The sequence below is a fragment of the Caretta caretta genome, chromosome 12 (assembly GCF_965140235.1).
Source record: "Caretta caretta isolate rCarCar2 chromosome 12, rCarCar1.hap1, whole genome shotgun sequence".
In the NCBI taxonomy this organism is placed as follows: Eukaryota; Metazoa; Chordata; order Testudines; family Cheloniidae; genus Caretta; species Caretta caretta.
In genome coordinates, this window is record NC_134217.1 from 36,680,190 (window position 1) to 36,751,436 (window position 71,247).

General features: G+C 45.1%; 2 protein-coding genes and 1 non-coding gene across 4 annotated transcripts; 2 read left to right on the forward strand and 1 right to left on the reverse strand.

Moving 5' to 3' along the window:
• The first annotated feature begins 4,303 nt into the window (after window positions 1-4,303).
• Window positions 4,304-4,459, forward strand: LOC125620931 (U1 spliceosomal RNA). Its single transcript, XR_012664621.1, has one exon. It is a non-coding gene; the product is annotated as a U1 spliceosomal RNA (small nuclear RNA).
• A 2,633-nt stretch (window positions 4,460-7,092) lies between these two features.
• On the forward strand, window positions 7,093-31,412 carry MTHFSD (methenyltetrahydrofolate synthetase domain containing). 2 transcript variants are annotated; one of them, XM_048816782.2, is made up of 8 exons: window positions 7,093-7,194; window positions 7,763-7,866; window positions 9,349-9,462; window positions 10,428-10,541; window positions 13,713-13,803; window positions 14,503-14,615; window positions 15,336-15,461; window positions 29,575-31,412. In XM_048816782.2, exons 1-8 carry the CDS (start codon window positions 7,167-7,169, stop codon window positions 30,094-30,096), a joined length of 1,212 nt encoding a protein of 403 aa, XP_048672739.1. In that variant the 5' UTR covers window positions 7,093-7,166; the 3' UTR covers window positions 30,097-31,412. The 2 variants fall into 2 exon arrangements, with proteins under 2 accessions (XP_048672739.1, XP_048672738.1); XM_048816781.2 differs by lacking the exon at window positions 9,349-9,462 and adding an exon at window positions 9,513-9,626 and having other exon boundaries at window positions 7,094-7,194.
• A 17,921-nt stretch (window positions 31,413-49,333) lies between these two features.
• Window positions 49,334-55,281, reverse strand: FOXF1 (forkhead box F1). Its single transcript, XM_048816548.2, has 2 exons — window positions 54,244-55,281; window positions 49,334-51,096 (listed from the first exon to the last, which is right to left on the reverse strand). Exons 1-2 carry the CDS (start codon window positions 55,277-55,279, stop codon window positions 50,936-50,938), a joined length of 1,197 nt encoding a protein of 398 aa, XP_048672505.1. The 5' UTR covers window positions 55,280-55,281; the 3' UTR covers window positions 49,334-50,935.
• Window positions 55,282-71,247: the final 15,966 nt, after the last annotated feature.

Consider the following 71,247-nt stretch of genomic DNA (forward strand, 5'->3'; position numbering starts at 1 on the left):
CTGCGAAGTGCGCTGCATTGATCGTGGATAACGTTTCTCTCCAATGCAGCCAGATGAAGAAAGAAATGACCTCTCCTCCCGCCCCCAAGTAAAATAAAAAGCAAAGAACAAAACCACCTCCCTTTGGATCCAAATTTCTGAAAGGTGAATTTAAATTAAAACGGAATAAAATAGCTACAGACCCAGTCTGTGTCCGCTGCCTACTGAAATAAGGCCCTCCGTCTACAATTTACTTCATGCGACTTCTGAAAAGACCATCTAACAATTTGTGCGGAGCAAAACTCAGTCTTCGGGAATCGGTAAAGCTTCAGACAGGGACACATTTAACAAAAAGCGAATTTCGTGTGTGTGTGTGTGAGAGAGAGAGAGAGAGAGAGAGAGAGATGTCTCCTTATTTATCTTAACAAATATACTCAGTACATAACTATCAGGGATCCAAGTGGGGTAGGTATTGCAGGGCTAATGGTACCTGAGAATCACAAAAGCTCTCTGTGAATGTCTTAATACAAAAGGGAAAGTTTTTTACCCAACACTTGAAAATCCACCAAAAACCTGTAATGGAAATTGATTGTAAAATGCAGTTGATGTCTTGGAAACTTTCACCTTCGTTTCATAGCAATAAATTCAAATGACACCCTTCGATTTCTTTAGGTAGAATAAATGCCAGGGTGATTTTCACAAGAGTATAAAAAAGCAAATTAGGTTAGCGTTGCTGGTGTCTCATTTAAATGTATTAACGGAGAAACGGGGTTTATTTAACAGGTTTTTAAACGACTTCCCATTTTTAAACTTCAGCTTTCAGTACAACCACACTTCTGATCAGCCCTAATTGTTTTAAAGCACACAATAAGCATAGGGGGACTTTTTTTAAAAAAATCATACACAATTTTAAAAAGTTGTAAACGTCCAACTCTGCCCAAAGAAACACTGGTGGGTTATAGCTCTTTAACCTATTATTTCCTAAAAGTTTAAGTTTTGTCTCAACACATAGCCTGGTTACTAAACCTTACGTCCCATCAGTTCACCACTCTCAAAACTTTACGGAGCGTAAGTTTCTAAAGAAATCGAAAAGACGCCCTGTGCCCTCGCATCACGCATTTGGAAAATCTGTGGAGCCTAAGTCCAAAGGATCTGAAAAGCTACAAGACAAAATAGTTTCAGCCCCAGATCCTTTCAATCAAGAGCGCAAAGGTGGACAAGAGATATTCTCTTTTCCTTGGAATGCTCCGGCTCTTTTTGGTTTCCCCATTAGGACTCCCGGGAGCAATGTTTTAGTTATTTGAACAACAGCTTCTACGTGCCTAGAGGTTTTGTCTTTAAATTTTGTATTTACCCTTGGTGGACACTATAAAACAATACTCTGAACCTTTCCACTACCAGATTTCTTCCCCCCCTTTGAAATGTCCTTGCAATCTTGGAGAATGTTTTTATGAGAAACAAGAACATTGCAAAGACCCGGTTGCAAAGACTGGGATAATCAGGCAGGAGATTTGTCCCATTGTTTTTCTACAAAGGCAACAACAGAACCAGTTGCTTTCTGGTAGCCAAGTGAAGCTCTCCTCAAACATCACCTGAACTCCCCCCTGAGAGTCTAGTTTGCTCACTTTGTGGGTTTTGGTGCCCTCTAGGGGATACGCAGGAGACTGTAAATATTTTTCTCTGCAAACGTTCAGTGCATTGAATGGTAAAAATGTCGGTGCTGACACCTTGTGGACTTATCCTGGCAGAGAAGTTGTAGTATCGAAAATTTATCAAATGTCAAACACGAACGTGGTCTATTAGTTTTCGGGGGGGACTGTCCTGCGGCCGTGTGTCAGTAGGTGCCAGAAATGGGAGGCAAGAGTTTATTCCAAAGAAGAAACGAGTTTGCACAGGCAATGGAAAACGAAGCTTAGCTGTTCCAGTGACTATGTTTTTCCTGCAAAAATATATGCACATACTTGCCTTAACTCTAAGCATACGCGTAAGGCTTTGCAGGACCAGAAACGAACACAGCAGAGGTAGCGACATCTGAAAATGGGTATGGGGAAATGACCCAAATTCGCACACACAGAGAGAATCAGTTTCAGAGCAGCAGCAAATGAAGATCCAAACGTGCCTGACTCAAAGCCAGTTCGTTAGTTTCAACCTTGACTACCCTGAGGAGCCTCCGTTGTTTCATTGTTTCCTGTGCAAAACGTTATACAACCGTAGAAAGTTTACTAGCAAATAGAAACTTGTTTCATAACGAGCCAGATCTAACATACAATTTCAGCAAAATGAAGTAGGTTTTTTGTTTGTTTGCTTTTTGGAATTTAGTTTTTCTCTAACCCAATGCTATAGAGATTCGAGAGTTGTCTTGACTTGTATTCTGTACAGTATTGCCTATGATAATAATTTGATTAATAATTCTTCAAACCAAAGCATTACAAGCAATTACCTTACTGTATTGGTTTAATCTCCAGGGCAGAAAATAAAGCACAGAAATGCATCTGCCCCTATTTTTCAGCTTTCATTTTCAAGGAATTTGCAAGCTTTCTTTTATTGCTGTCCTTAATGTGTCAATTTCTGAGGCTGGAGAAAGGATTTGCAATAAAAGGCACTTGCAAGAATTGTGGAGAGCAGGGGAAAAATACAAAGGGGATTTGGAATCCAGGCTTTTAGAAGCATTCCTTGGTTTTCTTCTTCGTCTAAAACTGTAAAACACTTCAAGAAAGATTTTCACATTTTCCCTTCTAAATCAAATGCTTGAATTTTAATAGTTCTTATAAGACAATGGTTTATCTTTCACTATTTTTGTAAGCAGTGTTGTAGACTCCTGGATAGCAGGAGATTAGAGAGAGGAGGTGGCTGAGGATATCTTTTATTGGACCAACTTCTGTTGAGGAGAGAGACAAGTTTTGGAGCTTGAAAGCTTATATCTCTCACCAACAGAAGCTGGCCCAGGAAAATATACTACCTCACCCACTTTGTCTATCTTTCTCTATACTATATTCCAATTTTTAAGCAAAATTATTAGGTACTCAGATACCACAGTGAAATGTGCAATGCGGGAATTATAGTAGTATAGACTAGAACACTCCCTTTTATTAGGGATTTTTAGGGCCTGATCCAACTTCTATTGAAACCAAAGAGAGACTTTCCACTGACTTTAGTGGGAGGTGGGCCATTAGTGCTAAAGCTCAAGTTGGCAATATATGTATGACAGTGAGAAAAGAGATCTTGGAAAAGTGATTTTGAGCAAATGGGATTTCAGTCTTATGGGATCAAACAATAGCTGATGCATGAAACCAGTAGAAGAGGCCTCAATTGTTAGGCAAGTTGCTAATTTAAGAGCCCATTCCCAAATATTCCTAAATGTATCACGTCCAGTTCTGCTTCACCTTTGTTAGAAGACCAACTCTTTTAAGCAACTATTTTTGATGGCTTCTTAGATAGATTTCATTATCTATCTATTTATCTTATCTTAGATAATTATATGGCCTCCCTTCTGAGTGTCCCATAATCTTTAATGTATTTATCTTCACAACACCACTGTGAGATAGGAAAGTACTATCAGCCCCATTTTATAGGTGGTAAACTGAGGCATTAAGCTGCTAACTAACTTGCCCAAGGTCACACAGGAAGTCTGTGGTGGTCCTGGGACACAGACCTCCAAAATCCTAGGCTGGCCCATGGGACCATCCTTCTTCTCTGATATACAGTAAATTATTTCTAAAGGGGAAGGGGATAATTGTAGGCACTTCAGTCCACACAGAGGAATTATCCTTCCAAAGGTTCTGCTTCACCAGATTTAGAGTATCATAATTACTCTGAATTAAAGAGAGGTTGTAAATAGCTCATCAAGGGCCCAATCCTGAACTCCCTACAAAGACAAATAAATGAGCCATCAATGTTATTGGGAGTTTTGCATGAATCGAAAGTGGAGAGTTGGCCTCCAAATCCTCAAACATCTGATTCACGTGGATGGTCTGTTATGTCTGGATGGGGAACCATCGACTTCAACAGCACTCAGTTTTGGTGTACCAGTCTTCCTGGATGGATCCCACTGCCATGGCCCTAATTGCTTGTGTTGAAATCAGGGTGAGTTTCACCATGGACTTCAAGAGAAACAGCATCAGGCTCCAGGGTTATTGGGACTGTTCTGCATTTAGCCAAACATGTTCGTATTAATCCATGTCCAAAAATGCCCAGTGAACTTTGAGCAGAAAAGGTTTCTAAAGACCTGACTTTTTTTACGCTTATTTATACAGATTTGACAGAGAAAACACATATGCAATCAACTGCCATAGCAAAGAGAGAATGCATTTGTATCTGCCCAGCAATACAAGGGAGAGATCATGATCACCAAGGTGGTTTTCCCGGGGTGAGGATCATCCATTGCACAGTGGGTGTGCTGACCCCTGTGATTTCCCCAAATGCGGGGAAACTCAACTGCATAATTTGTAGCAGTGGGGGACTGTGTCGGTGCTTTCCCCTGGAAAAAAATACATCTGTGACTATTCAGAAAGGAGTATCCAAATTTCTTCTGCTTTCTGGTTGGCACAGTAACAGTCAGTTCTGACTGTGGATGTATATCAGCAGCATCCAACCCAAGCAGATTAGAACCTAAATTCATAAACCTTCTCCCACCACCACCCTTTAAAATAAACCTAGGTTTCATTGTTCCCATGACCCCGTATTCCACTTGATACAGGAATGTTCAGATTCTTGAAACTCTGTCTTCCCTGAGTCGTTTTTTGAATATTTTAATTCTATAAATAATAATAAATACTGTAATTTAATATCCCATTAAATTCAAGAGAGAAAAAAATGCTACTTTGAATAGATTTTACATTGTTCTGTTCATAAACGACTGGATTTCAATGAAAATGTAATTGGTTGTGGGGCTTTTTTATTAATGTGCTTTTCCAGATATAGCACACAATCAAAAGAAAGACCAAGATATTTCTATAACTTTTTGGACTACACTGTGTTCTCGGTTTTTAAGCACAATTCCCCACTGGCTTCCACTTTAAAATTTATGGCACAGCATGTCCCTTTGTACATTTAATTTCAGGAAGAATATCGCCATTGTTCATGAATTTGGGCCATGCAACCATTTATATTGTTCTTATTAAAACTGAGCTAAAAGACACCTTGTAATCCCCAGCTGCAGACTGCTGGATTATAACATAACAGTTGCCCACCAATGAGGACATTTCAAAAAAAGAAAGCGGAGCCAAGAATATCATACCCAGAAACTCACAAGAGGATACTTAATTTAAATCAAACATTCCACTAAGGCTCCTTATTTGGAATAGGGCAGAATTCTATAACAACACTCCACTGCCCCAGAGCTTGAAGGCTCAGTAATCCTGCTGGTTTTGAGAACTGCATATACAGTAGAATTTGGCTGATGGATAGATCCATGACAGGGAAGTATCCCAATTAACAAAATGTCCTTTATAGCATAGGATCCCATCCTGTAATCCTTAATTCGGACTAAATGCCATTGACTGGAAGAACATACATGCTGACTCAGACCAATGATCCATCTAGCCCAGTACCCTGTCTTCTAACAGTGGCCAATACCAGGAGCTTCCAAGGGAAGGAGCAGAACAGGCAACCATCGAGTGATCCATCCCCTGTTGTCCAGTCCCAGCTTCTGGCCATCAGAGGCTAGGGACACCCAAAGCAAGGGGTGGCATCCCTTACCATCTTGGCAAATAACCATCCTCCATGAACGTATCTAGTTCTATTTTGGCCTTCACAACATTCCCTGATAACAAGTGCCACAGGTTGACTGTGTGTTGTGTGAAGAAGTGAACCTGAGTAAAAACATCAAGATCAGGCTCAGAAATTAGTATTTTTATCAGATGCATAAATAAGTACAATGCTGTGTAAAGCAATCATGCAGCTAGATACATTGTATCCCCTGTGCACTTTATTTGCACTGGGGTAATTGCAATTTAATTTTATGGCATGTAAGAGCATGCCTACCCTTCTCCCACTAAGGATTCGAGACCAGACCCTTTCCCTACCTTCTATCATTTGCTGCTGTGAAGGCAGTTTTGCAGCTGAGTGCCGAATGTGAAATCACTGTTACTTCACAGGGGCCAGAAATTAGTGAGAGGAAGGCAGGCCTTGTGCTCGAGGAGCTGGGCTGGGAAGCAGGAAGCAGGTTTGGGTAAACCACTTCCCACTCTTACAAGCATGCACTTAATATTCAGAGGACAACTGCAGTGTTGGGGTTTGAATCTCTGCATTGTTCACTTCCCCATCTGTGAAATGGGGATAATAAGGCTTCCTTCCTCAGAGAGCTCATTGCTGGAAGCCGGGTTAGAGTCCTAGGCAAACCAAGAGTGAAAGAACTTTTAAAATCTAATTATTTGCTCGCATGTTGGACAATGGCAATGAGTGATGCCAGCTTCTTTTGTCGTTTCACTTTCCCCACTTGGTATTGCTGACTCCCGGGCTTCATCCGCTGCAGGGGATGTTCAGGGAGTGTCTCTGTTTGTCTTTACCACAACTGCTTGGGAGTGGATTCCTTGCCCGGGGTTTAGTGTTTCTAAGAGCTCCCTGTGACGCTCTTTCCATTGGGCATCTCGCAAATCCCCAGCTTTAGGCAGGGACATTTTGGACCCTGTTGGAGACACGCAGAGGTGCAGAAACTAGAGTGCCACGGTGCCGCACCCCCAGGCTTGAAGTGGTTTCCATTATATCCAGGGTTTACAGTTTGGTTCAATGGCGCTCAGCCCTCCCCCCCCCCTGCACATTGTCCCAGCCGCCCTGGAGACACCCCAGGGCCAGGGGCTTGAGCAGGGGGGTAGCGTCACAAAAAGAAACCCTCCTCTTTTGCTGCCTGCCCTTGTGCAAGTCCCTTCAGCGCGGGTTCGCCTCCCACCCAGGCTGTGAGCTCTGCGGGGCGGGGGCTGGCTCTCCGGGATGGGGGTGTTGTACAGCGCCGCGCACTGGCAGGGGGCGGGTTCCTAGCGCCGCTGCAACCATCAGACGCGTCGGTTATTGCTTCGGGGGAAGGGCGGGGCGCTTCGCTGGAGAGCCAAGCCAGACCCACCGTCGGCCTGTCTGCTTGAGGGTTTCTTGTCCTCTCCCGGCCGCCGTAGTCCCAGCAGACACGTGGGGCCGCCAGCTGATGGGCACAGGAGGGGGGCAGGCACACGCTGCGCCTCCCGCGGGCGGGGGGCATGGAGGCGGGGGTGCGGCTGAGCACTGGTGGGAACTGCCGGGAGTCCCCGGGCGGGGGGGCTCACACTGGGGTGCTTGGAGGGGGCGATACCCCAGGGTGTGGGGGCGGGAGAGGGGTGACCAGATGTCCCATTTTGGGGGACTTTTTCTTACATAGGTGCCTATTGCCCCCACCCGCTGTCCCGTTTTTTCACAGTTGCTATCTGGTCACCCTGGGTGGGGTGGGGGTCGATATCCCAGGGCCCTGGAGGCTAGACAAGGAGGAAATGGGTGCCCCCATATTGAAAAGGAGAAATTGTGCTGGGGGGGCCCACATTCCCACATTGATGGTGGAGGTCAGACCAGGGGGTGCAAAGCTTCCCAGCACCCTAATGCATAGAGCACTTTGTGCATTTCAACAATCTTCCTTCCCCGTGGAAATAACTGACGTAGCTGAGATGTGCAAGGGTACTTTCACGGTGGCTGTCCGGTGTGTCCTCAACACTCTGTTACAGTGAAACTCTAACCTTTATCTCACTGGCCCGGCACAATGCTGTATTTTCTATTAATTCAGCCTTGCCTTGCTTTGATTCTGCTCCTTTTTGCCTTTTGTAAGGTGTCTCCAAATGGGATATCCGGGAGAAGATCTGGGACTACATGGAAGCAAATAACCTGGCTGATTTCCCAAGACCAGTGCATCACCGGATCCCCAATTTCAAGGTATTGTGGTTTCTGAGAAACGAACAATATACATTCCTGTCTTATGCCAAACTAAACGTTCTCTTGGCTGGAATCCACTTCTTTTTTAAGGGTATGTTGCATTTATGAAATGCAAATGGGTTATTCTGGTGCATATCAGAAAATGTTTGTTAATCATGCATCCCAACAGTCTGCACAATTAGTGAATAACCATAGCAGATGGGATGGACTGGGGAAAAAACCATCAGAATAATAATTGGCAAATATAACTGAAAAACTTGAGCGGTTTTGTACAGTTCATATTCCTGTATACTGAATGGGATAATAATATCTCGCTCTTATATAATGGTTTTTATCAATAGATTTCAAAATGCTTTACAAAGGAGGTCAGTATCATGACCCCATTTTACAGAAGGGGAAACTGAGGCATCAAGTTGCCCTGCCCCAGGTCCTCCAGCAAGCCAGTGGTGGGGACAAGAATAGAATCCAGGTCCCCTGAGTCCCAGTCCAGTGCTCTCTCCCCTAGGCCACACTGTCTATAATGTGCTGCTGAAATAGGGTTGTGTAAATGATGGCAGCCAGAGGTATGTAGCGGTAACTGGGCAGCGGTGGCTGAGCCATATTTTCGGCATAGGGAAGCTGCAGCCGTAATGCTCCCTGGTCACCAGGCAGGGAGAAACGAGAGTGTGGTCAGAAGTGGCACTTCACTGTAAAATATAGGATATCCAGCACTAGCGTCAAAATGCACAAGGGTACGGGGCTATGGCCGTTCTATCAGCCTGCCCAGTGACTTGCTGTTTTGATGTGCGGTCATTCTCACGGAGCGAGGGCTGTAGCATTTTGTCTGCTTCCAGTGTGGGTGTACTGAGTGGGAGAAAGCTCTTTCCATCCCCTAGTGCATCTGCACGGTGGATTTGGCCACTAAACATTCAGAGCTGTATTACAACTCTGGCTACAGTTCTACTCGGGGAATAAGTAGGTGTAGTGAGCCCACCGGGCTGCCTCGCATGGGCTATCACTATCATGGGTAGCAGCACAAGGGGGAGAACGGCTGCCACCAAGCCACTACTTCCTCTCCCAGGCAGGTGGATGGAGAATGAGTGGGCAGGGGATGAACCCAAAGCACCAGCCTGTGCAGGTGAGTTCGTGCAGAGGGGGAAGCAACTTCCCCAGGAAGAGGGCTGGTGTGGCTTTGCTTCCCCCTGAAACAAGGGGACTGAGGCACAATTCTAGTCCCTGCTCTGCTTCTGGGGCAGCATCACTGGCACTAGTAGTCCGTTGAGTTGTGGGTACCCAACGAGTCCCATGAGGCACTGGGATTTTAGTCTGGGTGCTTATGAGTATTTGAGACGTCACCGATTTCGCATGAAGTTCTTGGTCCAGCAGGTCAGTGTTAAAAGTAGGGAATTAAATTGCCTTGCTTGATGGAAGGTGGGAGTTGCCTGTCTCAGATTTGGAAGGTTGTGAACAGTCTGATGACATGCCGCTGTCTTATGAAAACAGGGTGCTTCGCATGCTGCCAGTAGGCTCCCAGGTTTACAGGAATTCAAAACTGCCAAGACCATTAAAGTAAATCCCGATGCTCCCCAGAAGACTGCTCGCTTTCTAACACTGGAAGTAAGTGACTGTATTCCTTTTCCTTTTTAATTACTGTTCCATTGATGCAGGGGTCTCACCAGGCTTGCCATGCTGTCCGAGAGCTTGACATGTTCAACAGAACAAGTGAGGTTAAAGTGGACCCTGACAAACCACTAGAAGGAGTTCGGCTAGTGACCTTACAGGTAATTGAACCTCCCCTGAGTGAAGGTGATGCAACCCCAAGTGCTTGAGCAGACCACTTTGTCCAAGGGTTCTTGGCATTTATGTGGCACCAGCCACATGACAGCTTTACAAATAAGTCTTATTGCCACTTGTACAAATGGAGAAACTGAGGCACCCGGCAAGTCTGTGGGAGAGCTTGGAATAGAACTCAGGAAAACCCAGCCCTAGATACTTTCCCTCCTGCATACACTACCTGGTACATGACACTTTTCACAGCAGAATGAAAGTATTCTCTGTATAGCCGTAAGTCTTCAGGGTACAGCTACTATAATAGCTGTGGGATAAAAATGCCTCTCAAAAAGCCCCCGTGGCTTTCTGTCATGTCATGATACAGATTTGCAAACGCCTAAATAAATAAAAAATCCAGGTTGAATTGCATCCATAATATTAATGTAACATCTCTCAATGTGCCCTATTTCACATTGACTGTCTGGGATCAGCCCATGACAGAAACTAGACTCTTCCACTGTCATCATTGAGAATGATCTTACATTTAGATTAGTTCGTCCAATGTCTTGTTCATCTTCAAAATAAATAATCTTCTCTATTGTCATTGTCTTGCTTATTAGACAGGATTCATTTGCAAGTATTAAGAATTATTTATTTATACAAATGGTAATTCTGTATTTTTGCCCAGAGGAGCATTGGTCTTTGTGCTCAAACACATGACAGTAAAGGATTTTTTTTAATATATATTTAAAGAAAAATAAGCCTGTCCCCTAATTCTGGAGTGTAACTGTTCATGGTTTCTGTTATCACAGGCAAGGAAGACCTTGTTGGTTCCAACACCGCGACTGAGAACTGGGCTGTTTAATAAGATTGTCCCACCACCAGGAGCAACTAAAGAGATACTGAGAATATGTGCAACCTCTCAAGTAGGTATCAGAAGTGTGGGGAACTATTTCAGAAGAGCGGAACAGTGGCCTTTATAGTTAAGATTCTGGACTGAGGCTAGGGAGATCTTCACTGTGTAGCCTTGGACAAACCGTTTCATCTTTGCGTGCCTCTGCTCCTGCTCTGCAAGAACAGGGATGATAATATTTCATTTCTATCTTGTGTCTTTAGATTGTATATTGCTCAGCGGTGGGCTAGCTCTTGCTAGATGAATGTGTAATGAGTGCAGTGGGGCCCCAATCCCCAGATGCAACCATAGCACAAATGACAAGAGAAAAGGCGAACCAAACTTTGTTGTTGAGATTCGGAAAAGGAGGGTGAACATTTTTACTCTTGTTATTTTTCACTTTTATGCATTCCTCCACTCCCTGTTTGGGCCTGGGACTAGAAATATTGAAATAACACACACAAGACTATACTTACGATAACACCAGCCTCACCAGAAGCAGGGCGTTTCAGGCCTGTTACCAGATAGCTGGCGCTCACAGGATTTTGGCCTTTGCTTTGCCTCCCCAAAAAGCGTGGATAAGCTTGAAATAAGCATCAACTTTTTGCGTATTCCTCTGAACCATACAACTATTTAGAGCTGCACCATCACTTTGCTCTTTGTTGTTTTGGATTTTCAGGTTTTTTTTTTTTTTTTAAACTAAAATTGAAGTGGTGCAGAAATATTCATTCTCAGTGGCTTTATTTACCTGGATCACTGCAAGAAAGTTTCAGAGGCTGTATTTACACACTTTAAAACCTCAGAGTCTGACGCATATTGTTTCTGCCTTCTCTTGTGCAGGTGAACTTTCGTGCTTAAAAACCTAGAGGGGGAGAGTATTTAATGTGTTTAACTTGTTGCTTAATCTGGGTAATAAAACGTTTATGGTGGTTCATACTTTTTTGGAGGGGGAAGGAAGGGGCAGATCTTTTACCCTTTTTGACTCTTAAAGAAATGAACGAAAAGCATCCACATTAACTAATTTCTGTCACTCAGCTGATGTGCGGAAAAAGGCAATTGGAGTGAATCATTTTTTGTTGTAAACTGTAAAGTGGTGCTTTGCTGCCCCCTACTGTAAAAATGTCATATTCCATAGCTGAGTGAGTATGCCAGAGAATCCTGTATTATTTTATCTATTTCTAGTATTTAAAACAAAAACAGCATTTTTACAATTAATTGGCCAACCACAGCTAGAGGTGAGGAAAGGAATAAAATTGAAAGATATTAATCCAAACATAGACTCCTACATATAATTTGGGGACTGAAAATGTGTGAAACTCTAAAGTGAGCTTCCCGGTTAACAGTTCTCTTAAGACTGTTATTTTATTCAAACTGTTAAGAGTTGGAATTTGTACCCTATGTCACTCAAAAGATAGCTTTCTCTTGACCTGCTGCTTGATCTCATATCTGACCTATGCCCTTTCAATCACGTCAGTGCTATTTTTCAGGCAGATCTGTGCTAGTCGTAATGTGTCTCGTGCACCTTGCATCCACAAAGTACAGTACAAAAAATCCTCACCATGCCTCTGGGAGATAGGCAAGTAAATATTATTGTCTCCCATTTTATGGATGAAGAATCTCGGCCACAAAGAGCTGGTCTTCACTGGCCTTATTTTATTCTAGGCTGTAAATGTTTGTTTTTTATTGTGGGTGTCAACCTAACATAAAGAAGAAAGGTTTGTCCCCTGGATCAGATGAGTGAGGAGTGTTCGCCTTATCCTTTACAAACATGTGAATTACCTTGAGTTCATCTTGAAGTAAAAACATCTAACAAAGACAAAACTGAAGAAGTGAAACCCCCACATTGTGAGTGCCTTCCATTTTTGGGTGTCCAGATGGAGACACATTGGCTCTGATTTTCAGAGAGGCTGAGCATCTACAGCTCCAGAAATCTGTCTTGAACAAATGCTGTAGAGGGGGAAGGGGGAAAAAACGCAGTTCATTACGTTTGGCAGTAACATGTACCTCCATACCCTAGGCTCTGAAGTAGAAGGGCTTTCTTCAGGTAGCTCAGCTTGACATCATTACATCGGAGATAATGCAGACATCAAAATGTGACAAGGAAGGAAAGTTCAGGAGAAAGTGTGAGTCATACTGGAGCATGCATTGAGGGATAACTGGTGTGTAGAGACAGTCTCTTCTAGTGGCTCATGCATAAGACAGGTAGCCAGGTGATCCAGATTCTATCCTTGGCTCTGCTACAGACAGGCTTCTTGTATGACCTGGGAAAAATAATTTAGAGTTTGTCTACACATGAAAGTTAATCCAGAATAAGGTAATGTGTGAATTGAAAGCAAATTATCTATTCCTGATTAACTCTGGCCTACTCTACACTTAAAAATTAGATTGACCTGGCTTTGTCATTCAGGGCTGTGAACAGCTTCACTCCTGAGAGCTGTAGTTACGTGGACCTAATCCCCGATGGCGGAATAATTGTTCTGTTGACTTGGCTGCTGATGGATTAACTACGTTGACTGAAAACTTCCTTCTGCCGACAGAGGAAGTATCCACGCTATGGTGCCAAAGCATAGATGCAGCACCATAGTTGTGCCATTGTAGCATAGACATGCCCTATGTGTGTGGACATTCTTATTCCACATTAGTTAAAGCCATTTCTACATCTGCACACATAGTTAATCAGGAATAAATCCCCATGTAGACAAGCCTGTAATGTCTCTAAACTTCAGCCGTCCCATTTGTAAACCAAAGTTAACACTTCCCTATTTCACAGATGTATTGTGAGGATTAATTTGTTCACAATTTTTAACGCGCTTTGCGATCCTTCTGTGACTGGAGCGATGCATTACTTTTACGTGCCATCTGCCAAGATTTTCAAAAATAGGAGCCTGACGTTAGGCTTCAAATACAAATTTAGGCTGCTCAGTAACTAGCTGGGTTTTCCGAAGCTGAAAAGCCACAGCTTCTACTGAAGTATGCCAAAGGCATCAACATTTTAGTAGAAATGTATTGCAGAATTCTAACTCGTTGGATCCTTGGAGAATAACTTCCCAGACTTCTGATATTTGGCTGTGTATAAGAAGGGACATTTCAGAGCTTGGTTATTTATTTGGTTTGAGCAAAAGAGGCTTGATTATTTTTGATGATGGTGATGCTATCTTACTGAATTGGAAGTGAAACACCCTTAAAATCATGTTTTTCTTCTTAGGGGGTAAAGGATTACAGTGTGCCTATAGGTCTGGATGCAAAAGTCCAAGTGGACCTGGTTGTTGTAGGATCGGTGGCTGTTTCTGAAAAAGGTAGGGGTAAAGACACGTTAGAGTTGGGGAGGTTTGGGGGATAGGAGGATATCGATTTCTCTGTCTTATATTTAAGGGTAATCCCTTTGCACGTGAGGCGTTAGGGGTCTCACTCCAACTTCTGAAGGCTGGTGTCTACATTACAACGATGCCATCACTATTCGTTCCCTCTGCTGGCAGTCTGATAGTGGAGTTACGCCAGCCAATGTGTTGTCTGTGCACAGTGAGCCTTCAACAGGGTTCTTCTGGGTGCGTTGCGTTTTCAGTTGAACAGTCATGAGAGCAGATCTTCTCTGCCTGTAGAGATGGTTCCTCCAAGACAAAGCAGAGGCCTGTTGGGTGAGGGGGGGCAGCATAAAGGTCTTAGACTGCAGCTGCCCATTCTCCACTATTCGGGGGGTGACCTCGGTGTGGCAGTTGTCAGCGCAAGACCTTTCATCAGCATTACGTCCGCTTGCAAAAAAAAAAAGACAATCCTCTCTTTGTGAAGCCTAAGCTGTCTTCTTCATACTTGGGTTAACTGGTACCGACTCCTGAATCCAGCCTGGTGCAGATGGGCTCTCAGAATATCACTGTGTGCTTGGTTCATGTGCCAGACATCTGTTGCCCTTTTACAAGAATTCCACTTAATTATTGTCCTCTCTTGCACTCTGCTGCCCTCCAGTGTTAACTAGCTCACTTTTGATTTGTACATTTTAGGTTGGAGAATTGGGAAAGGGGAAGGTTTTGCAGATATGGAATATGCAATGATGGTGTCAATGGGCGCCATCAGAGAGGACACCCCGGTTGTTACTGTCGTGCATGACTGCCAGGTGAGCTGAAGAACCCACTCTGAAGGCACGTCTGCAACCATTCAATACCTTGCATTATAGGCGTGTATTAGGCAGCCACGATTAGAACTGGATGGAATTTTTTGGACAAATTATTTGTCCAAAAATGCAGTTTAGGATGAGCGAAACTATTTGCAAATTCAGGACAAATTCAGCTGAATAAAAAATGAAGTGTGGGGCGGAGGGGGAGTCAAAGTCAAAACGGTTCGTTTCAACCTTTTCAGAAGGAGACATTTCAGCTTTTCATTTCAAACCAACATTTTGTTTCGGAAATCTAGCTTGATGCCTTTAGAAAATTAAAATAAGGTAAAAAGGACTCCCAAACAAAGCAAAAAACAAAACAAAAATACTGTTTTGGTTCTAATGAAACACTGGTTTTTCAGTTTCTTATTTTGTCGAGGAAAACCCCCCAAAATTTCAGCTTTGGATCAACCTCAAATGAAATTTTCAGTTCAGTCCCTGAACTGAAAAAATCAAGTAGTCACTCCAGTTCCAGTTGTAACAGTTAAGTAGATGCAGAGCAGGACTGACTTGTGTCTAGATCTGGGGTTGTTTCAGTGTAATCTACTTATCTTGTCATCTTAAGTGAAAGATTTTTGGTATCTGGGAAGCTGTCTGGAGTGAGACACTTTCCATGTGAAGTCACAGTTCTGGTGGGGTTGTTTTAAATACTTACCAAATTTCTCTTCCCTCTGGTTGTAGGTGGTTGACATTGCAGAAGAGCTGCTTGATGACCATGATTTAACTGTGGATTACATCCTCACTCCAACAAGAACCATTAAAACAGGCTGCAAACGACCAAAACCACAAGGAATAATATGGCATAAGGTAGGTTACTTCTGCTAAAGATGACTTATTGATACCAAATCCTTGCTTCTGAAGCTAATGATGTACCTTCTCCTTCTGTACATCATTAATCCTTCTGGAATGCGTATCCTCTGAATATCTATGAGAACTGCATCTCCAACTAACAAACACTGTATATAGCCAGTGTGAACATTCCCGTGGCCTCTTGATGGTGGTGATGATATAAAAACAAGTAAACAAAGTGGAATCAGGTTGCCGTCTGTTGCATTAGCAACACTAGGAAGGGACGTGTTTGGAAAATGGAAATAGGCAAAGACATGTTGTTTTCAGCTGTCTTTGTGGTTGTTGTAAATGATAGTGGCAAAAACGAGACATGCATTTGAAAGTGAGGTGTCCTATCCTGTGGATTTCAGGTTGCGCCATACAGGAACAGATTCTCAGTTGACTTAAATTGTCCTAGGTCTGCTGAAGTCAGTAAAGCTGTGACAACTGACAGCAGCTCAGGATCTGCCCCACAAAGTTTGTCTTGCCTCTTGAATACCCATTGAAGTTGATTCTGTTCCTTTTCATGAGACAATACAGCAGGGAGAGCTTAATGCTGTAAATTCAGAGTGGAATGTCTGCCAGTCCATCTTTGCAGGAAAAGTAAGTGTATGTTTTATGAATTAGTGGTAGGGATGTTGGTTTTTGCATTGCTGCACGGTGGTTAGGTGTGGGATTTATTTTAAAATAATATATAGATCGAGCTTGTTGAATGGTGCAGAAAGGGATTTCTAAATACTTCCATGCACCAGCATGATGAATCGACGCTGCTGGAGTTATGTTGGTTGGTTGCTCGCTCATCTGGATGATCACCACTTCTTTTCACAGAGATGGTCACAAATCCAAACAGGTTCACAAATGTTCACATGAATGATTTTGTCTAAAAGTTCAGATTGGAAAGGGCTTTATTTATAATCTGATTTTTATTGTTTTCTTCTTTAAGTCATCTGACCTGGAGAAGAGCTCTGTGTTGCCTTGAAAGCTTGCATCTCTCACCAACAGAAGTTGGTCCAATAAAAGATATTACCTCACCCAGCTTGTCTTTCTCAAGTCATCCAGTCAGGCAGCAGAAATAACACCATATGACTTAAGTGACAATTTGCACACTACAGCTAATGAGTAGCAAATTGTTGTTTGCATAAACTATCCAGGAAATACTTGTAAGAAATTAGTACTTTTGTAGAAGCCAGGATCATTTGGCAAACACCGCAAACAGAAGACAGGGCTAAACTTGTAAAGTAACTTAGCTGCAACAAATAACTCCAACAATTCTATTTATTTTTCTATCCCGGGGGAGTATTCTAACCTGGTTGTGGGTGCGTTAAGGAGAGCTCCTTCTGTGTTAGTGCATTTCATAATTGAAATATTTCACATGGAGATTTTATTATACTCAAGCTCATTTAAAGGAATTGTTTGAAGTCCCAGATCTTGTGCCCCATCCATCTTGCTAGCATGGCTTTGATCACGTTCTCCCTTCGTGTCGGAATTCAGCCTCAATAAATTACCTTGCTAGCATTTCTCTCCACTTCCCTTCACAAGCTAAATCCGCAAAGGTCTGGAGAAGACAAAATCTCTTGAAAAGTCCTTTAATCTTTGTGCTGCTTTTGACACTCTCACAGATGAGGTTGGTCTCTAGCTAACCTGTGTATCAAAATGGATGTGGTCTTTGCATTTTTTCTCTTTTCTTCACTTATCAGAGAGAGATTAAAGACCAGTCATATAACAGCGCTTGGGACAAAGGGTTACCAGCACTTAAGGCACTTCCATCTGTTCACATTTGTAACTTGATCAGACATATTTGACCAAAGCATACTTCTCCTATGCTGTGTCAGAAACCATTTTATTTTCAGTGGTGGTGTTCACACTTGGGTGTGATTACCTGTTTTCCCATCACTGCTTGATTTGACTTTATTCATTACTGTTTGTGTCTCTTCTCTCATGCGTTCAGCATGGACTGTATAGTTTTCACCACAAAATAACATACATCTATTAGGAATGTTTTCAGTAGAATGGCAATTAGTGGCTGATGCAAAGCCCGGGGAAGTCAGCAGAAAGACTCTCATTGACGTCAGTGGGCTTTGGATCAGGGCCTAATTCCACCAAGACGAGGGCCGAAATTTTCAAAGCTGGTGCTTGACTTTAGGCTTCTTGTCCATATTTGGGCACCTAAATAAAAGTGACCTGATTTTCAAAGGTGTTGAGCTCCCACAGCTCTCAGAGAGATTTTGGAGTGCTCGTTTTCTCTGAAAATCAGGCCATTTTTAAGGCTCACTTTCTCAGGGGACTGAACACCCTTCTCCCATTGGCTCCCCACCTCCCAGGAGCTCTCAGCATCTTGCAGGAAACAGCCAGTATTTAGGAACCTAAATTTTAATAAGGACCCAACCTTGATAGTTTTAACCAGAGTCCTTGTCCTGAAACACTAACAACTGAGGTCAGATGGACTTGAAATGACACAGGAAAATATTGCATTGGACATGGGGATGGCGGGACAAGAAGAGACTTCGGAATGAAAAGGAAGATATTGAAGATGTACTGTACCGAAATTCTACTGCTTGTGTAGTTGTACCACCTACGATTCAGTGGCAGGAATATTACCCTTCCCTAACACATCATCAGTACTTGCACTATTAAGACATGAATGAGGACCAAGATCAGGGTGGGGAGAGGACTCTTCAGATTTCTGTTCCTCAGCATGGTAACAACCATCCATGTTTCTGGTACGGCTAAAGAACTAAAAGGACAACAGATTTCCGGGCTGTTAATTCATTGGGAACAAAGTAGCATGCGTACTTGTTTTTGTTACCTTGTCATTATGGGCGTTTCCCTGTGAATAACTGCTACACACAATGTCTCAGAGCTGGGAGGTCCAGTTAATCTGCAGGTCTTAAAACTACAGGATTTTGTTGTGGCTATTTAAGAGTTTGTCCATAGGCTCATGACTCCCAGTCCTACATCCTTTTCTCCTCCTTCAAATCCTGGCTTTGCCATTGCATTCCTGTATCTCTGAGCAAAAATAAATTAGCCAAGAGGTAGTGGATAAAAGACTCAACTTCTAAACAGGATGTTTTGTCAATGGAATGTAGTTTAAGTGTATTTAGTAAGGGATGTCTGTTAGATGTGTAAATTGCCTTGTAACAAAAGTTACCCTTCAGAAACATGGCTTGCTCAAGCAAAGACAACAATGGCTTAAGGGTTTATATAAAGTAGGGTATTCCTGCTTGCAAACACTAGGCTGCTGCTAAGCATTGCCCTGGGAGATGTGCTTAATTTGGTGAAAAGAAAAGGAGTACTTGTGGCACCTTAGAGACAAACCAATTTATTTGAGCATAAGCTTTCGTGAGCTACAGCTCAGCTCACGAAAGCTTATGCTCAAATAAATTGGTTAGTCTCTAAGGTGCCACAAGTACTCCTTTTCTTTTTGCTGTTACAGACTAACACGGCTGCTACTCTGAAACCTTAATTTGGTGAGAAGCTATTAGGCTAGTAGCCATTAGCAAACACACTCCGTTTTCAGCATTCATACACTGTGCATGCCCTTAAAATTGAGAGGCAGGATGAGAAGTGTACGTGTCAAACAAGGCACACCACAAAAATAAAAGCTAAATGCAGTCCTCAAACAGGTTTCAGGTTTGCTTACCACTTTGATTATAGGCAAATGGAGGAAAAAGTAATGATTCAGATCCTCATCTGGTGTAAATTGGCATTGCTCCATGAACCAATTGCTCCAATTTATACCAGCTGAATACCTGGCCCGACAGAATTTTCACCACAAGCTGCGTTCTACAACACGATTTGTGGTTGTGGCCAAGATATTTGTTGTAATGAAGAGAAATGTGTTCCATGCACATTTTCAACAAGGAAAACGTAACAAAATGCTGGGAATGGTATCAGAGAAATGATCTTTCAATGTCTTTGAAAGACTTTTGGATCCTTTAGTCCAGTGGTTCTCAAAGTCGGTCCGCCACTTGTTCAGGGAAAGCCCCTGGCGGGCCGGACCGGTTTGTTTACCTGCCGCATCCGCAGGTTTGGCCAATCACAGCTCCCACTGGCTGCAGTTCGCCGCTGCAGGCCAATGGGGACTGCGGGAAGCGGCGTGGGCCAAGGGACATGCTGGCCGCTCTTCCCACAGCCCCCATTGGCCTGGAGCGGCGAACCGCGGCCAGTGGGGGCCGTGATCGACTGAACCTGCGGATGCGGCAGGTAAACAAACCGGCCCGGCCCGCTAGGGGCTTTCCCTGAACAAGTGGCGGACCGGTTTTGAGAACCACTGCTTTAGTCGTGCCTGACAGCATACAATAGGTACAATATAGCTCAATTCTCCTCCACTTACACCAGTTTAACACTAATATAGCATTATTTACTTCAAAGAAGCCACTTCTGACTTGTACCAGTGTAAGTGTAAACAGAACCAGCTCTACACTGTGGTGTGTATAGTGTTAAGTGCAACAGTAACTTCTTATCTGTCTCTGACAGACGCCGGTGCTGTGTCCACCTATCTATTCAGGGGACACCATCATAGGGCCTAATCACATCAGCCATGCCATCAGAGGCTTGTTCATCTGCACATTTCCCACTGTGATCTATGCCATCATATGCCAGCAGTGCCCCTCTGCCACGTACATTGGCCAAACCGGACAGTCTCTACACAGTAGAATAAATGGACACAAATCAGATGTCAAGAATTTATAACATTCAAAAACCAGTCAGAGAACACTTCAGTCTCTCTGGTCGCTCGATTGCAGACCTAAAAGTGACAATTCTTCAACAAAAAGACTTCAAAAACAGACTCCAATGAGAGACTGCCGAATTGGAATTAATTTGCAAACTGGACACAATTAACTTAGGCTTGAATAGAGACTGGGAGTGGATGGGTCATTACACAAAGTAAAACTATTTCCCCATGTTTAATTCCCCCCCCTTCCCCCCACTGTTCCTCACACGTTCTTGTCAACTGCTAGAAATGGCCCACCTTGATTATCACTACAATAGGGTTTCCCCTCTAGCCCCCTCCTGCTGGTAATAGCGCCCCTTACCTGATCACTCTCGTTACAGTGTGTATGGTAACACCCATTGTTTCATGTTCTCTGTGTATATAAATCTCCCCACTGTATTTTCCACTGAATGCATCCGATGAAGTGAGCTGTAGCTCATGAAAGCTTATGCGCAGATAAATTGGTTAGTCTCTAAGGTGCCACAAGTCCTCCTTTTCTTTTTGTGGATACAGACTAACAGGGCTGCTACTCTGATTCAGATGCTTACATGGGAGCTGAGCCCTCTTGAAAACTTGGCAACTCAGTTAGATGCCACAATGGGAGCTGTTGGCTCTTTTGCAGAGCTAGCCCGGTGCCTCCGAGGAGAACCCTAAATGCATGCGGTAACGCACTTTGCCCAGTAGCAGCTGTGATCTGAGACTAGGTATTTGTCAGTCTTTGTCACAGTTCTTTGCATTTTACTTTAAGAAAAAAACAGCACAAAATAACCAGAGGAATTAATATAATTATATATATTTGGGGTGGTGGAAGGAGAGATGAGAATAGTTAGTGTAAAATAACAGCAATTTCATTCTTTTTTTTAAAAAATAGAAAAGATTTGGAACGTCTTTGTGCTTGTGTTGAGAGTTTGAGTTTGAGAGGGAACCTTTGTCTACACTACGCACCTTTTAGCCGCTGCAGCTATGCTGCTAAAAGGCGTGCAGTGTAACTGCTGTTTGTCAGCGGGAAAGTTGGAGCTCTCCTGCTGACAAAACTGTCCACCCCCAACGAGCAGCGGCAGCTTTGTCAGCAGGAGAGCGCTCCAGTTCACACCAGTGCTTTTCATCAGTAAAACTTTTGTCGTTCGGGGAGGTTGTGTTTTTTTAACACTCCTGAACGACAAAAGTTTTGCCGATGAAGTTCCAGTGTAGACAAAGCCGAACAGAAACAGCAAAAGAGTTCCTGCCAAAGAAACAAATTGTGGGGGTGAAGAGGGGAACCTTGGTATAAGGTTGGGGGCAAGAGGGAATGTAACTGAGGGCAGAAATAGCCATACGATATGTGACAGCCTGTTTCTGAACCAGAAATAGACAGTAATGTCAAATAGGCACATTGTACAAAGTCTTTCCTGCACCAACCGCCTATCACTGGGAAGCTATGCTATAAAGGATGGGCCAGATTCTGATCCCAGTGGCACTGGTGTAACTCCATCAGCACCAATATAAAGGTCCAATCCTGCACCATGAAAGTCGATGAGCATTTTGCCATTTGCTACAGTGGTGAAGGATGGAACCTAAATGAGATAAAAAAAAACAGGTACTTGTAGCACCTTAGAGACTAACAAATTTATTTGAGCGTAAGCTTTATGAGATCAGACTCTAGTTGAAGAACTTAACGTGTAAGGCTTTGGACAACACTTAGGTACCTTGCTGAGACAATGAAATGGCTAGAAATTGCTACTTGCCCTGCTACAATTGCTGTGTGGTTCACTAATGTCCTTTGCTGAGTGTGTTTTGGAATAGCATCCACAGCTATCAGTTGTGTGGGTTTCTTTGTATCAGTCACCTTTGCTTCCTTTTCTCCTCTGCTAGATGCTAGCAGGTTTTGTGACCTCCAAAGGGGGAAGGGGTGGGGCATTGCTTGGTGCTAACATTCTTTCTATTTTCTAGTACCTTCAGAGGAATCTGCTTGGGCAGTTAGGGTCGGATCTACAAAGGTATTTAGGTGCCTAAAATTCCATATAGGAATCTAATCATATTAGGTGCTTTTGAAAATTCCACTAAACCCTTAACTCCCATTGGAGTTCAGTGGGAGTTTGGGCACCAATTCATTTAATAGGCACTTAGCTGCATCTTTAGGCACCTAATTCCTTTGTAAATCTGGCTCTTTGCAAAATTTACTGCTGGGGGAATTCTGTGCCAAAAAAATAAAAATTCTGCACACAATATTTTAAAATTCTGCATATTTTATTTGTCAAAATAACACCATATAATCATGCCAATTTCACTTATTTTGGTAATTTATTTCAAAATATCTGTCAACAAATATGTCTGTAACAATACAGACAACAAAAAAGATTCAGAAAATGTTTTTTGACAAATAGATTCTTTACTAGGCATATTTATACAGAACTTTGAGTAATAAATCATTTAAACTACAATATAAAAATCTATTTCTTGCACCCCTCCAAAGCAGTGCAAGGGTAACGGAGGAGCTGAGGGAGAGGGAAGTAATTGCTGGGAAGTGAACGTGGAGGGTTGTTGGGTGTGGGTGGGAGAAGTATGGAACAGGTTTTTGGGGGCAGGGAGGGATTGTTAAAGAGTTGGGGAGCCTCCCCCATGCAGACCCTGGGAGAGGCTAGGGGTCAGTCAATCAGTCAGGCACATCTGCTCCTGTCCCCATCTAGCCCTGCACCCCCACTCAGCCACCCCCACCATGCCCCTTGCATCGTGTCTCCTCATTCTCATGTGTCCCTGCACCCCCACTCAGCCACCCCCATCCCCATGGGGCCTTGCTTCCCCATATGGCCCTGCACTCACTGCCTCCCATCCACATGTCTCTGCATGCTCACTCCCATTCAGCCCCCGCTCCCGTCTGTGACCTCCCTCCCAGGAGCCATGTGTATCCTGTTCTGTCTCCCCTCCCTCCCCTCCCCCTGCACGTCCTGTGCCTCCTCACCTGGCACCACAGACAGGGTGTTGTGAGAAATGCAGTCTCTGCTCTCTCCTTATCGGCTGCTGACTGCTCTGAGCAGTGGGCTGGCAGCCTCTGTTCTGGTGCCATAGCAGAACAGGTGGGCGAAGGGCATAACTGCAGAGCCTCTCAGGCAGCATGTATTTTCTGCAGGAGGAAAAAAAAAATCTGCTAGACACATGCATTCTGTGTGTGCGCAGTGGCAGGGAATTCCCCCAGGAGTAAAAAGTGCATCTATAGACTAACGTAATGATGAGTCCCAAATGTGAGCTGCGGAAGTACATTCTCTGTAGAGACACTAGCAGGCTGCCCTGCTGCCCTCCCCCCTAATTGTGCCCTCACATTGTGTGCAAGTGTTTGGACATTTTGTGGATGCACATGAATGATACAATGTGTGTCTGCAGCAAGGCTGTGTCTGTGCCATTGCTTTAAACCCATGTAAACTTTAATGCACGCTGAACACAGGCAGTTCGCTAATGGTATATCTACACTGCCAACCAACTGGGCTCTTACCTGGGTTGTAGCCTTAACACCCCTACTATTCACACAGAAAAACCTCTGACCCAGGTTGGGAGGTGCTTTAGGTCCAAGCTAGCTTGCCCAGGTGGGGTGGTGAGGTAGAACCAGGCTCTGCTTTTACTTAGACTGGGCCCCTCTCCCTTTGCAGTGTAGACACAGGCAGGCCTCCAGTGCCCTTCCCACAGTTCCCCGAAGGACAGACGTGTTCTCCCCTGAGTGACAGGGAAAGAAACCTAGAGCATCTCAGCCCGAAGAACCATGGGTTATGCAGATGCATGGGTCAGTGCGGAAACAGGGCGCAGTAGGGCTCTGTAGTGACATTCTCCAGGGATGCGCACAGTGACGTGCCACTCAGGTTGGCTGCGAAGTGGAGACATAACCTAAGACTGTGCCCCTGCTTCCCCCCTCCCCCATGCAGAGAGATCTCAGAGCCCTTTGCATAGGTGAATAAATTATCACCATTTTACAGAGGGGGGAATCCTAGCCAGAAGGAGATTAAATGACTTACCCAGACCACCTACCGAGCCAGTGGCTATCCGAGTAGAGGTTACACCCACAGACGCACAGCACAAGAAGCAGGGTATTTCCCTGCAGAGCCCGGGGGCGGGGGGGGCATCCTCAGGCACACGCAGTGGTGCGGCTGCAGAGCTGCTCCTTGTAGATTACTTCAGCCCGATGGCCCAAGGCGCCGCCATCTTGAAGAAAGGACTGGCCAGCCTGTACTGTGAGGGATTGCTGGATCTTATTCCTACCCCTCTCCTGGGCAGCTCTTCCTGTCCAAACCAGCCCCATGTGCGGTGTGGCAGGCAGGGCCAGATTAAAGCATTTGGGGGGCCCCCGCAGTATGGAACTTGGGAGGCCCCCATCTTCCTTAAGCTAGCCAGATCCCATCAGCTTGACCCGTTCCCCCACCAGGCATCCTCCACACACACCAATCTAACCCCTCTGGCCTCTGAACCCCTACACCGGCCCCCCTCCCAGGAGCCACAGTCCGCTAGCCACAGTCTCCTTCCAGGTTCCAAGGAGCCTCTGCCTTCCCCGCCCCAGTCCCCGCTCCTTACTCCTCCCTGCTGGTGAACCTGGGTCCGTCCTGCTTTCTGGCACCAAGGGGGGCAGGAGCCACCGTGTCAGCATGTTGAGGCCCTGGCATGTGGAGTGGGACCCAGATGTCGTGCCAGCAGCGGTCCCAGTGGCTATGTGACCTGGGCACCGTAACAGAAGCAGCCACTGGCAGCCCCATGTGTTCACACAGCAACAGTTGGCAGTTGCATGATGCTGGGGCTGGGGGTTCGGTTCACGTGTAACTTGAACATTACAAGAGCGCGGGGGAGGGAAGGCACCTTACAACCAGCCAGGCAGGAGTAAAATTGGCCAGGCCCGTTAAAATCTGGCCAGGTGGCAACCCTAGGCCCAAACCTGGTCAGAGGGCCGCTTGAGCTTGGGGACTCTGTGCAAGTACACTGAGTGCACCTTGGTTAATCCGGTCCTGATGACAGGTGGATCTTTGCGAAGCTGAATTTACACTACTAATGAAGTACCTCCCTCCCCCTGTATACAGCTCCCTTCCTCCTCCACCCACACGTCAGAACCGCACTGGCCCTGCTTCCAGGGGACCATTGTGGCTTTGAACGTGGCGCCTTGATTTGCCACAGAATGTCACTGTGCTCTGTACTGCCTGTTTAAATGCACATCTTTAAATGGCTACATTTACCGGGGTGCTGGCTGGCATGCCAGAGACCCCACTAGAATGAGCTGGTTCTGTTCAATGGGAAACTCCCAGCAGCCCATCTGTCAAGTCACAGACACCGGACTGAAGCAGGTGTCTCTAAGTGCGTGGTGGACTGTCAGGATTATGTTGAAGGAGATTTGTCTGGGCAGTCATCATGTCAGCAACTTCCTGCCTTCCTCAGGCTTCTAAAGGGGAAGGGAAATTTCCCCTTCTGAGCTGCTTTTCCATAAATCAGTGCTTGTAGTAAAGAGGCCACCCATGAGCAGAATATAACCATCAAATTTGTGTTCTCTGGCAGAAAATCTGATTTAGCTGGATATTGGCACATCTGCCCTGTTAGCCTTACTGCAGTGGAGGGTTCGTACTTGCTGGAAGATCAGGATTATCAGTTAGTTTTCAAGGAAGCTTTGGATAATAGCTGAATTTTTTGGCAGGGTCTTGGATAGTTCTGCCGCAGCCCACGGAAGCAAAATTCAGGATAGTTTCATCACGCTCTGACTCCAGCCATGCCCGCACATGGCATTAATCTGGCATGGTTAAGGCTCACGATGGGGGATGGGGTTGCAGCCGCAGTGAACGTGTCCGGTAACTGCCACTATGCAGTTTGCCTGCACTTAAAAGGTGTCAGAATCCCAGAGCATACAAGCCATTATGCAGAGCAGGGGTGTGCACAGGAATAAAAATGTGGTTGCTTTTGGAGGGGCACTTTCTGTGCCCCCCACCTATGGCCGGAGCAGCTCACTCTCCCCTGGCAGCTGGAGGAGCTGGTTCCAGGAGCTGGCTGTCTTCCTGTCCCACACACACCCATTCCTGGAGGAGCTGGTTCTCCCTGCCGCAGCCCCGGGGCTGGAGGAGCTGGTTCTCCCGCTTCCCCTTCCCCATGGCACTGGTGGAGCTCACTTTCCCTCCCGGCAGCCGGAGGAGCTGAATCTTCCCCCGCAGGCCCAGAGCCAGAGGAGCTGGCATCTCCCGCCCCTGCCCAACGCCGGAGAAGTTCACTCTCCCTGCCCCGGAGCAGTTCTGTGCCCCCCCGCCCCTTGCGGGGGGGTGACTATGCCCCTGCTTCCTCCCTCCCCCACGCAGAGAGATCTCAGAGCCCTTTGCACAGGTGAATAAATTATCACCATTTTACAGAGGGGGGAATCCTAGCCAGAAGGAGATTACATGACTTACCCAGACCACCTACCAAGCCAGTGGCCATCCGAGTAGAACCCAAGTCTCAGTTCTGTGCTTTAACCACTAGATGAGGCTGGGAAATTAGTGCCCATGTCCAACCAGGAAATGGATAGTTTGGAGGAGGAGACTGTCCTCGGATTCCCTCCACTTCCAGACAAATGCTCAGATAAATTGGTTAGTCTCTAAGGTGCCACATTTCTTTTTAGATAAATCACTGCAGCCCTTGAGACAAAAGTAGCTTTTGCATGATTCTAATTAGCAACACATTGTCCTACCGCAGAAGAGTTCTTTGGTATTTTACAACCGAGCAAGCAGCTTATGTCCCTTCTCCTCCCTAGCTGCCCAGCCGCTCCACAAATGGGTTTGTTGGATGCATACACTGAAACCCCAAACTGCCTCTTCTTTTTTCTTTTTCTTTTTTTTTTTTTTTTTGGTGGGGGAGTTAGGAAATGTTGGTTGTACTCCCTTGGAAGTGACCATCAAGACTCCCGTAGGATTAGGACTACATCCTTTGGGCAGATTGGGTTGCCCTGCTCCCATTGTGGGCATGAAACGGGCAGCGGAAGGAGGGTGGTTCTTTGGGATCGGCAGGGGTGGGGGAGTAGTAGGACGTGAGGAGCCATTGTTGGGTCTGGATCTCCAAGAGGAAGGCTGGTTTGGGGGGCAGGACAGGGTGGATTTTCAGCTATGAGCACTTGTCTCATCTATCCTAGATGAGTTTGTCACCAGTGTATCTCAGTGTGAGATCTACTGGTGCAAGAGGGAAGCTGTAGGCAGTACTCTATAGTGTCCATTGTACAAAGTTATAGGTACTGCAGCCCCCAGCCCCTGCAGTCACATGGTGAATTCAGAATCCCTGGAAACAAAGAGAAGCTTGAAAACCTGACCCAAGTGTAACTGGTGCCTCCTGGACTCTGCAGTCAGCCTGAAGCAATAACTCCAAGAGATATGAACTGCCCCATTTAATGTTAACTCTGAAATCTGCTCCACCCCCGCCACACACACACAAGGAGAGCTCGGGCCACGTCAGAGCTGGGGGTTGGTCCTGGTGGCCGGCAGGGAAGTCTCCCTTGGCTCTGGATTGTTTTAATTCGGTCTTGTCCGTAGAGTGTCCTGAAGGGCCTGGGAATTCTTTGCCCACCCCAGCGCCCATCCCATGTACGCAGGCCGTGTGAAGAGGTGAGGGTTTGCCCTTGGTACTGTTGATCTTTCTAAAGATTGGGGATGTATGTTTTGAGCGAAGTTTGACTTTCGGGTGAAAGAAACTGTACAGTTGCTTCGTAATAGGCTGGGCTTGTTTCTGGGTACAGGAGTGATTAGTTCCAGGAGTGTAGAAAAATGTTTTCCCCTGTTTGGTTTAATTAGCGTAGAGCTTGCGTTTCCCATGGAAACTTGACAGAGGACAACAAATGTTCCTAATTGTTGGCCAGGAAAAACAAAGGAAGATGGCTTCAGCCATTGGTCGAATGTCATATGGCCCGGCCCAGGGGAAGATGCTGTCAGTTTCAGCAGTCTGAAAGTACTTGGCAGAGAAAAACGCCTCTCTTCAAGAATCAGCAGAGTTATAATTCATCAAAATATGAAAATGGCATCTACCTTTCAGAGTGCTGCGGCTCCCATGGCTGCTATGGAAACATGTACATCTCTGAACTGCCAGCTTGGGTTCGCTTTTAGACGAATTACGGTGCAGTAAAAAGGTTTGCTTGTTAAGGGCCCAATTCCAGCACCTTTTACTCTCGACCGATGTGGGGCCAGAATGGAGGCAGCCTCTGTTTTAAACTAATTGTTCTCATTCTATCACTGGGTTGTATATGAACTATTAGGCCAAAATAAGAGGAAACCAGGCCTAACTTTTGGTCTGAGCCTGAAAGTAAAACTCTTTGAGGTTCACACACCTGAAATCCTGCAGAGGCATGCGCGAACCCTGGAGAGACCTCTGCTGAATTGCCACCCCTATACCCTAGATGGGCCCTGATGCCCCACCTGCTCTCATCTACCACCAGCAACTTCTTGGCAGCTGGCTGGCCCCTTTTCCCTTGTAGATCACTGAGGTGAAGTCGACAAGGTGAAGTCGCCCTGGCACCCCACTAATTTCAGCAGGCAAGGTAAACATCTTGCTTGTGTCTGCAAGCTCATCAACAGCCAAGCAAACAATGCTCTTCTCCTTCCAGCTACTGCAATGGCTTTGCTACATTTCAGAGGCTGAGAGCCCCACCATGTTATACAGTAATTAGGGAGTTCTTGAGTTTCCTGTAAGTCATGGGCTGTAGCCTGGGCCCTTTCATGGCCCAGACTGGTAGCATTCAGCCGTGAGAATAGGAGTCTTTCCTGGACCACTGCTGATGAGGCTTATGATAACTGGGGTGTGATGGAGAGAGAGCAGGCCTCTTTCTAAAGACCAGCTGCCCCTAAAGATCCTGGCAAGATAGGAGAAGACCAACCCCACCCCATTGACTTTGAGTGGCCTCGTGTGTTTTCCTCTCCCTATCCCTCTCAGAGTGTAACAGAAAGGGGGATGTGCCTGTGATGGTGAGAAATGATGTAAGGGAGATTTTGGGTACAGGGACAGGCGACTTGTCAGAGAAAAACATTAATACACTTTTGGCCAATTTCCACCAGGGAAGCATGGTAGATTTTAACACACATAATATACGTCATATGCAGAATCTTGTATTGATGCAACATTAAAGTTGCAAATCCAAAATGCACAAGTCAGCAAATTCAGAAGTCCAGTAGCTCTGGGTTGGTTGGTTATTTTCTGCTGGATCCGCAATGTGCAGCCTGCATAGTGACTAGTGTTTTTTGTTGCCCTGCCATGTATATTTATGGAGTACTGTCAGAAGTCAGCCCCACAGTTAGTAAAGTTTGTTGAATGCACTGGGCACTTTGAAGGATGATGACAAAATAAGATCAGAGTCTGATCTGACCGTATATGTTGGGTTAATTAAAAAAAAAAAAAAAAACACCACCCTCAAACTTGTTTCTGTTTTAATTTTTTTAGATTAGCTACGAGATGCTGGAAAGAATCCCAATCCTAAAGAATCTTCGCTACAGAGAGAAGCAGGCAGGCAAAGATGTTATCCTGAAAGACGAACATCCAGACTTTCCAAATGCCAGGAAACCAGAAGACTCCGATGAAAATGCCAAGACTGGAAATACAAAACTCCAAACTGAGTCTACCTTGGCCCAAGTTGGACATTGTCATGTTGGAAATGATTCTTTAAATACCAAATCAGAGACACATGGTGCACTCACCACTGTCTATGTAGGTAATATACCTCCAGGCACAAGAGTGAGTGAGTTAAAAAGTGCTTTAAGAGAATTCCATGCATCCCCGGTGCGGCTCAGTTGGCAGGGAGCACAGTGCAGGGCTTTTCTTGATTACACGGATAAAACGACTGCTGAGCATGTTGTATCCTCTTTGAAAGGCTTAAGCCTCAGGGGTCAGACATTGCGAGTTGAGATGGCCAAGAACCAGAGAAACAAAGGGCAAGTAGAAATCAATGGACAGAGAAACAAATAAGAATAGAAAAAATAGCTATCTCTTCATTGCTCAGCAAGAATCCAACCTAGTTTTTCAAGGATCTCAGCACAGTCTCTAACTCTGTGGACTAAGCATTGTCAAACAATAGAATTTAAAAGCCAGTTTTTCCAGCACATTAGGCAGGCAGTTGCACAGCTGATTTGCTGACTGTTTCTACAAATGTTCATGCAAATCAAGTATTTGCCTATGCAGATGACAAATTGGCCCTTTCTGCATACAGTTACTCAGTTTATGTCTTCAGGTCCCAGCAGTTGTGGTGCACTAGACAGGGTTGTCGTGCACACACACACATTTGTTTGCACACATTCCCTGTTTGAAAAACTACCCCGAGGAATCGATGTGCCCACAATTCTAGCCAGGTGCCTATATGCTGTCATCGGTGCTGGCAGTGAATTGTACCTGCACAGCTGTGCACACACGTTTAGAGGTGAGCTTTTGAAAAATCTAGTCTGTGGGATGCAGCGCTTCCCAGACAGGACCCAATCCTGTGAGGTGCTGAGGACAGCTGGCTAGGAAAAATCCCCCTCCCCCCCACCACCACCACACACGCGAAAAAAGGCGTTTTGAGGTTTGCAACAAAATGTTGTGACAAATAGAAAAAAAATTCACAGAAAAGTTTTGTTGAAAAGCAATTTTTCAATGCCGTTTGATGGATTGTGATTTGTGAGGGAGGGGAGGTGTTTGTTTTGGTTTGCATTGTTCTTGGTGTTTTTTTACCATCTCTCCCGCTGAGCATCCTCAGTACCTGTTGACTTCATCTGAAACTGACAGCAGTGAGCACCCCACAGGGTCCCTCTCTTAACTCACTCTCAAGTTTGTACATTTTATTCTGGTCTGGGAAATAAGATGAATATCCGTTTTCTTTCTGGCTATTTTGGGTGCCTTTTTCATGGTTAGATTGGTATGTGGTATGTAATTATTTTCAAGACAATGGGCCTGATTCTTCTCTCACTGCTGCTGATGTAAAGTACGCATAACTCTGACGTGAATAGAGTTATATTAGCATAAAACAGATGTAAGGGAGAGACGATTCAGGGCCTCTACTGCAAAGACTGGTGGAAACTGATTAGGCATAAAGTTATTTGAAAAGTTACCAAGGTATCAACACAGCGTATTCATTCTGTGCCTTCTCATTACCATTACAGCATTGCAGTCTTCCTTTGTAACCAGGATGCCAGATATTGATATGGGTTTGAGTACAGAGTGCTACAGGAAAGTTTTCCTGACAGGGAGGTGCTAGCTTGTATATGCATACACACACATGCTTTTACGGAATAAAGCAGAATTATGATTTATTTAGTATGGCTTTTATTTTTTAAAGTTCCTTATTCTTGAAAAACAAGTTGAATTTTGGCTGAACTATCCTTTCTAAACAGAAGCACTTTGCAATTGATCCTGGGCAAAAAGTCAAAATAAGCTTCTAAATGGATATTTTCTTTTTTTAAGTATAGGAGTTGGAAACATTTTTCTTAGCCAGAGGGTATTACTAAGTATATTTTAAGCAGATTATTATGCTTCAAGTGGGGAAGACCTTTCATGCAGTATTAAAGAAAAAGTTCTCAAAGCTGTCTGTGTGAGAGCTCAAAGAAAGCATTGCTTTAACTTTTTGCAGGGAAAACAAAGGAGAGACTTCTGAAGAAATAAAATTATGCTCTCAAGTGATGACTGTTCCTCAAACTCCAAATTATTGTCAATGCTGCTCAGGGTGAATTAAAGCTAAAATATGCAAAGCACTTCTCTTTGCTTTTTTGCATGGGCAGTTGTGCATTTAAAATATAAGGGGAAGGGGGGCTGTGTAACAATTTGCAAACATTTTCATTGCATAATCAGTTTAAAGAAGATCTGAAAAGCAAACTAAAAATAATCCAGTATCACTTCTTTCCAAAATCACTGGCAATTATGTGATGGTCTATACCTGTACATCTTCACTGATGCCAATGGGGTTATATGAGTCTAAAAACAGCATAATTAGATAAACAAAGGTAATGGCATGACCTGGGTAATTACAGGCCCGTCAGCTTGATATTGTTCCTATGCAAGATAATGGAGTGGCTGATATGAGACTCGATTAATAAAGAATTAAAGGAGGATAATGTAATTAAAGCAAATCAACGAGCATTTATGAAAAATAGACCCAGTCAAATTAACTCAATGCCTTTTTTTAAAATGTCTTACATAGTTAGTTGATAAAGATGATAATGTTTATGTAATATACTTAGACTTCTGTAAGTATTTGACTTGATACCGCACAACATTTTGATTAAAAAAGCCTAGAACAATATAAAATTAACATGGCCCACATTAAATGGATGAAAAATTGGCTAACTGATAAGTCTCAAAATGTGACTGTACATGGGGAATCGTCAGCGAGAGAGTGTTTCCAGAGGGGTCCCACAGGGATTGGTTCTTTGATAAAAATGTTAAATAGCGTAGAGCAATGACCTAGAAGTAAACATAAAATCATCATCGATAAAAGTTTGCAGATGACACAAAAACTGGGAGAGAGGTAAATAATAAAGTGGACAAGTCACTAATTCAAAGCGAGTTGGATTGCTTGTTAAACTGGGTGCAAGCAAATAATATGTTTTAATATGGCTAACTGTAAACATATACATCTAGGAACAAAGAATGTAGAGGGACTGTATCCTGGGAACCAGTTACTCTGAAAAAGATTTTGGGGTTGTGGTGGATAATCAGATGAACATGAGCTCCCAGTGTCACGCTGGCCAGAACAGCTAATTTGACCCTGAGATGCAAAAACAGGGGAATCTCAGTAGGAGGAGTAGAGAGATTATTTAACCTCTATATTTGGCACTGGTGCAACCGCTGATGGAATACTCTGTCCAGTTTTGATGCCCACAATTTAAGAAGGATATTGATAAATTGGAGAGATTTCAGAGAAGAGCCACAAGAATGATTAAAGGATTAGAAAAAATGCCTTATAGTTCGGGCCCTATCAAATTCATGGCCATGAAAAATGCGTCACAGGCCATGAAATCTGGTCTTTGGTCTTTTATGTGCTTTTACCCTATTCTATACAGATTTCACAGGGGAGACCAGCGTTTCTCAAAGTCGGGGTCCTCACCCAAAAGGAAATTGCAGGGGGGGGGGGTTGCAAGGTTATTTTAGGGGGTCCCAGTATTGCCACACTTACTGCCTTCAGAGCTGGGCGGCCAGTATTACCACCCTTACTTCTGTGCTGCTGCCAAAGCAGCCAAACAAAGAGCTGGGTGTCCGGAAAGTGGCGGCTGCTGACTGAGGGCCCAGCTCTGCAGGCAGCCGCGCAGCAGGAAGGGTGGCAATACCACACCATGTCCTCCTTACTTCTGCGCGGCTGCTGGCGGTGGCCCTGCCTTCAGAGCTGGGCTCCCGGCCAGCAGCCGCCGCTCTCCAGCTGCCCGGCTCTGAAGGCAGCGCCGCCGCCAGCAGCCGCGCAGAAGAAAGGGTAGCAATGCTGCAACGCCCCCTACAATAACCTTGTGACTCCGCCCCCAACTCCTTTTTGAGTCAGGACCCCGACAATGACAACACTGACATTTCAGATTTAAATAGCTGAACTCATGAAACTTATGGTTTTTTAAATCCTACCACTGTGAAATTGACCAAAATGGAGCGTGCGTTTGGTAGGACCCTACTTATAGTGATAGATTTAAAAGCTCAATCTATCTATCTTAACAAAGAGATGGTTAAGGGGTGACTTGATTACAGTCTGTAAGTATCTACATGGAGAACAAATATTTAATAATGAGCTCTTCTGTCTAGCAGTGAAAAGTATAACGTGATCAAATGGCTGGAAGATGAAGCAAGACGAATTCAGACTAGAAATAAGGGGTAACAATTTAGCAAGGATGGTGGTGGATTCTCCATCACTGACAATCTTTAAATCAAGACTGGATGTTTTTCTCAAAGATCTGCTCTAGGAATTATTTTGGGAAGTTCCATGGGCTGTGCTATTCAGGTGTCAGACTAGATGATCATAATGGTCCCTTTTGGCCTCGCAAGCTGTGAATCTTTGAACTGGGAGCTAATTTTGCCCCACAAACCTGACCTGATTAATATTTGAAAAGTAAGTCGTCTTCCCAACACCCGCTCTCTCACCTCAATTTTCCATGCTGTATTTCTGATTTTGACTTGGCCACTTGAATTTGTGGTTACTCCTCACTCTACCTCATTTTCTTTCCTAAAATTTGAAGGTAATAAATTACTATTAAGAATAATCACAGCTAAGATTTTTAATACTTTTGTCATAGCAGTTCTGCCTAAGTAAATGTTTATACGTGTAACTATGCTACATGTTTAACCCATATCTATGCCCTATGTTAAATGCATTCTTAGAGAGAGACACCTAAATGAAGATCCATCTTTTTAAGTCTAACAAATTTATCTGAGCATAAGCTTTTGTGGGCTAAAGCCCACTTCATCAGATGCATGCAGTGGAAAATACAGTAGGAAGATACCATTTTTTCATGTTCTCTGTATGTTTATATATATATATATCTTCCTACTGTATTTTCCACTGCATGCATCTGATGAAGTGGACTTTAGCCCACGAAAGCTTATGCTCAGATAAATTTGTTTGTCTCTAAGCTGCCACAAGGACTCCTCGTTCTTTTTGCTGATACAGACTACCCCGGCTACCACTCAGAACAAAGTGAGTAACAGACTTAAAAAGGTTTCAGTCATAGGTATTGCTAAAGCAAAGATTGCAGTAGTGATTAACCAGTTAGTGATTCGCTGGCCAGTTCGGAAGAGCCTTCTTGGAGATTTATCTACCAGACATAACATTAGATCTGTGGTTAGCACCATGAGAAAAATATACAACCTTTAGCTGAAATATCAGGACCCAACAGTTTTAGCTAAGAATAAGCATTATTTAATGTTAGCATTGGAGTCAATGACGTTGTGTTGCTATCCTTCCACCCATGCACTCACTCCCGATCTCAGCTGTGGATACGTGATCCATCTACTAGGCCTTGACTCCACTAAGAAGAAGGTGTGTTCTGAACTCTACTTTGCTAACATTTGGTAAGTAACACAAGGTAAAATCCTAAAGAGGACAAGGCAATGTGTAGTTTTCACATGAGTTAGCAGGTCCCTACTCTTTAACTTGACCTGCTAACTGATGTGAAAATTGCAAACCTCCATGTCTTCACCAGGATTTGACTTTGTGTCAACTAACTTGAGTTAAATACACACCTTTGTTTCCTACTGAAGACAAGCTTGCACAGCATATTAGGTCAGGCATCTCTCATGGATTGTTGCTGTAAGCTCATGCAAATAAGGAGTAGTTTGGCCAGAAATAAAAGAGTTTTCCTCAAAATACCAGCACTTTATCCACTCAGGACCACATTTTACAAGTGCAGAGGATGTCATACGCTTGCTGAAATACATGTCACCCAGAAGCCTCTTCAATTAAATATTCAACAGGAGCTTGATCCTGCACTCTTAAAGTTAGTGGGAGTTTTGTCATTGACATCCAGGGAATTAGGGTCAGGGTCGAGGATGCAGTCTGTGATTTTGCACATCTTTCAGCTAAAGCAGAAATCCAAATGCAAGATGTAGTAACTACTGTTTATATAAATAACCCAAGGAACAGGGCTGAATTAAGGCAACCCAGGTCCATATGCACATCTGTAAGTGGGCCCCCATTTCTCTGCCCCCCCCCGGTGTAGTCCTCCCCTTCATAACAGCCACCCCCTACTTGGGGAGGCAGCAGATTTCAGAATTAAGATGAATCTGGCAGGTCGCTCGCACTTGGGATCTGTTGTTTCAGGCTTTCTGCAGACTCGGGCAGTCATCAGTTATACTGTTTGCACTTTCAAGTTTTTCATTGCAACCATGAAAACTAGAAACATCATCTTTTTTAATGAATCATGAGAGTATGATCTCATCATATGGCTCCAGGGATTGAAGCCATAGCAATGGGCTTCAATATAGCCCTGACCAAGGTCCCTACTCTGAACGGTTTACAGTGAATTAACAGGCTTTGAAAAGGAAAAGATTTATGTAAATCCTAAGAATGATTATTACAGTACCAGTTGCTGTGCATTTGTTGCTCCATAAATTAAAGCACAGGTTATGCTTATCTGCAGATGTAGTTCATTTCTAATCCATGATAGATACAATAATATTGGGAGTAAGGAGAGCACCTGCCCAGGACTCAGAAGACCCAGGTTCAAGTCGCTCTTCAGCCACAGACTTCCTGTGTGACCCTGGGCAGGTCACTTAACCTCTCTGCGCATCTCTTTCCCGTCTGTACAAGGGGCATAATAGCATTTCCCTACCTCACATGGGTGTTGTGAGGATAAATGCATCAAAGATGGTGAGGCGTTCAACTACTACAATAATGGGGGGGCCACTTACATACCTTAGATAGATATAATATGGATGATCTCAGTACGTGATCAGTGCATGTCATTAACATGCAATTTTCATGTCTGTTTCACTCACAACTACACAACAGAACGCAACTCACTTTGATACACAATGGGAGGAAAAGTTCAATAACAGACTGAGACATACCCAACCAGAGCCGAAGCCAGCATTGTTTAGCAGCAATTTAAAATGAAGTCTTTCTAATCTTTCTGCAGCCTGATGTCTCTATTGTGTCCTTGTGGTTGGTGCATTCTTTCAAGCTGCTTTCATGGCACAAACAAATCAGAGCCTTATTATTGCATGTTGTCATTGAGGGCTCAATCCTGCAAGATGCTGAGCAACTCCTGGAGCTGTTGAGTGCTATCAAATCACATTGACCTTAATGGCAGCTGAAGGTGCGGAGAGCAAAGCAGGATCAGGCTCTGAATGTGCAAGCAACCACCCTAGGTGTTACAATAAATGAATAGTTTTCAAGAATGATCCCCCTGGTTTTATCCATATTGGTGGGATAGATGCTGAGGATTGTCTCCATGGGAAATTATTCCAGAATAGCTATTCCTGATGGATTAAGCTAATTCAGAATAAGGCACTCTAACTCCCTATGTGGATGTTCTTATTGTTGAATAAATCAACTTTAGAAGTGGATTTAGCTAATACAGAATAAGGCACTCTTATACCAGAATCAGGGTGTCCACACAAGGAGTTAATCAGGAATAGCTATTCGGCTTTAAATTCACACCCTACTTTAATCTGAATTAACAAGCCATGATGGAAGCATGGTAGCAAAAAAACCCGCGACTCTACCAGGGACACGAGGCATTAGAACGCTGGCACTCTGGAGTTGGTTTTCTTTTGTTAAACGATATTAGTCAGAGCCCCGGTGTGTGGCACTATAATATGAAGCAGTGTTGTAATCTAACAGTCCAAATGAGGTGGCTCGCTGCCATTCAGTGCCGAAACGATATGATCATGAAAGTTTTCCTAGAGCCGTCTCTGGCCACACAGTTTCAATCAGAAAGTGACAGGGAGTCAGCATGGTTGATTGCTGTGAAGACTTCAGTAACTGAATGACAGATGCAAGCATTAGAGACTGTTCCAGAGACCACACACACACAAAAACAAAACAAAACAACCAACCAGAAACAAAACAGCCTCCTCATAAATTGGGAAGTCATGTAAGCCCTGATCCTTTTCCATGTAGGCAGACCTCCATGCAGCACCCCCCACACTGACTTCATTGAGGTTACTCCTGGATCTGTCCCTGAGAAGCAGCTTGCAGGCTCAGGTTGCCACAGCTTGTCAATAAAAGGGCAACAATTTATCATAAGAAATTTTTGGGGAAAAAACTGTCAGCAAAAATTTAAATTCTTGAAAACCATTCAACAGGTTTATATTGCTGGTAGGGAAAAACAGCAAATATTGTTTGCCTGTTAATTTTTTTAAATCAAACGCTCCAGAGTTTTGCACTGAAAACCACAACAGGGAGGGAGCTCTTTTGTGAGGAGTTTTGTTTTTCTCTGTGATTTCTCTAATTCAAGGTCTTGACCAAGACCAGTCTAAGATCAGTTTCAGTGGAGGAAACATCTGTGTCTCTGGCAGTCTGAAACCTCTGCTTGTTAGTAAAGCATATACAGTCCTCCTCAACACTTATGCTCTGAAAGACTTTATTTCCCCATTGCCACCTGCAGAAGATAATCGTCTCAACAGAAAAGTGAGCTGCTTCCCATCTTTTCATCTATATTGTTCTTGCTGTCTATTATAAATAACACAAGTCCCTATTTTTTCCCATCCTTACATAGGTAAAAAACTCAGTCCTTCTCATTTTTCAACCTTCAATGTACTTCATAAATGTTTAGAGTGATGTATCCTGTCATTGTTCTGTGCATGGACATCCCACTGAAGTAAATAGGAGAAATGATTGCAGGATATGGTCCTACCTAATTAATCTTCACAGAGCTCCATGAAGATGGGAGATGGGACAGTAGATGGGGAGGGCTCTGAGTTAGTACAGAGAATTTTTTCCCAGGTGTCTGGCTGGTGGGGTTTGCCCATGTGTTTGGGGGGTCTAACTGATCGTCATATTTGGGGCCAGGAATGAATCTTCCTCCAGGTCAGATTGGAAGAGCTGCAAGGCAGGGATTTTCACCTTCCTCTTGCCACATGGGGCACAGGTCACTTGCTGGTTTGAACTAGAATAAATTATGTGAAGACTTCAGGTTACATAGCATCCAAGTATTGAGGACTTCAGTAACTCAGCCAGAAGTTATGGGCTTATTACACAAGGGAGTGACTAAGGTTCTGTGTCCTAAAATGTGCAAGAGGTCAAACTAGATGAACATAATGGTCACTTCTGGCCTTAAAGTCTATGCATATTATCTGCATTTTACAGATGGGAGAATTGAAGCACTAAGCCCTAGATCAGTGGTCCCCAAAGCAGTGCCCGCAGGAACCATGGTGCCCACCGGGGCAGATTTGTGCTCCCGCAGGACACTGCACCACCAACATGCCGCCGCCAAGCGTGGCCACTGGAGAACCGCCCGGCGAAATGCCACCGAGAAGCATTGCCGTTTCTCGGCGGCATTTCTGCAGTGGCGCTTCTTGCTCTGATTTGGTTGATGCCTGCCACAAAGAAGAAGCATTATGTTGCTTCTCCTTGTGAAGCACTTTGAGATCTACTGATGACAAATGCTATGTAAGAGTTTGGTATTATTTTGTTTTATCTTCCAGGTATCTTCTATCAAAAAAATCAAGCACCTGGCTCACTTTATAAGGGTAAGAGCTTATCTCCAGGCTTCTAACCAGATTCCCATTTGGGTCATATTACATTTTCTTTGCATACAATATTCTTCTCATCCTGGCCTATCTGATCATGTAATGCTATTAAACAGTCAACTCCTTCTGCCTTGCAGATGGCAGTGCCTCAAGGATGGGCAAAGAAATTTGCTGTGCAATTGGTAACCTACACAACATACTTTGAAATCCAGCAGGTATGAAAGTGGCTTTATCAAAGTAAGAGCGTCATCATTTCAGTGAACCATTCACTAAAAATTTTTAGAGCCGTGGTCCTTGCTCTTTTGCACTTTGATCCTAACTGCTCAGTCCGGAGCTCACGGCTTTCCTGCTCAAACTATAGTCTTGGTTACACTACTACTAATATTAGGAGAGCTCTAAGGAGATGGAGGGTAATAAGTTCACTTCAATATGCTGGCTTCCGTAGCTTGGTTTTGTATATTGAGCTCTTTTATTTCCTGTTCCTAAGTGCAGGGTTTTTCACTGAACAGATTCAAACCTCACCTCACTGTCTGCAACCCCAGAGCTGTGATGTTGCCAGGCCGTTTGGTAGCTTGGCTCTATCCTTCTCTGTGTTTGTGTCCCCTGCCAATTCTGGAGTCATCAGCAAATTTGAGTGCAGTTGAATTTTCCCCAAAGAAACATGCAACAAAGCCAGACTAAGAGGAGCTGCATAGGATACACAGTTCAGATGGTCCAAATAGCTTCTAGAAACCCTAAAATAGTCCTGAACTGGGCTACTCTTAGCTGCAAGGATTCCTGCTCTGCTTACCAGTTTTTTGACCAAATGGAAGACCATCATCCACCAGCTGACCATAGCTGGAGAACCACAGTTATTGATACTATGGTATCCCTTACCTGTACAGAAAAGGCCAGCCTTCTCTAAGAATGGTGCATGAGAAAGCCCAAGAGGAAAGATGCAGTCACTAAACAAACTTGCAAATACATCTGTATTGCTGTTCATTAATGTTCAAAAATCCTTTGCTGTCACTTCACAGTGATTTTGAACAGTCTGCTAGGATGATTAGCTTAATCTTTTAAAGGAGATTAACTCTCACATTTTAAATTGAGGATCACATTTTCAGAGGGTTTCCAGTAATTTGTGCTGTTTAGGCTCCAGAAAGTAATGTTTTCATCCGCTGCAGGAAGTGATTACTCAGGCAGTTGATATATGGGGCCATTTCTTTACAAGCCTACATAAATACAATTGTAGGAGCAATTCTTATTACTCATGAACTCCTGGCACTACAGGTTCCTTCCAAACTTCCCAGGCTCCTTGACATCTTGCTTTCCCAGGTATGTTTGCTTATTTTTTCAGTAATTAGCATGAAGCCAGGCGGTGCAATGAAATTTCAGCTTCTGCTAAAATATGGTTGTATCTATTTCTGCATTCTCCGGGACTAATTCTGATCTCATTGACAAAGGTATAAATAAGAAACTAACACCATAGACATCCACGACGTCACACCAATGTAAAAGTGGTTTACGAAAGGTTGGGTTCAGCACAGTAGTATTTAGGTGAAATTTAATGGTCTATGATATACAGGCAGTGAGAGTAGCTATTCTAATGGTCCCTTCTGGACTAAAACCTCTATGGGTGTGTCTACACTGCAATGTAGCCTGGCTCAAGCCTAAACCCCCTTCTATCTACACACAAATCTTGCTAACCCAGGACTTGGACCAAGGGTCCTATGACTCTCTAGGTGGAGTGTCTGAGCCTCAGACAAGTCAGTACCTAGGTTTCAAGCCCTATTGCTCTGCCGTGTGGATGCAGCCCCACTGGACTTGACAGACTCCCAGAGCACGAAAGTATTCCATAATCCCATGGGCCAATTTTCTTTGTCCCCTGTATAATCAAGTTCAGTGAACAGTCAAGTTTTCCCACACTGCACTTCAAACAAAGCCATATTTTGGAATGGCACTAGGAAGTATGGCAGATGGGTGGTTGGACTTGGGCCCTTAGAATGCAATGGAGACACTGGAGCCCCAGGGTTGAACAATTTCTAACCTGGGATTACAAATGAGTGTAGTAGATGCTCAAGCCCTAGTTTAACAAACCCAGGATCTGCTAACTTGAGTTCTACTAATTCTGGGCTTACATTGCAGTGTCGACATACCCAATGAAACTTTGAGATCAGAATCAGGCCTTCAGTGTCTAGTTCTTTCAGGACCATGCTGTGTTGTTCCAAGATCGAGTTAAAACTAATTTGGGGCTGGGATTGTCACTTGTTGTGTGTTGGTACAATGTCCAGCCCAATGGGGTCTTGAACCTGATTGGGACCACTACATGAGACAACAATACAAATAATACTAATAGTCTTTATTATTAAGAAGGATGAATTCAAACTGGAACAGGTACAGAGAAGAGCTACTAGGATGAGCTGAGGAATGGAAAACCTGTCTTATGAAAGGAGACTCAAGGAGCTTGGCTTGTTTAGCTTAACCAAAAGAAGGTTGAGGGCAGATATGATTGCTCTCTATAAATATATCAGAGGGATAAATACCGGAGAGGGAGAGGAATTATTTAGGCTCAGTACCAATGTGGACACAAGAACAAATGGATATAAACTGGCCATCGGGAAGTTTAGACTTGAAATTAGACAAAGTTTTCTAAACATCAGAGGAGTGAAGTTCTGGAATAACCTTCCAAGGGAAGCAGTCGGGGCAAAAGACCTATCTGGCTTTAAGATTAAACTCGATAAGTTTATGGAGGAGATGGTATGATGGGGTAACATGATTTTGGCAATTAATTGATCTTTAACTATTTATGGTAAATAGGCCCAATGGCCTGTGATGGGATGTTAGATGGGGTGGGATCTGAGTTACTGCAGAGAATTCTTTCCTGGGTATCTGGCTGGTGATATGCTCAGGGTTCAGCTGATCGCCATATTTGGGGTTGGGAAGGAATTTTCCTCCAGGGCAGATTGGAAGAGGTTCTGGGTTTTTTTTGCCTCCCTCTGTAGCATGGGGCACAGGTCACTTGCTGGAGGATTCTCTGCTCCTTGAAGTCTTTAAACCATGATTTGAGGATTTCAATAGCTCAGACATAAGCAAGACGCTTATCGCAGGAATGGATTCTGTGGCCTGCATTGTGCAGGAGGTCAGACTAGATGATCATAATGGTCTCTTCTGACCTTAACATCTATGAATCTATGAATGTATTAGCTACCTCCCTAATGGAGAATATTCTGACCCTTATACTTTCTTATAGACCTAGGTGAACTATTTGGAGTGGCCAGTTAATTTTAAAATAATCAACCAATAAATAAAGGCCTCCTCTTCTGATCACAAATTGTGAAGAGCATTTGAATTTTAGTCATTTATTCATTCCTCAAGTCTGTCCAGTGAATGGTTTATGTGAACAAATTATTAACCATCACTAATATTATTATATACAAATTGCATGAATTATTAACCACCACTAATGCTCTGAGCATTTGCTACTCATAATATCCGTGCTGTACGAATGGTCACTGAATGCACACATTATTGTTTCTTGTCCCTGATAATGACTCCCTAATCCACAGAGTTTTTACCACGACTGGGCAAACATTTCTGCTGGTCATATTTGCCTGAGCATTTGTAGCACCTTCTCTTTCGGCAGACATTTTTGCCAACAAAAATATGCATGGAAGAAAGCCACGGCAAGCCACATTTTTCAAAAGCACCTATCATCCAGCACCTCAAAGGTATTCAGGTGCCTAGTTCTCATTGATTTCATTGGTATCCTTGTGCAACTGGGCCTATGTGACTTAGGAGCCAAAATGCCATTTTCAAAAGTAACAGAAGTCTAACTAAGTCAATGAAATGTAGGCTTCTAAGCACCTAAATCACTTCTGAAAATGGAACTTAGGCTTGTCTCTTCGAGGCTTTTTAAAAACTTACCGCTTGTCTAAAATTTCCCACTACGGATGACAGCACTGTAGTTCCACTGGTAGTGACAATGGCAGAATATAAACTAGGGCCAGTGAAAGAGAACCAGTTTTATTCCTGTGAAAAATTTCAAGTGAACCGGTTTCATTTGAGATTTTTTTCCCCGCACATATTTTAAGGGCTTTTTTTTTAATGACAAATCTGAAATGAAATGAAACACACACACACACACATATCTGGTTATTGGACCCCAGAAATGCAAATCATTTTGCTCAGTTTAGTTTTGGATTGACACGTTTGTCTCGTTTTGGTTTGGTTTGGGGGGTTCTGGGGCGTAGGGTGTGTGTGGAAAAATTGAAAGTATCATCAGAATTGAACTGATTTTTGCAGAACATTTTGCTTTTAATGAAAATACATTATTGATGGGGGAAATGGGGTGTGGGGGGGGGGGACTGCACAAAGAGCTGACTTCTCTGCCGAGTCTGAGAAGAGACAAGGTGGGCAAAGGGAATATCTTTTCCTGGACCAACTTTCTCCCTCACCAACAGAAGTTGGTCCAATCAAAGATATTCCCTTTGCCCACCTTGTCTCTCTAAGACCCATGGACCAGCAGGGCGACAACAACTCTGCATAGGAGTCTGAACAAGCATTTAACACCCCAGGAACTGCCCTGGTAATATTGCTACCCCTACTGAAGCTGGCTATGTAGACACAGCCTAAAAGACTAGCAGCCACCACTGAAACAAAGCCACGGTTTGCAGCTGAATGCACCTTCCTGGAGGCTTCCCCCGCCCCCGCCACTATTCCGCCTACTCTACTGTTCCGGCCCTTGGCTGGGCTGTGTGCGGGGCTCTCGTGCCAGGAGGGGAGCTGTGCTCGCGAGACAGTGTGACGGAGGGGGAAACACGCTACGGCAGCCCCAGCCACACGTGGCTCCGTCCCCGCACGGCCCTCGCCCTGAAGAAGCGCACCCCGAGCGGACGGCAGATGGCGCTAGCGCCGTGTTAAAGGGCTCTGCTGGGCGGCCTCCGTGCCAGGTAACCCTTGCGTTGCCGGCGAGCATTGCAGCGCCGGGAAAGGGACAGTTCCCTCGTCGCTTTTAGCTCTGCTGCGCCCCTTTTCTCTTGGGGGGGGGGGGGCGTACCCGGAAGCCAGACCCCTCCAAGCCCCGCCAAGTCCTTTGAAATCATGCACTGTTTCATTTTCCTAATTTACAAAAGACCGCAGCCCCCCTCCTTTTCCAGGGTCCCTACTTGAAATACAGTGATCAGACTTGCTCCTTGAGGCATGGGGCCATGCAACAAGGCCGGGGGGGCTAAAATACAGAGCAATAGCCCACGACCTGAGGTCAAGGTGGCATTTTGCTCCTCTTTCCTAACCCTGTTTAATAGGCACTTGGCTTCACTAGAGGTTTATCTCTGGCTCCATCGTCCCTGGGAACATGCCCTTATTCAAACTGAAACCCTCTCTGATCTTGCTTTTTGCTAAGGGGGTGGTGATGCCCCAGTTGTTATTTCTCCGCTGCGCCGCTCTGGGCTTAGCTGGAGAAGTGTATCCCCAACAGGCGAGAAGCTGGGCCTGACCTGCTAGAGTATATTCTTGGCATCCAAGTCCTGGGCAGCACCTTCAATGAGCTATAAACAGGCTCATTAGGCAGGACCTTTGCTGGGTGAAGAACATAGCGAGGGGAAACCCTTGCCCCTCAGCCAGGCATCCTGAGGGCATCTGACTCCCACTACCTTGGAGATGCCTGAGCCAGAGACTATGTCCAAGCAACTAGGCCCGGATCCTCAAAAGTATTGATATAGGCTCCTAGTGAAATCAGTGGGCATTGAGTCTAAATAGATGTGGGCCTTTGTGCATTCGGTGTCTGCTCGTATCTGGACACAGTTGATCATGCGTGCACACCTATCGGGCCCATAAAGAGCATAGTTAGTAGAAGACTGCCTTGATACTATCTTCAGGAGCAACTCATACAGGGGAAATGGCTGCCCTGTTGCAGAAGAAGGGCCCAGAGATGTAGCAGCCTCCGGGGGTTTATCTTTTTGTCCCAGGCTGTAGGTATATGAGATGGAGGGCTGCCTGTCTGTTTAGACTGCGCTCATTGGCTTGAGGAATATGTGGCGTCCATGGTATGTGGTGGTTCTGTTTTTCCAGGTTTAAAAAAAAAAAATTCACTGTGCAGAACTTTCCTATGGAATGGACTTCAGGCCTCTGGGAGACTCGGCCTGCAGCCTGCAAGGTGCGTTCTCTCTCCCTCCAACCCACCCTCCGACCAGACTTTCCAGGGATTTATTGTATACACAGAAGGCAAGCCTGAAATGAAGCTGAAGACTGAAAATGAATCTTGCAGAAGATAAGGAGATTTCAAGGAAAAGAACCACTTGGTGGCGTTTGAACTTCTAACCTCGGGACCTTTATCTCGGACGCACCTGGTAAAGATATTTGCTTCGGAAGCAAAATCCCTGACCCTAGATTCTATGTTACACGGCCCAGGTCTAGCAGGGCTACTCAGGGAAATGCCATCGATAAATAGCTGTATCTATTTAGGGCTGAGATTTCTTCTGAATCTTTGTGGATTTTAGCAGCAGTTTAAAATAGACTATAGAGATCTAAGGTATGCAGATATTAAAGCTATGCCTGAGTGTAGAGCTGTGAATAAATGTTTCAGAGTAGCAGCCGTGTTAGTCTGTATTCGCAAAAAGAAAAGGAGGACTTGTGGCACCTTAGAGACTAACCAGTTTATTTGAGCATAAGCTTTCGTGAGCTACAGCTCACTTCATCGGATGTTGTGCATGTGTGTGTGTATACACTTATTCTCTGTATAACTGGATTGATAACATCACAACCATATGTGTCCAAATAAGTCCCATAAAGGGTACAGTAAAAGCTTGCCTTGATGATAACGATCGACCAGAGGAACTCACACAAGACCAAAGGGCTGGCCCAGAGATATAGTAGCCTCTGGGTTTTTTTTTTTTTTCTCCCTGACTCTAGGTGTATGCGACAGAGTGAAGCCTACCTGTATAGACTGTTCTATACACCTTTACTTTCTGCATTCGAGGTCAGTGTATTATAGCCTCTACTTTCTGCATTCTCTCTCTCTTTACTGCACAAAGTTGAAGGTAATAATACACATATCTGTAATGCAGAAACACGCCCTCTCTCTCTCGCTTTATCTATCTATCCACAGATTAATTGACAGATCTATGTCCAAATACATGTATATACCCCTAGTTTCTGCATAAGCGGTATATGAACGGTATCCTCTAATGTATATACTATATTTATACCTACAAAGAGAGAGAGAAATGAATTACAGCTCCATATAGATATGTATATTTATACAGAAGTAGACATGTAGGTAGCTATATATGGCTAATCTACCTATATAGCTAGTGACCTATGGATAATGGCTGTCTAGATCTATGGCTGCTCTCGCTTTCCCGTGCGCTCTCGCTATTTAGCGAGAGCTACACGCATCTTACACATAGGTACATGCCTAGCGATACAATTTCTGGCTTCCACAATGCTGGGTGGGGTTGTAAATAGACGAGGAAGCGATCTCAGCCCTTGGTGTTATCCTCCACCGAGCCCTGGTGTTTAATATGAGCCATTAGTCGCGATTGAGATTTGTAAACTCGTGTTAGATTCAGCTCGATTCCGCCCCCTCCCTCCCCCCAACACAGCCACACATGCAGCCCGGTTAGGGTGGATCTCTGACACTGGGCTGCTTTGCCCCTGCAACGAGATCCTTCAGGTGGCAGGCTCAGCCCCTGGTCCCCCGGCGGGGGTTAAAGCCAATAGCCACAGCTACGAAGGTAACAGGCTTAGCCTGCCGCCGTGTCCCTGCCAATGGGCGGGCCGGTGCTGGGACCCCACTTGCAGTCAGCATCGTCCCCAGCCGCAGGGCCAAGCGGATCCGCTGGGAACGGTGCGGGTCCAGTTCCTTCCCACTGGCCCTGCCCAGCATCGGGGCCCCTCACAGCAAAGCCTGTCTGCGGTGAGGCAGGGGAGGCCTTTGAAGCGTGGGTAGCAAGTTATGGGAGCAAAATCTTGCGAGAGCTTAAGATGAGTGGGCTGATCCTCGGGATGATGGGATGGATAACACTCCGCTCCGATAGATATATAAGATCGAGCGACCTATGTGCCCTACACATCGGTAGATAAGACCGGTTTAGTAGGGAATTGAGAAGCAAACCGTAAACCACTTTTATTTACCTCCGAATGGTCCTGCAAACACCTACATTGATTCCCTGGCTAAGGAGAGGGGGGGAAAGCGAGAGCAGCGTTGCTTTCTAACCGGCTAGCTTCAAGCCCGTCCGGTCCCACCCCGAGCTTTCCTGAAAACTGAAAAAATCTGGCCTGTTGCAGACAATTCTTTAGGTTGTTTTCGAACTCACGTAGCCAAGGCATGTAGGGCGCGTGGTGCTTTTAACACAGCGGATTCAAGAGAGTTGTGTGTGCGGGGCGGGCCTGGGGGGGTCTTTTACTTCTGTTGGTGTCTTTAAAAAAAAACAGCATCAAATGCCTGGTAATGTACAGTTTATAAAAAGGCCTGCAAATCTCACTAGCAGCAGGAGGAAAGAACAATGCCAGCGTTAAGGAGGCGACACAGCGAGCCACGCACCCCGAAGCAGAGAGGCAAAGAAACAGGGAGGTGGGGGTGCAGAGCAAACAGACTTTTGCTCGCGCGGTTGCAACGCAGAAGCTCTCTCCTTTTACTGCTGTTTAGTGTTGATTCCTTCGAGCAATAAAGCTGCAAGTTTCCTGAGCAGTGGCTGGTTTGCTTTGCTGTTGCTGGGTTTGAGGGTAAGGTGTTTTTTTTTTTGGGGGGGGGGGGTTGATGGTGGTGGAGAGGCGCGCTGAGTATTTTGTTTTTACGGCGTTTTCTCCGCCTATTGATCGGATTTTTCTCTTTATTTTTCCACTATTTCTTTTTGCGTTTCATTCTGTTATTTCTAATGCGGGGGAAGCGACAGAAAGGGGGTTTATTTGGTTTTAACTCTGAAATAAAAGCCCCTTCAGGTCAAGTGAATGTCGCTTTATTGAATTCACCCCGAATTACCAAAAAGAGACAAGAGTCCCTGGCTTTACCAGTCGGCCTTCTCTTTAGAGACAGCAGCTTGTGCCATTAATTGCGTTTATCGATCATTTCTGTGTAACCGAGCCCCAAATAAATTACCCCCCCTCCACGTCCAAAATGTCAAGTTTGAAAAGAACCAGTTTCGGGAGATGTGGATCGCAAGAGCGAATGAAACTGCGGTGGGTCCAGAGATCAGCCCAAAGAGGAAAAGAAGTGTTCTAAAAGTAAAGCTAGTTAATTTCAAGTAATTCGTTAAGGGCTTGATCCCAAACCCCTTAAGTCAGTTGGCTGTGGAGCTGGTCCTAAGCAAGAAAAACAGAACATTTGATTTAGGACACCGCTGTCCAGGAAATATATCTGGCTATTTCGCTCCTTCATTAGCTTCAGCTAATCCCAACATATGTTTTAAAAACGCACCATTTTAGTTCCTTATAATAGGAAAAGCAGACTGCAGTGCTGGCAGATAAAAATCCCACTGTCTAATGGGGAGAAAAGAAGCCTTAAATTATATTTATATTCATCAGCACGAAATTCCTTCGACCAAAAAAACCCAAAGCCTGTCAAAAACCATATTCTCCTTGCAAAAATCGCCTCCAGGTATTTTTAAAATTATTACTATTATTATTTTAAAGATTTCTTTAAAACAAGGGGATTGAATTTAGACTGGGATAAAAGGACTTCTTGGAAGCAGAAGCCAAGAACAATAGACGCTCCTTTCAAATTTGCACTGAAATGTGAAATTGTTAAAAACAAACAAACCCCTGAAGTTATTCCAATAAATTATCCTGAACTGCAGGGATAGGAGCTATGGCCATTTGAAGAGGGGGAAGATCTCGTTGCAAATATAGGGCTCGATTAGGCCGTCTTTGCTCACCCTACCATCCCACTGGCACCGCAAAAGGAGTTGGGGAACCAAATAATGCACAGCTGGGCCCTCGATGGGCTGATCCAAAGCCTAATGCTGCCCATGGAAAGAGTCCCATCGACTTTGGATCAGGGGCCCTAGGGCCCCCACAGAAGTGTTGCAGACTCTTACCAGGTATTACACCGCATGATATTTTATTTGCTGTTCATACAATTGTGAAGACCATGTACAAATAACATACATGTTTTATTTTTGGTTCGGTTTTTTTTTTAAAGGACAAACGTACACAAAGGGGGCAACAGATCATCATTACCGTTTAATACAGTGCAGAAGAACATTAAAATAGGTGCCACCGAACTGTACAAAGGCGGGCCAAACTATAGGGGCGGGAGGAGGAAATAATCCCTCATTATATATATATTTATAGAAAACACAGGGCGGATGGTCTTTACAGGCAGATCAGACATTTTAAACAAATGTACAATGGATAGCTAAAAAAAAATCTATATGGCAAATATTGCCAACAAAGTTACACCACTTTAATACTGATCAACTGAGGCTACTGGTGTCTCGATTATTAGCAAAAAACAAATGTAGAATAAATAACAGGATGAGCCTGGCTAATTGTTTTTTTTTTTTCAAAGTGCCTTATTCTCTCTGCATAGGGTCTGGTCCTGCAGTTTTAGACAGGCAAATAACTAACTCCCTTTGGGAGAGTTTACCTAATGCGGGGTTGCAGGCAAAAAAAAAAAAATACTTCTCTAAAGCAGGGGATAGACTGGAGACTAGGATAAAGCCAATGGGAGGGTTTTGGTCTTGTCTTGTTGCCCTCATTGAGACTCCTACCCCCCCCCCCGCCCCACTTCCTCGGGAGCCAGTGTTTAGTCTTCAGTGTATCGCGCTGATTCGCACATCCCTAACACAAGTGGAGGGAGAGGGGGTGGAGGGCACAAAATATCCTGCAGAATTTGGAGAATAGGCTACAAATGCACAATCACGTGAAAAGAGGGCATGTGGAGTTGGATTCTGCTCTCAGGGAAGTCAATAACCACACACCCATTGACTTGGATGGTGCAGGAAAGCCTCCCCCCCCCCAGCGCCCAGTAAAGAGCTGATAGGAAATAACAAGGCACATAGAGGAGTTATTTTCCCTTTTCTTTTCTTTTTTTTCTTTTTTTAAGGCAGTGAGGGGTTGGAAGAGCCCATGGCCAGAAATCCCATCTGTGTTCTGAAGAAGATTCCAAGCAATTCCTTAACCCTTCAGTTACACATCTCAACCAGACCGTCATTTCCAAAAGATTTCCATTCTCCTTTTAAAGCTCATTGTGGCTAGAGTTCTGGTCCAAGCAAACCCTTCCCGATCGCTTTCATGTCATTGTTTCCGGGTGGTTGTTTTTTTGGTTTGTTTTTTTAACACTCATGTTTTAAAAAAAAAATTACAATTTTGGATTTTTTCCCCACCCCATCCATAAAAAATAAGAGCTCGTTTTAGTAATGAAACAGACACGTGATTCTTGGAAACTTAGTCAGATCACAGCCCCCGAGCGATGCTACAAACGAAGGTAAGAGACAGCACCCCGTGTTCACTTTACCCTTTCCAAAAAGGCACCGTGCATCCCTGCTTCTTTAGCTTAGTGTTAATTCGTTTCAAAATGTTCCCAAACGCCAGGCTTCTGCGGATGGCTTATATACCTCCAGAGTAAAATCAGTCTAGTTATTTGGATGTCCCTTTAGCACAGAGGGTCTTTTGGGAGGTCCCTTCCACATAGAAAGTTTTCTTTGTGTCATGATTGGGGGGTGTCCCCCAAAGTTGGCTTCTTTGCCTGGTATCACATAACACAGGGCTTGATGTCTTGGTATGTCACTTGCTGATGATAGTAAGATCCACTCCCTGCTGAATGCATCGAGGAAGAGGCCATTGCGTTGAAAGAGAAGACGAATTCTTTCCTGTCACACATGCTCGGAGACTGGGAATGATACCGCGGGATTCCTGGAAGAAATCGGGGATCAGAATTAAAATGAAGCTTTAGCAAGTGGCTAGAGCAGTAATGCTATAGAGGGGCTTGGGGGGTCTCTACCCTCGCCCCTTGCTGGGGGGTATTTGGGAGGAGGGTTTTCACTGCACCGAAGGGAACACGCCAGTGCGGCTTTATCATCCCGGGGGGGGGGGAAGAGGGGGGGTTGTTGCGCCCAAACAGGTGCTGTCATGGCTTCAATGTCTGCAGCCCTTACTCAGAGGAAATTCCCATTGACTTTAATGGGAGTTTTGCCCGAATGCGAATTGCAGGATGGGGCGGTATATTTCCTGGCTGGCTAAGGAAGCAGAAGCATTTCTAAGATGTGTGTTTACATTCTGCGTCCTTGATGTACAGATTGCGGGCCTGATGCTCCTTCCGTGGGAGTCAACGGGGGAGGGAAAGGCCCCTCGATTTCCAGTGGGACCTACCGGGCTTTGACTTCTTACCCCTCCCTGCTCCCACTACTCCTGAGCGCTGACAACGAAAAGAACGAGAGTCAGCGAACGCGGGGGTCAAATGTAAGGAAGCCCAGAGAGCCTGGGGTTTTTAAGCGGAACTCCCATCGAAATCAAAGCGAAACCTCCAAGAGATTTCCCCCAGTGACCCCAAAAGCAAAGCAATGTTATATTAAAGCAAACCACGGCAATGTAAACAAGGATAATAATACTAGTAAGCGCAAGGGTGCCGACAGCCTTCCGAATTATTCATTTTTTCCAGCACAAAATCAATCAACTCTGGCACCAACATGGGAGGACTTGGGTTTGGTTAACAAAGATCTGTTAGACGGAAACGTTTCATTGTTACACGCTTGGTATTTAAAATATTGCATTTAAAACCCCGTAGTGTGTCTCTCCGATTAGGAATAAATTAAAATTGGCAGTTAATTTCGAATGATCAATCCGGACTAGTCCAATGGAATTTTGCAGCGAATCTGAAATGATTCACCCGGTCTATTCCAATTATATTTCGCAGTTGATCTGAAATTATTAATATGGATTAATTCAGACGCTGCAGTTTAGTTCCTTTAACAGTATGTTTACATGAGGGGCTGAGCGGTCCACCTGCCATGGACGGATAGGTGGGAAAGGAGATTTGCCAAGGGGTGGCAAACGCAGAGGGACATTGCAGTGTTTCATGGCCGCTATTCCTGTTCACCCTTATTTTATGGGACTCCGTTTACACGCCGGACTGTACGTTTCTCCAGCAGGCCCGCATTTCAAAGCCCAGATGGGCCCCCAACCGTCCCCCAGGAGATGTGTTAAAAATTCAGTTCTCCCAAATAGCACTCGATTAAAATGGCGAGAGGAAGAGGAAGGAAAGAGGTAGCCAATTTTTAAAAAGCTGCTGAAGTAAATTGTCAGGTTTCAACACAGAAGTCAGGCCACGGAGAAACCCCGGCTTCAGCCCTATTGAAAAACAGCAGCTCTGTGTTGCAGTTTTAAAACTTCCTTGCTTTGCGATCGCTTCGTTTCTATTCTAACTGCGAGCCCTGATACTCCAGCAGAAAAGATGATCGAGCGAGCCACTGGCCAAAATCCAGTTCGTCGTCTGTCTACAGCGTATAGATACAAGGACCCGATCGAACCAAATTGCCACTGTGGTCAGAGTCGATCCAGAGAGCTGGATTCATTTTTGGTTCGACGCTATTAGTGCCCGATCTAATCGATTAATTCAGACCCGGTTAAAATATATCAGAACATTTCCTCCCTCTCCGGGTCCCACAGTCACCTTCTCACTAGAGCCGGGCCTAGCACGACATTGCCCACGGGACACGAAAGCACCAACCTCCGCGCAGAAAAACATGCCTGGAAAAACAGAGCCCGGCGGAATTGGTTTCAACGCCAGGCATGCCAGGAGTGAATTCCTGGCCTCTGGACAACCCCCCACGGCCTGCAATGGAGCCAGGATTTCACCCTCGGTCCCCTGGGATGGGACGGTGCAAACACAGCGCACCGTGGGGCTGTCCCCACCGCAAGCAAAGGGAATCCCCCAGCAGAGCCGCAGGCTGCTGGGCCCGAGATAACCTCTTCCCGCAGCTTGCTGCTCCTGCCGACCGCTGCCCTAAACCCTCGCCACTGGCGTGTTTCCTTGAAGCAGGCCCGCTCCGGGAATGGCTCTGCCCCTGCCACAACATCTCCTGGCTCCTAGAAACCGCATCCCCCTCCCCAGGTGAAACCCACCGAACGCACCTCGCGGGATATAGCACAAGGGGAGTAGGTGCGTTGATTTAATTCACCCTCGCAAGGGAATTCCCTGGCTGGGAAGAGTCTAATCTAAGGCGGGATACAGAACTCTAGATTACTTTCCTTCGGGGCCATCTATCGGGACACCCTGTCCCTTGCCAAATTCTCCCCTAAGCTACTGCAGAGTTCGCTCTGTTCCCAAAATCGACGGCATTTCACGGCTCTAATGGGACAGCTTATGTGTGGATATAGCTAGTCAGCTCTACCGATCTGCTTTGCAGAGGTAGGAAGGGATCGTTCATGTACCAGGCCAGCAATTATTTACTGTTATTTGTTATACAGGCTGCGAAGAGACTACAGAGAAATATCCCCAAATGGGAGGAATCCAATGCAAACCAGAGTGCACCGAAAAAGGTGGAAGGAGTGATATCAGATTTGGGGCCTGAATTCCTAAATGGCATTTGAAATCAGAAAGATGGATAATTAAAATATCACACACACACACACAAACACACTCCCACACCCTTTGTATTTATCTGCCTGATTTCACACTGAGACATGACAGATTTAGAATCTTTTCCTAAAGGCCGCGAAAATGGGGTCACGACATTTACACAACAGCCGTGGGAGAAAAGAGGGATAGACAGGGCCCCCACGCCTCTCCATGCCTGGGTATATGTTTAAGTGGGCGGGCGTGCATGCCCGTGCGTGTGTGTGGGTCTGAACACGCAAGCCCTTGCAGGAAGTGTTCCTAAGGGTCACTTGCATGGGTGCGAACAGGATCTATTGCAAGGCCCGCGTGAGATCACTTGCATGGATGTCACACCTACGTTGCACGCGTGCTCTATGACCCGCTCCTCAGCAGTGCACACCTGGGAAGCCCCCCCCCCGCTCTCCCCAGGCCACCGGGCGCCGGCCCCCCACCTCCCCGCTTACCTTGCAGCTCTGCGGCGTTGTGGCTGTTCTGGTGAAGGTAGGACTGGTCCAGCGAGTGCGTGGAGAGGCCGGAGGAGAGCGGGTTGGCCGCGGGATTGCAGGGGGACAAGGACTGCTGCTTGATGTAGGGCGCCCCGCTGTTGAGGGCGGCCGAGGCCGAAGGGGCCCACGGCGAGGCCGAGCTGGAGTAGACCGAGTGGGGCTCCATCACCCCGCCGCTGGCCAGCAGCGGGGAGGCCGGCACGGAGCTCTCGTGGTGCGGGTAGTCGCCCCCGGAGGAGCCGGTGCAGCTGCCCATGTAGGAGTGCCCGCCGTTGGCGGGCAGGTGGGGCACGGAGTGTCCCGCCAGGCCCATGCTGTCCACGTTGCTGGGCAAGTGCCCGTTCATCATGCCCAGGCCCCCGTCCAGGGCCAGGCTGCTGGGGCCGCAGGAGAGGCCCCCGGCCGAGCCCTGGAAGCCGTAGCTCTCCGGGGAGAGGTGGTTGAAGCCCAGGCTGTTCATCATGCTGTACATGGGCTTGAGGGCTTGGCATTTCCTCCTGAAGCCGCGGGGTCTCCTGCGGAAGGAGCCTTCCTCGAACATGAACTCGCTGGCCGGGTCGATGGTCCAGTAGTGGCCCTTGCCCGGGCGGCCCAGCCCCTTGGGCAGCTTGATGAAGCACTCGTTGAGCGAGAGGTTGTGGCGCACCGAGTTCTTCCAGCCCTGGTAGGAGCCGCGGAAGAAGGGGAAGCGGCTCTGCAGGAACTGGTAGATCTCGCTCAGCGTCAGGCGCTTGGACGGCGAGCTCTGGATGGCCATGACGATCAGGGCGATGTAGGAGTAGGGGGGCTTCTCCGGCCGCCGGATCCCGGCGTTGCTCTTCTTGGCTTTGCCGCCGCCCGCCGGGGTGCTGCCGGCGGCGGAGGAGGCGGACTCCATGGCCGAGCCCGGCTGCTGCTGCGGCTTCTCCAGCGCCGAGGACATGAGGCTGCAGCCGCCGAGCGCCGCGGGAGGAGGGGGCTGAGAGGAAGGAGCCTGCGGCACCTCTGCAGTCATCGACAGCGGCGTCCCCAAACCAGCTCGGGCCCCCGCTGCTCAGCCCTCCTCCCCCCCCCCCGGACCCAGGCCGCGCGGCTGGGGGTTGTTACTTGCCCCCCCCCTCTGTCTAGCTGCAGGGGGTCTCTCCACCAGGGGCCTGTACCCCCTTCGGATAAACAAACGCAAGTGACCCCTCCACCCTGGCCCTAAATCCGAGCCCCGCGGCAAGGCTGAGCCAGAGGCGGCCGCTGTCCGGGCTCGGGCGCCGAGCAGAGAAGCCCCCTGGAATTGGTGGGGGTTTTTTTCCCCCTTTTCCCTACGTTGTTTTGGAAGAGGCTGGTCTCCCCCAACGCCGCCTCCTGGCTCTCAGCTCGGCTGCTGCTGGGAGCTGCTTTTCATCTCCGTCGGGCTGGATTCTGCCCCCAGCCGCGCCGATCGCCTTTAACTTTATCTCGTGTCAGCGGCGTCTGTCGGGTCTTGACAGTCAGACGTAAGAAGCAAGAGGAATTCCCCGCCCCGACCAACTCCCCCACCTCCCCCTTCCCCCCCCCCCCCCGCCCGCCCGCCCGCCCCTTCGCTCAAGCTCAGCTCTGGTGGGCACTTAAAGGGACCTTTACACTCCGGCCAACTACTCTCAGGCTGCTCCTTCTCGTCCTGGGCGTCAATCCCGTCTCAATACGGCCCCCACCCCCCGGCCCAGGTGGCCTGTGCGGGGGCGATTGGGGGGAGGGGGGCCGGGAGAGAGGGCGTTTTATTGTCTTTATTTTGCCCCGCAGGTAACCACGTTTTTAAGTCACTAACATTTTCATCCGGACGTCTCTGATTTTCAGCCCCCAAAGCCCAGTTGAGGACAGTGAAGACAAATTTGCAATGTACGAGGGAGTTTTCTAAGATCTTTGCTCTTACCGTCTCTATTCCTAAATCATGATAGAGATCAAAACGGGGCTGGGGGGGCCGGGGGGGGAAGGATTAGACAAAGCGCCTGCAGGATTTAAAAGAGACAAAAATCCAAGCCGCAGAAGCTAAGTTCCCGGGCTATGGCCCGATGCAGACAGCTGTTTGCTGGCTCTGAAAGCCACGAGGGCTGTTTGTACACAACTCGATGAAAAAGGGGAAATGCGGCTCGCCCTGGAGTGCGACTCTCATTTGAAATGTAGCCGGAGTGAAGCTCTCCCACTTAAAAACCAAGTTTCTTATTTCTTTTGAAGATAGACAGGAACATGGGCAGGATGTTTATACAGCGAAATGTAAACATCTTCTCAGGGGTTCTTTAATAAAAAGAAATCAGAAAGAAAAGTCCCTGGTAGTTCGCATAGGGCCCCTTGCTAAGCCATATAAAATAGCGCCCGTGGCCTGTTTTGCTGCCGGGTTAGATTTTTGTTGTTGTTTGTTGTTGTTGTGATATAAACATGTGTTGATTTTTTCAGCTATGGCCAGACTTTGATCCTCAGAAGTAATGGATCATACACACACACCCACACCCCACATGGAGGGGGGGAGGAAAAGGAGGGCAAGGCCTTCATCAGACCCCCACCCACAAAAAAGTCTGACCATCTTTTCATCAGTAAAGCTGTCACTCACTAATCAAGGTAAGTCACTTTAAACTTTTGTCACCTTCTTACCAGGCGCGCGTGGTAACTTTTGCACAATTAAGCTATAAGAGGGGGGCTTGTGCGGGGGTGTGTGTGGGGGGGAGTTTGGCTTTCACAGTTCATCGCTAGAAACTGAGCAGATGTGCTGGCTGTTGCCGTTTTCTTTCTTGTCAAGATGGGGGGGGGGGGGGGAGAGCAAAGGCCAGATAGTACGAAAAAAAATCCACCAGAGTTTGCTCTGCTCCTGCCTGTTCTCAGCTCTGCAAAGTATCTTAGCCGAGTGAAAGGCTGAAAACCCCTCCGCCTTCTCTCCTTCCTCCTTTAATTTCCCCTTCTGCCCAGATTCGCTTTTAAGGGTTTTATGATAATTTAATACCTTTTAAAAGAAAGATAGATACTGATCGGGTTTCCAAAATCCCTGTTAACGTTATTTGCAGCCAGTCGTTACTAGCCTCTAGGGCGCCTGACACATCTGTGATACCACCAACAGGGATTTCACATCAGGGGTTTGTTTTTTGTGTTTTGTGTTTTTTTTTTTTCCTCTTGCAAAACTCAGACGCAATCTCCAGCGTTTGCAAGGGGTAGCAGAACGCATGTTTCCACGGGAAACGAGCGCATTTCGGGACTTCTGCTGCTCGGTTCAGATCTGTCAGTGTGCCTCGGTATATAGTTGGGTGTCACTGGCCCTTACAACATGCTAACAGGACAAAAAATGAAGCATCGATGAAACGTATGCACCGCAGACAATGTTTTTTTGATTGGTATTTCACAGCCGGTAAAATGACCTGAGCTGCGAGCCAGAAAGAAAGCTCTCTAGTAAATAGCCTTGATTCAGGGCCTGGGTTGCAGGATAATCCACATACAACTGCAATGTGACAGGGGGCTCTCTGTTTCTATATGGCCTTCTCCCCACGCCCCCGGCTACAGAAATGCGGTGAAATGGTCCCATAAACTGATATTATACAGAGGAGGGACCATCCCCCAGTGCAGAAAATTCCGTTCCACATCTCCATCTCAGAGCAGGAAGACACACGGGTTAAAATACCATTCTATGCCAGAAAAAGCATAGAGCAAACGGGGATAACCAATCCTGAGTGTATCATGTGTTGTTGCTCAGTTTAAAAAAAAACATCAGACATTTCCCCATCTCTTCTTCAGTAAGTGAGCATATGTTTTCTCTGTTTACAGATACCAGATTTATAATGCAGAATACCCTTCTTAAATCAGCGTTTAATTTTCTTGTGAGCATGTCTAACCTATTCTTCTCCATTGCAGCTGTTGTGTTATAGCTCAAATTATTATTTTTCTTGATTTCTTTAAAATATGAAATCGCATTGTAGGTGCCTTCATCCCTCTTCCTCCCTCCCCCCACTTTGCTTGAAAGAAATATAGGAATGAACTCGGAAATTAAACAATTCAGAACGCAGATTATATATGTCAATTCCAGAATTGTAAACAAGGGATGCAACGTATTAAGATCTTTTGCAATTGTTTCTGGGGTGCTGATAAGGACACATGAAAAATAAAAGTCCGGCTTTACTGCTTGTCTTGCAGTTCAAGTTAAAATGGTGGTAATTTACATGAGGAAGTATCTCGACTATTGTATCAGAAAAAACAATCAGCTGGAGCAAAGATGAGGCTTGTTTCAGTGGTTTTAACGAAACAATTTTCTTTAAAATAAAACAGTCTTTTGCTTCATTGTTTTCTTTGTTTCCCCCACTGACTTTTGGGAGTGTGAAGATTTTTTCCCGACGTCTTTATCTGGTAAACTTTAAAACAAAACAAAAAAACAAAACCCCAGTCATAATCTACTCCGTATTTCATAGGCCTAGTTGTGGGAAAGGAAGAAATGTTACATCGTTTTATGTAGTAAACTAACCTGTGTGTTTAGTAAATAACAGATTTTGGGAGTAAAGGCCAAGACATGATTTATTGTATATAGCACAAGGATTTTATTTTACAATAAATTAACCCTCGGTGTCACTATTATTATAGACTGAGAGGACCAAGTTGTTAGGTAACTTGTTAGCTTCCGTGGTTTGTTGGTTATAAAACGTCAAAATTATTCAAAATATGGTCAAGACCGGATTCTTAAAGGGCAAATAGGATATGTCTTAAATTCATTCCCTAGAAAAATGTCAGACCGGTGATTTATGTGGATAGATATTTTCCTGTATAAAACAAACCCATTACAAATATAAGATCTCCCCTCCTTATCTGTGGCCCCGTCAGCAAAATAAACTAGATGGGGAAAATATAATTTAGAGCAATTATTGTATTTTTAAAATATGTTGACACTTTGATGGAGATTTCACATCAGACGGTTGGGCTAAAAATCAGTCCTGAGGGCCTGTAACGTTTCTATTCTTTCTTTCTTTCTTTCTTTCTTTCTTTCTTTCTTTCTTTCTTTCTTTCTTTCTTTCAATAACCCTTTGTTTTAAAATTAATTTCCAAAAGACATTTTTTCTCCTCTTTTTTTTTAAATCTGCCGTGCTTTGTGTAAAAATAGACAAATCTGAGCTTTCTTCCTTTTCCTGCGCTGAAGGTATTTTTACTAGCTAATTGCTTAAGTGAACTAGACTCTGCAACAAGCCAGCCTGTAATCCGAGTATGGAAATGTATATAGGTAGTATTGTGGTAAGAAGAATGTGCAGTTGGGTGCTGCTTTGCTAAGAGGCCCATGTGTTTATCCGAGCGCAGACCACCCATGGAGAGGGCAGAGACCGGCGTGCGTCCTCCTCTCCACTGCCCCTGCTTTTCATTAACACCAGGGACTTCAGTTGGAGAAGCCCGCCCCCCTACTTCGCTTTCTGGAGGCGATCGCCCAAACTCCTCGCTTTAGCCCAGTGCAAACTGATGCCTAAACGTTTACATAAGGTAGGAGGGGAGGGAGTGACGGGGCGGATTCAGCCAGTGGGTTACAGACGGAGGGAGGAAGGAGGGGGGCATTTTGTTAACGTGTAAATATTCCAACCTAAAAGGTGTTGACAGGAGGGGGCACTGTTTGGGGGCGGGGGGCACGCTTCGGGCAGCTCATTGGCATCTCCCCTCTATAAGAACCTGTCCAGAAGAGGCTCCTCCAGGGGGAAAAGCCTGGGAGACGCTTGCTCCCCATCCCACCTTTAAGAGCCCAGCTGCACGTGTGCACGGCGGATTAACCAGTGAAGGTCTGGGCAAGGCTAGGGGGGGATGCAAAGCCCTCGGGGCAGTTCTAGCATCCGCGATCTGTTACTAAAGTTCGGACCCGGCGTAGATTTCGGTCTCACGCACCATCAGCGTTTCAGCTTCTCCGGGTAGGGAAAAAAAAAAAACAAAAAAAAAAACAACCACCATCGCTCAAAGCACCGTAAGTGAGTTCATGCAGGAAATATGTGGCGGAAAAGACAAGCTTTCCCGGAGCGCCGCTGATTTCCCTGGAGACCAGCAAGGCAAGAGAGCCAGCTTTAGCAACCCAGTCTTGGCAACAAGGGGTTAAAGGCAGAGGGTAGCAGGCTATTGGACGAAACAGGATTCAGATGCAGGTCCATGCCATGAGAGTGCTGCGAGGATATAACTAGCCCCACAATGCAGCATGCATACGCCATTCACTGGTCCACTTATGCTTGTGGAAAGTCACCCGGAAATCAGGGCCTACTTTCATCCCTCCCATAACGCTTATTGATTTCAAATCAGCCCTGATCGGAATCTGACTCCCTAGTCTCATTGATCCTTTTATTCATTTATCTAGAATGTGTGTTTCCCATCACACAACATACACCTATGTCTGTACAGGTCTACACACCCGTGTGTACACATCTGCGCCCTGACCTATGTTATGAATGTATAAATATGGTTTCCGTGAACAACATTAGACGGCCTGAATAGAATATTATCTTATAGCGGAACACACACATCAGTGGGATCTTAAAAGCGTAGGTTCCGAGTCGGGAGTGAGCGAAATCTACAGGGGTTTGCGGGGAGCGTGAAGATTGACCCCCCGAGTTTTGGGGCGGCTTTGCACAAATTACTGCTGCTCAGTTGTCGAATCCAGCCGCTGTTGGGTCTATTGGAGCATAAATGCAGCACTTAAGGCCTCCTGGCAGCTGCATGTTAGGAAGAAGTTCAAGCCTTGGTCGGAAAAAAGGATTGGACTTTTTAGCTGCACGGTCCCGAGGTTGCCCCAAAACACACAGTTTCAACGACGTTCTTCAATGAAATATTTGACAACATCACAGCGCAGAAATTTACAGCCCTCTTTAGCGCAAGATTTTTGGGGAGTTTGCTGGCAAAGGAGTAGTCCCTGAAACAGAAACTAGTTCCAGAGATATTAACCTTCGAACGTTACTATTTAGATCCAAGACACAATCGCTTCCCACAGAGGAGATCTTTAAAATATCCCCATGTATTTATATCTTCGCGTACGGGTGGGTAGCGAGAATGCTTTGCGCATTTTCCCGCTGGCTGGAACTCAGATCTGCGCAACTTAACACGGCATAAATGGGCTGGGGTGGGGGGGGAAGAGTCTGGAAGCGAGCTCCGCAGCCAGACAAGATGTTACTGAATTGCTATCGGGATCGGGCCCTGCCTTGAGGCAGAAGTTGGTGCCTTCTGATCAAAGGAATTAGTCTCCCCTAGCCTCCAGATACTGAACTTTCAGTCGATCTGGCCTAACCATCGTTAGATTCAAAAGAAGCTTTGTCCAGCACTTCCAGGCTGGGGCAGGAGCCTCTGATTCTGGAGTGAAAGGAGCTTTATCGCATCGATGCGTCTGCGGATGTATCAGGTAGTTGGATGCAAGAGAAACCAAAGAAAAGCTGTGAATATTCTTATATTGAGAAAGGGAGATTAGACTGAACCTACACGTCTGATTCCTGCTACAGGGTATTCTTGTTGTCAGCTATTTGGAGGAAAGCTGTTTTAGGTCTGATCTTGCAATCCTTTCTCAGGCAAAGTTCCCAGTGAGCCTGCAGGATCGGGTCTGTCTTGTGTGTTATCTCACCAGTCCCAAGCTTGTTTTGTTTTATAACCCTCCCCCCCCCCTCCACGGGATCATTTTCTGTTGAGGCTGGCCTTTCCTTTAGTGAAATCAGAGAGCAGGATCTGGCCTGTTTCACCTCTTGCAAGGTGACGCTCCTCCGGGCCATGTGTTGCCTTCCTCAGCAAATCCGCTATTGAGCCAAACCTAGAATCCCTTCAAGACAATCATTATCTCCCATGATTTTTGACGCTATTTTCAGAATAAGCTGCTGCATGAAAAGTGAAGTAGTATTTAAAGAGAGGGGAGTACGCTGACAAAAATAAGATTAAACTATCCTTTGGAAAAACATAAATATTGATATAAATCAACGGAGCCCACCAATAAGCTTATTTCTAAGGCAAGACGCGTTTCTAACCCCAACAAGCGTTATTAACCATACAATAATCTTGCTCTGAGTAACTTGTCCAGAAGAAATGTTTAGGTCCCACGAATGTTTCAGATAAGTCATCTCTTTTACTTTCCTATGTGCGCTGAAAGCAAATAATTCTGAAGGACCTAAATTGGTTTGCTGAATGAAGATAAAACCGCTACAGAGTCATTAGAAGGACAATTATTCTTGTAGCATGAACAACCTTAATCCTCTGAGAGCAAGGTTTTATAAACTGTATCTTTCCGCCCCCGAATTATGCTTGAATTTATTTTCGGGGTTTGCCTTTATAATCAAAATGCATTTGAAATGCCCGAATCCAAATCTTAGGTAGTTGGAGTGAGGCAAAAGTAAATGACAAAATGCGTCAAAGACAGGGGATTTTGATTTTATGTGATTTGGGAAAATAGCTGGATTTGTTGTTTGTGGACAAGGGACATAGTTGTAATTGTTGTGATGTTGCAAGAACCCCTCCCCCCTTTGCAAAGCTTACACCATTTTGTGGGTTTAAAAAAGTCCTGCTCGGTAGTGAGAGTTTGGGACCAAAAATAAAATACTGGTTTGTATTTATTCACAGTTGAGCGAAGGGAGAAAAAGCTTTTTCTAATATGCAGACTGAAGAGAATTAATACGGTATATTTCCATTCTATACAGGGGACAAGTGAGCGTATTGATTTTTCTGCTAAATAAATAGCACAATGGGATGCAAAAAAAAGAAAATAACCAAATAGGTTGCAGAAGTTCCCAGGAGTTAATTTACATGTACTCTAATTGCTCTCTTTGACAATAAAAGTCTTCCTAATTTTTAATACCTAGCTGATTAATATCCAAATTAGTTCTCAGAGGAAGATAAGGTATTGTTGTCCAGAAGCACAGTGTGTTGGTACAATCATACGGAAATATCAACATGACTTTGAAAACTTAAAGAAGATAAGGAGTTGCCGAAAAATAGATCCGAATTTCTGATAGTTGAGGCGTTGGTCCAAAGTAGAAATATAAATCACCAAATCAGCTTATGAGATCAACTGTATGCTGCCTGTCCATACCTAGGGGACATACGCTTAGAACAAGGCGGCACCATTACATGCAAGACAATAGGGACTCCATGAACTGTTTCTCCGGCAGAGGTGGGGTGCGTCTCGACTATTTGGCAGGCACGATCCGTGCATTATTGGGAAACCTTATCCCGCCTGCAATCATTTCGTTAGAGCCCTCTAACAGGCTTTGGAGCCAAGCGCCCTCCTCTTTCGCAGAGTCAGTGAGGTCAGTGGAAAGGAGTACCGGAGGCTGGGTCCAAATGTCCCATATATGTCCATGAATCATCCCCGAAGCCAGGCATCCTAGGGAAGAGATGTTCCTGGAGAACGAATTGGGGTCCCTGGGCTTTTAGAAGGAAGCTGTGGGGGCTCTTTTGGGGAATACATGACAGCAAACTGAACTCTCTCTGTGTGTCTTTCACACACACACACACACACACAAAACGCGCATTGTTTACTGACATAATTCCCTGGGCAGGTATGATAAAAAGGACGGTCAGCTGGTAACATGGATGGGGAAGTCCAGTCTGGTCCCTCCAACAACAGCCACAAAAACCCTTTCCACTCATTGTGTCCAATCAAAGCTCTCCAGTTACCTGGAGCACAGCAGAAAGCCCCTTTCACTCCAGACTCACAGGCCAGCAGAGACTATTTCTAGCCACGAGGTTTGTCAATTCCAAAGTGTCAGTTTTTAGAGTAACAGCCGTGTTAGTCTGTATCCGCAAAAAGAACAGGAGGACTTATGGCACCTTAGAGACTAACCAATTTATTTGAGCATAAGCTTTGGTGAGCTACAGCTCACTTCAAAGGATGCATACTGTTGTCAGTTGTGTCCCTTGGCTAGCTAAGGATAGCAGCGTGTATTGAACTGTAAAGCGGAAATCACGCACAAATGCCAACATTTTCAGACTAATCCCAAGAGATAACCGAAGAGTTCTGACATACTTCATCCACTACGAGACCAAATAATACCTTCAGCTCGGAAGCCTTTGTATGACCTATAGGTAGCCGTCATCACGAGCTTATTATGGCATTTAAAAAAAGCCACTCCTCAAACGCACATGTCAATCAATGCATGCTATAGATCGGCTATGTCTGGTGCGCTTTTGCGCTCACTTATCTGTGGAGTAAAAGCAGGAGGAGATTTTCGACCAAATGATCAATCAAAGTACATTTCCGTGCAAACTTTACCCTCAATGTCCCTTTCTGTAAGCCAAGCTAATGCAGATGTGCATTGTTTATAACAGCTTTAAGGAAAGATTTCCATCTGAAATTCCCACTATGTACAATTATCAGCAAGCAAGGCCTTCGCGTTAGTTAGCCACCTGCTAAGGGAAAGGCTTCTCTACATTAATCGATGATTTAGCTTCCAGAGAATGAACGGATCCCCCCCACTCCACCCTCCGCCGCCGCCCCATCCCCCTTGTAGGTGCTAAATACAGCCCCGGGCAGCTTTCTAGCAATCTGCCCCTAGTTCTCCAGCTCTCTAGACAGAATAACCGGTTAGATAGCGAGATGCGTGCATCTTTACTGTCTGGTGCCAATAAGGGAGGTTCTGCCATTCTATTCCCAGTCTGATTCGTGAAGGCTTAAGACTCAGTTTCCCAACTGATCCAGCCTTGGTAACATCACACTACATGCGGGGAAAGCGTATGTAAATATTCATCATATAAGGAACATGTATCGTGCTCAAACAATGCCTCTTCGAAGTGGTGTCGTTGCCAGTGATGAGACTGTGAAGAAAGAAATAGAAGAATAGAAAATGAAGATTGCAGACAAGGATGGCAGGGTCCTTTCTTGCAAATCCCCACGCAGGGGGAATAGCCTGTCCTCACTCTGCTATTGCTGCCAGTGAGGAGTGGCAGGGCTGGGTTCGGAGACCGTGTATCGACATACATTCCAGTGGCAATCCAAAGGCCACATTCTGCTCCCTTTGGTGCCAACCGGATGATGAGGCGGAGTAAAGATTAGCCCCCTAAATCAGAGAGTCATTAACGTTAGTGGAGTGGGCTTGATCCCCTCGCGCTTCGTTTCTTCTTCGAATCATTCCCCCCTCCCCCCGTGTCCATTGGCGAAAGGACACCAGAATAACACCTTGTTTTTCAAGAGTCCTTTAAATAGACCAGAGGGCTAGGGGCAAAGCACACAATAAACCGCTCCCTGGACCGCACCCTGAACGCCACTACAATGCCCACACTTTCTCCGTCTGCAAAATGGGAATAGCAAACCCTCCCCCTAGGATAAAATAGTTAGTTATCTGTGCAGAGCTGGGATAATTTAAAGCACTAGAGATTATTCACTTTTCTTTTGCTTCAGTAAAGTTGGATATGTTTGGAAAGATCATTAAATGGTCATTTTGGCAAGACTCCATTTAACCCCTCCCTTTGTAAACAGAAATGCAGGTAGAAATACTTTTCACAATTCGAATTAGCTTCCACCTGATGCTGCTCCTGCAACGCTCAGCTAAGCAGAATTTCTGTTGAGTTTAGCAAGAGGTCTGCTTCCTCCTGGGCTACAGGATTGGGCCCCCTGCCTCAACCTAGTCTCTCTCTGACAGTGAGTGAAACCAGGGCCCCATTCAAATCTCTGGCAAAACTCCCATTGATTTCAGATGAGCCAGGATGTCATCCAATGTATGTAGATTGGGCGAATGTCCACACACAGAGTTGGATAATATTACTCCGCACCCACCGATGGTTAGTTTCACCGATTATAGATTATGCCGCCAATTAACATTTGAGGAGAGGTGATTTTTACCTTCTTGTGTCCATCATAAATCTCAAATGTAAACTATACACGAAAATTAAGGCAAAGGGGGAAAGCTCTGGACGCCTTTCTGCTGTGTAAACAATGCAAAACGACTTTTGACATATCCTCCCTACGCAGGAAAATACAATTTTCTCTTCTCACCCTCCTTTAAGGCTAAGCAATTGTTTTTGTTGGAATCTATCCCAGCGCCTTAACGCAGAAATTATCTTCAAACTGGCTCTTTCTTTTTTTTACCTTTAACTTTTTCTTATAGGTCAAGAATTGATTTCCATTTGTCGGTCATCTGCATAGGCGAAAGCCTGATGCTTTACACGATTCGTCTGGTGGCGTTTTCCATCACAGTTTTAGCGTTTAATTATAATTATAATTAATCTTATGGAGTCCTCACTAGTATGTTCTTAGAATATACTGCGTCTGTTAACATAGTGCGGACTCCATAGCGTTAATTATAATTATAACTAAACGCTAAAACTGGGGTGAAACAGACACAGTGTGGTATAAGCACATACCCCCCAGTCTGTACCTAACTAGAGATGCTGTGCTATGAGAAATAGAACAATGTGGACAATCATATCGTTCATTTCCTATAAAAATAATCATTGAAGCGGTTAATCTCCTTTTAGGAATCTGTTTCAGGCTAAGTAGACATGCATTGTTTTTAATTAACACAAAAGAACACTCTAAGAAATTACACTCCGGGGGGAAAAATCCGCAAAGAATTGGATTGGGGTAAATTAAAATGGAAACATGAAATATAGAAAAGCAGATAGACGAGTCTCTGCAAAACACAGGTATTTGGTTCTGGAGTGACTAGCGCTCTGCCATTAAGCAGTTGTTTTCTCCATGAGTCCATCTAATTCTAGGGTCTGATAGATTAAGTTTTCTTATTCTACCTTTATATTTCGTGTGTGTCTCTCCGTCCGTGCCGGGCAACCTCTGGAGAAATTTATTGAAAATGCAAAATACCAACCCTTAAATTCGATTGCTTTCTCCTTAGTCACACGTTGATTTTTAAAATAGTTCACTGGTTGGAGGGCAAAACACTCGGCTCCTGACAGCTAATCTCCCCCTCTCCAGTCCTTAAAATATGCCTCAAAAATATCAGTTTGCAGCTAATCCAATTAAAATCGATAAATCAAAGAGAGATCGAGGCAAAAGTTTAATCTTATCGTTTTGTCTGTCTCAGAAAGCACTGGAAACAAACTGCCTGAAACAACGGAATTTGGATGTATATCTTAAAGGAATAAGAACACCGAATGAATGATACAGTAACCGTGTTTTACACACTGAGTTTATTGCTCTGACATTCTGGGTAGTCTACGGTTAAAACACAAAAATCCTGAACACTTCCCCCTGGAGATTGATATTATTTGAATGTTGCAAAAACACTAATTTAAAGCACCGTAGACGATCAGGAAATGTATCCTTTGAGCGGGGAGGTCCTGGATGAAATTGTGGTCCTAAAATATCTGCTGGGAGTTGTTTTAAAATTATTTTAGGAATCTCCACGCAGAGCTGGAGCGGAAGGTTTAGGAATGCCGCTCTGAATTGTCGCATTCGTTTCCAGACAGAGTTGTTTAAAGCCACTGCATGCATCCGATGAAGTGAGCTGCAGCCCACGAAAACTCATGCTCTAATAAATTGGTTAGTCTCTAAGCTGCCACAAGTCCTCCTTTTCTTTTTGCAGATACAGACTAATACGGCGGCTACTTTAAAGCCTATATTATTTGTGGTGCGGGGAGATTATATCTTGTCGAGTCACCGGATTTAAAATCACCAGAGCATTGCACTAATCGAGAGCTTTCCTCCGCCGCCTCTCCAACGATTGCCGCCTTCTTTTCTATCTCATAGTCTTCAGCTTGTATTTCGAGCGATCATGGAGGGAGAGATCCCTTCTCTTTATCTGTCTACTCCCAACCGCCTCCATCATTCTGAAACTTCCAACACCGAGCTGAGAGATAAAGCAGACAGTGATTGCAACGCGGCCTGGGTTCCTGGTTTCTACAGAACAGAGCTCCCCGCAGGCATCGGAGATGGATAGATCATGGATGTGAATCAGAATCCGCACCCGGCTCCGGGCTGCGCCTAGTGTTGCTATTTGCCTCTTCGCTTTGGAATCTTATTTAAGGTTACAAGGTTATATTACGCCGTGTAAAAACCAGCGCACTCGATGGAAAGGGGCGATGTCCGAGCAGACCTGCTCAGAGACGAGCCCTGCTCTGTGCGACGAAGCTGATTGTGAGCAGCCCCGAGCGAGAAATAGAAATAGATCTGCCCCATAGCGAGACCAGAAATTACAAGAAGGCGAATCGCAGCAGACACTTCTGTAGGTATTTATTGCAAAAACCAACAGGAGGGCAAAATGCTAAGCACTTAAACCGTATACAAACCGTTGTCTATATAGCCGTGGCATCTGGGGAGAGATTGTGTCATATTCACAAGAATATGAACTCCTCTGATGGATGTTAAAGCGGTATAAAGTGCTTTGATTAAAACAAATATACGTGTGTTGTGAAATTAGCGCCGGGGTGTCAGAAAGGAGAGTGATAACACAGGGAAAACGTTTCAGACCGCAAAGCTATAAGAGAAGCCCTGTGTCTGATTTGCACAGATTTCACTTAATTAAAAGAAGCTATTTCTCTGGAATGTTCTCCAAGGTCACCCTGAAACTGTAAAGTGTTTGGTTCATCTGTTTGAAGAAAAGAACAGGACTTCCAAGTTCTGGTGAACAATAGCGTGTGCAGATAGATTAGACACGTGCGGGGACAGGTACATTTCCCTCCAAAACTGTAAAGGGGGAAGGAGAAAGGAGGCAGACAGCGAGCAAAAAAAAGTCCCCACATGTAAAATAACGAAATAAACACTGATCCCTTCGCTTCAGAAGGAGGAGTTTCTCTGTTTCTTCCCTGTTTCTCGACCCAGAGCCAGCAGAAAAAGCAAAGCAACCTACCTCGCCCAAAGCAACTGTCACCAAGAGACTGAATTCTGCAAGCCGTGTTGAACCCAGAACCTTAGATATTGTCTGAAGTTGTGGGACAAGAATGGAGAGAGACTGAGAACAAGGACTAAAAAAAAAAAATTAACCTACCAAAGTTTTGTTATACGGGATAGTTTAGCTGTGTGTGAATGTCAATGGATATTTTTTTCCCTTGAAAAAAGTAAAAAACACCAAAATAGAGTTTTGGAGGTGGGAGATCAGTTGTGGGGTATACATGAGTGTGTGTGTAAATATATAGATAGATAGATATAGTATTTTAGTATATATCGACATTCAATGAATGTCTATATATATTTTAAAATACTTGTAAATCTATATAAGTAAGAAGTGTTGAGAAAGAGAGAGCCATGTATACACATATTCATTCACACACTAAAGGCAAGCTAATATGCTTTGTGAAAGCAACGAGATGGTCTCTACATTCACTTTACTGGCTTAGTAGGTGGCCATGTATATTTTGGTTGAGTGGTGTTTATGTTAATAAAAGAAGGATGAGATTACAAACAGACCACTGAATGCCCTGAATTTTGCTGCTGGATTGGTAAACTGTATACGTAATCAGTTTCTGTGAGCAAATATGATTGTTGTCGTTTTCACAGAAACACATTTGCATTATTTGGGGAGATTTTCTGTGTGTGGTTATTGCTGCTTTTGTCTTGCTCCAAGCTGTGGAATATGTTTTCCATCAGCTCCTAAGAAAGATACAGTCGAGACAAGGACAGACTAGCTTTGGTGCTGGGATTGGATTTGGAAAATAACTGGAAGTGCACACGAAAGATGTATGAAAAGCACTCAGATTTGCAGCGTTTTTGGTAGTTTCAAACGGCCCGATTCTCTTCGTCCAGTGGAGTAGGCAGGGCAGGATCGGGCATTTAAACACTCCTCCAGAGGCTCCCCCCCGCAGAGCTCAGAGTTCCCGGTTTTCGATGATCAGGGCTAACACATATTGGCACGTGGCCTTTGATGATCCCACCTGAAATAGTAATAACTGTAGGAGCCCTGGGGTTGAGAAATACCTGATCTTTCCAGGACTATTTCAAGCAGACCCTTCCAAAGATTACCATCTGCTCAAAAATCAGTGACCTACCATGATTTCCCCAACATCGATGGCCAAATCTTTTGCCCACTCCCTTTAAATCAGACCGGCAGCCAAAGGGCTCGATTTTAAGGTCCTTAGCCAGACACTGCTCCCCCTGACCTCAGCAGGGGTTTTTACCCTAACTGCAGGATCCGGCTGTTGGGTCTAGCAGACTTTTCAATCAGTCACCATCGCTAAATATTTAGGGCCCCAGGGACTGCACCGAATTCGAATCTTTCTTTGGGATATTGGTACATGCGCCCGTATCAATGCATTTGATGGGATCTCTTGCATGCAGATTCCTTTTAATAAATCGGATTTTCACCATCTTCCCCTGTCCTCATCCTTAGGTAAAAAATTATTTCAGTGCCCACAAATTACGTCAGCCTTTTCAATATAGGTGTGTGTCTCCTACGCTGGCTTCCCACTTTCCTTTTTGCGCGTAAACAGTTCTCGACAAGAGGACAGTTGTTAAAGCAGGGCTGGGTCAGGACAGTTTTAGATTCATAGGTTTTAATACTGTTGTGTTTCCTCGTGGACCAAACTACAATGAAAAAACGAAGTGTAAACAAGGCCCGTTTGAAGAGGGTATTAGCAAGAGTTAGGAATGAGCGTGAAACTTTCGCAGGCCAGAATGTAACAGAACAAGAAAGACAAAACCATCTCCACAATAACCTCGGCACGAAAGAAACACGATTGCTTTGCCCGAGTAAAGTTCCATGGAGAACTTCTGCATTGGTTTTGGTGGCAGAGAGGAAAGCGATGCCTTCTCGAGGCATTGAACTTGTTAAAAGCTTCAGGCGTTAGACTCAAGCATTGCAATTGCGTTTTTAGCTCTTATCTTGTATTCCTCAGGATTTTACCCTAAAAGGGGTTTCTAACTTCATTTGGTGCCAACGGTGCTCCTCGCTGGATGCTTCATTTGTGTGATCTACACCTGGTCCCGCCCGTTCTTTCGGGCGCATCGAGCTAAGGTTTAGTGCCTGGACAATACATTATAAAAACAGACTGTAACTAATGTGTTAAGATTTTTCTTTTTTCAGGACAGAAAAGCTAGTGCAAGAGCGCTCGTTTTGACAGATGCAGAAACCAGCCAAAAATACATTGTAGACACCTGGGCCTAATTTC

Excerpts from the sequence above, each read along its gene's own strand:
- FOXF1 (XM_048816548.2), bottom strand. The coding sequence starts at position 55,279 with ATGACTGCAGAGGTGCCGCAGGCTCCTTCCTCTCAGCCCCCTCCTCCC. Across the intron at positions 51,097-54,243 it reads CAACGCCGCAGAGCTGCAAG|GAATCCCGCGGTATCATTCC; the intron begins GTAAGCGGGGAG and ends GATTTCTTCCAG.
- MTHFSD (XM_048816782.2), top strand. The coding sequence starts at position 7,167 with ATGGAGGCGGGGGTGCGGCTGAGCACTG. Across the intron at positions 7,195-7,762 it reads GGGGGTGCGGCTGAGCACTG|GTGTCTCCAAATGGGATATC; the intron begins GTGGGAACTGCC and ends GCCTTTTGTAAG. Across the intron at positions 7,867-9,348 it reads ACCGGATCCCCAATTTCAAG|GGTGCTTCGCATGCTGCCAG; the intron begins GTATTGTGGTTT and ends TTATGAAAACAG.